A 72089-nucleotide genomic window follows, 5' to 3' on the forward strand; every position below is an offset into this window, starting at 1 on the left:
CCCACTCAACCCCATATACCTGTATTCTCACCATAGCCGCTGATGCCCTGAGAGATCAGGAAACTCTCCACTTCCACTTTAAATGTACCTGCAGATTTGGCCTCCACCATAGTCTGTGGCAGAGCTTTCCACAGATTCACTACCTTCTGGCTAAAAATATTCCTCCTCACTTCTGTCCTAAAAGGTTGCCTGTCAATTTTGAGGCTGTGCCCTATAGTTCTGGATACCCCCCACCACAGGAAACATCCTCTCCACATCCGCCCAATCTAATCCTTTCAACGTTCAGTAGGTTTCAATGAGATCCCCACGCATTCTTCTAAATTCCAGTGGGTAAGGGGTCAAATACTCCTCATATGTTAACCTCCTCATTTCCGGAATCATCCTTGTGAACCTCCTCTGGACTCTCTCCGATGAAATCACATCCTTTCTGAGATATGGGACCCAGAATTGTTGACAATACTCCAAGTGCAGCCTGACAATTGTCTTAGAAAGCCTCAGCATTGGTCTCCTTACTTTTATATTCTATTCCCCTTGAAATAAATGCCAACATTTCATTTGCCTTCTTTACCACAGACTCAACCTGTAAATTAACCTTCTGGGAGTCTTGCATGAGGACTCCCAAGTTCCTCTGCAAATCTGATGTTTGATCCTTCTCGCCATTTTAATAACAGTCTGCACTATTGTTCCTTTTACCAAAATGCATTGTCATAATTTCACAACATCATTAATAACACTTTATATGAGGTGAATTATAGTAAACTATCACCACAAATAGATAGATAGATAGATACTTTATTCATCCCCATGGGGAAATTCAACATTTTTTCCAATGTCCCATACACTTGTTGTAGCAAAAACTCATTACATACAATACTTAACTCAGTAATAATATGATATGCATCTAAATCACTAACTCAAAAAGCATTAATAATAGCTTTAAAAAAGTTCTTAAGTCCTGGCAGTTGAATTGTAAAGCCTAATGACATTGGGGAGTATTGACCTCTTCATCCTGTCTGAGGAGCATTGCATCGACAGTAACCTGTCGCTGAAACTGCTTCTCTGTCTCTGGATGGTGCTATGTAGAGGATGTTCAGGGTTTTCCATAATTGACCGTAGCCTACTCAGCGCCCTTCGCTCAGCTACCGATGTTAAACTCTCCAGTACTTTGCCCACGACAGAGCCCGCCTTCCTTATCAGCTTATTAAGACGTGAGGCGTCCTTCTTCTTAATGCTTCCTCCCCAACACGCCACCACAAAGAAGAGGGCGCTCTCAACAACTGACCTATAGAACATCTTCAGCATCTCACTGCAGACATTGAATGACGCCAACCTTCTAAGGAAGTACAGTCGACTCTGTGCCTTCCTGCACAAGGCATCTGTGTTGGCAGTCCAGTCTAGCTTCTCGTCCAACTGTACTCCCAGATACTTGTAGGTCTTAACCTGCTCCACACATTCTCCATTAATGATCACTGGCTCCATATGAGGCCTAGATCTCCTAAAGTCCACCACCATCTCCTTGGTCTTGGTGACATTGAGACGCAGGTAGTTTGAGTTGCACCATATCACAAAGTCCTGTATCAGTTTCCTATACTCCTCCTCCTGTCCATTCCTGACACAGGTGAAGAGGTGAGCGGAGGCAAAGCTGACTCGAGGGGTGAACCGTGCTGGCGCATTGTAAAGTCGAAGCATAACATTGAGACGGGATCGCAGATGGAGACGGTGTTGCTCTCAGAGATGAAATTGGAATGAGTGATTTGGAGAGTCGAGGGAAGGGGTTTCGATGCCCATCCACCTAAACTGAGAGCTAGGTTGGATTGACATAAGTGCTGAGCTGGTTTCGAACAGTCAAGATCAGCCTCGGCCTTGGTTGCGGGGTACAGGCCCAGAGCATATGGTTGTGCCGGGGCCTGGGGCCTGGGTCTTAGAGCACGGTACCGTTCGGTGTTTAGATGATTTCAAAGCCAGCTCAGATAGAGTGGAAAAGCAGGATGTGGAGACCGGAGGTGATGGTCAGGCCAGTTTCGCACGCTCTCCCGTGATGTTCATTCTTTTCTCCATGGTGCTGAGGCTATGAGACTACCCTGGCTACTACGCTTCATGTCTGCTAGCTCCACGGCGATTTGTCCTGCTATATGATGAACTGAGACCAATGCCTGGGCCTGCTCCGGGGAAACAGATCTACGGACTCAATTTGTTTTGGAATGCAGTTGCTTGTTTCTATTGTATGCATGATTTGTGTTTTTTTTTTCTCTTTCTCTGCGCATTGGGTGTTGATCTTTCTTTTTTTAAATTGGGTTCCTTCAGGTTTCTTGCTTTGTTTAGCAGGCAAATCACAAGGTTGTATAATTTATACATACTTTGATAATAAACATACTTTGAAACCTTTGAGAATGACTGGTTGGTTGATGGTGAGTACAGAATAAATATGATGGGCCAAAGGTGTGCTTCTATTCTCTGTCACTCTGTAATTCAGATACATGCAGACCTGTCCAAGGCACAGTTGGCCATGAAGTCTACACAAAAGCTAGACTAGTACTGCTGTGCCAAAGGACTTGAGCGATACTGCAGATGCTGCAAACCTTGAGCAACATATACAAAATTCTGCAGAGCTCAGCAGGTCAGGGAGCATCTGTGGAAGGAATTGAATTGACTTTATTTCTTACACCCTTCAGATACATGAGGAGTAAAAATCTTTACGTCTCCGTCCAAATGTGCAATGTGTAATTTATAGTAATTTATAATAAATAGTATGTACAACAGGATAGTCAATATAACATAGAAATACAATTGCATCAGCATGAATTAAACAGTCTGATGGCCTGGTGGAAGAAGCTGTCCCGGAGCCTGTTGGTCCTGGCTTTTATGCTGCAGTGCCTTATCACAGATGGTAGCAGCTGGAATGGTTTGTGGTTGGGGTGACTTGGGTCCCTAATCATGCTTCAGGCCCTTTTTACACACCTGTCTTTGTAAATGTCCTGAATAGTGGGAAGTTCACATCTACAGATGTGCTGGGCTGTCCGCACCACTCTCTACCAGGCAGTGATGCAGCCTGTCAGGATGCTCTCAATTGTGGCCCTTTAGAAAGTTCTTAGGATTTGGGGGCCCACACTAAACTTATTCAACCGTCTGAGGTGGAAGAGGCACTGTTGTGCCTTTTTCAACACATAGCCAATATGTACAGACCACGTGAGATCCTCAGTAATGTTTATGCCGAGGAACTTAAAGCTGTTCACCCTATCAACCCCCAGATCCATTGATGTCAATAGGGGCTAGCCTATCTCACATTCCTTCTGTAGTCCACAACCAGCTCCTTTGCTTTTGCGATGTTGTGGAAGAATTTATTTTCTTGACACCACTGTGTAGGGTGGTGACTTCTTCTCTGCAGGCTGCCTCATTACTATTTGAGATTAAGCTAATCAGTGTAGTGTTGTCAGCAAATTTAATTAGCAGATTGGAGCTGTGGATGGTGACACACTCATGGGTATTCAGGGAGTAAAGGAGGGGGCTTAGTACACAGACCAGCGGCTCCCGTGTTGAGGGTCAGAGGAGTGGAGGTGAGGGAGCCCACTCTTACCTCCAGCCGGTGATCTGACAGGAAGCCCAGGATCCAGGTGCATAAGGCATGGTCAAGGCCGAGGTCTCTGAGCTTCTTGTCGAGTCTGGAGGGAATTATGGTGTTGAATGCTGAACTGTAGTCCAAGAGCAGCATTCTCACATAAGCATCCCTCTTCTCCAGATGTGTCAGGGCAGCGTGTAGAGCTGTGGCTATTGCGTATTCTGGCCATTGGTTGTATCAGTAGGTGGATTGTAGGAGGTCTAGTATGGGTGGCAGCATGCTGCAGATGTAGTCCTTGACCAGCCTCTCAAAGCATTTGCTTATTACTGAGGAGAGTGCTGCAGGACGCCAGTCATTCAGACATGTTACCTTGGTCTTTTAAAGTACAGGAACAATGGTGGATGTTTTGAAACAGGAGGGCAGTCTATACTGGGGGAGAGAGAGAGAGATTAAACAATAAATAGAAAAAAATAGTTGACGTTTTGGGCTGAGACCCTTCCTCTGGAAGGCCAAGAGGTATAAAGTACTACATTGAACCACTTGAAGAAAGCAGATAATCCTGCAATACACTGGCAGATATTTTTTGCCAAAGAATATGGCAGCATAGTGGTTCACGCAACTCTTTACACCAGATGTAAGACTGGGGTTTATTCCTGCCAATGCCTGTAAGGAGTTTGTATGTTCTCCCCATGACTGCATGGTTTTCCTATGGTGTTTCAGGATTTCTCCCACATTCCAAAGCTGTACTAGGTAGGGTTAATGAGTTGTGGGCATGCTATTTTGGCACCGGAAGTGTGGCGACACTTGTGGGCTGCCCAGCACAGTCCTCACTGATTTGATTTGATGCAAATGAAGCATTTCACTGTGTATTTCCAAGATTCAAGAATGTTTAATGTCACTTCCAGTACACAAATGTAAAAGAAAACTAAATAATGTTTCTCCAGATCTGATGCAGCACAAAAACACAATAAGATAAAGTACATAATAATAATAATAATAAAACCCACTATGTATAAATGCACAAGAGAGCTAATATACATAGTTTGATTGTATGTACATGAAGTGGTGCTAGGCATAGGCGCGCCTGTGACTGACAGGAAATGATAAATTAGTGGTGGTGGGGTGGATTTGTAGTTGGAGGCATTGATCAGCCTTACTGCTTGGGAGAAGTGGCTGATTTTGAGTCTGGTGGTCCTGATGTTGATGTTTCGGCAATCTGAACATTGCCAAAACAAATATTCTGATGTTTGCTGTTTCTTGCAGTTTGATGTGCTGAAATTGCTATGTTTCTCGTGCTTCCAGTGCCCTGTGCATCTAGCAGATCACCCGACCTGTCACCTTGTCAAGGACTTCCTGCCCCCTCCAAGGGGGAAGTCTGTAGTTGCTGCACTGGCTCCTCCAGCCTCCTCAGGGCTCATGAAGTGCAAGCAAGTTATCTGCGATCTCAAGGGTCTGCCTGAGAAGAAAATAAAGTGATTGGACTTTAAAAGTCCTCCACTGGCAGCAAATCTCTTTTGGATATCTTTCAGTCAGAGAGAGTGCACCATAAATATAGGTTCTATCTTCAGTTCCAACCCAGTGACAGCTCTGGGTGTCAGTGCAGAAAGCACGGCAGAGGCAGGCTTGTGCTGACAGACACCAATTCAGACAGACGCTGTCACAGCCTCAATCAAAAACGGAGCCAGAGGCAGATCAGAACTGGCACATTCAAAACCCCAGACAGTACATAACCCTTGGCTAAGGGGTGAAGTCACAGCCTCAGGCACGTTCAGAGTCCTAACTCGGGCCAGAGGCAGAGCCAGAGAGACATCTGCAAGAACAAGATGTCAGCTTGAGGCAAAGGCAGGAATAATAACCCGACCAACCTTCCTTCAGTCCTGGGTCTGAATACAGATGCACTGACCCAGTCATAACCTCAGCTCTACGTGCAGATATAGTGACATATGTAACACCCAAACCTCTGCTACTTCTGTCAAATCCCTTTCCACTACCCAGTCACCTATCACCTCTGTTCTCAGCGAGCTACAGAGGCTCTTGGTTTAAAGCAGGGTCTTGGTTTTAAAATTTTCATTCTTATTTTCCCATCTTTCAGCTTTTCACCACACTAACCTCCCAACCTCCCCCCACCCCACACACACACACCTCCAATCTCTGTAATTTTCAGCCATTCTGGGATACCTATACTCCTTCACTTTTACACCCATAAGATTCAAGTTTGTTTGAGATTCAAAGTTCAAGATTGTTTCATGTCATTTCCAGTATATAAGTGTAAAGGAAAATGAAATAATTGTTGCTGAAAACTTGACCACTGCACCTGTAGCTGCCAAACCCTAAACTTCGGGACTTTGTCTCAAAACATCTCTTCCTCTCATGCTTTGTTTTTTAATTTTTATGCCATCTTTTTAAACTGATCTCTTTCACGAAGCCTTTGCAGATTTCATCTAATATCACTTTAATTGACAAGTCGTCTTGTTTGCACAGAACATTGTGATGCATTTGCCCCACTGTATGTTGTTGTTATAGACATGTACGCAGCAAAAATCACAGACCTGTCTCTGTCATTATGCCAGAATCAACCCAGTCACACAAACCTTTATCATACCTAACCTCTGACTTCAATGCTACTGAATACTAGCATATCACTTGATTGCAAACCCAACCAGAATCATAATCAGTTTTGGTATCAGTGGTATGTTGTGAAGTGGATTACTTTGTGGCTGCTAAACAGTGTTATACATGATAACAAAAGCTATAAATTACAATAAAACCATTTGTAGATTGTAGAGAAGAATTTTCTGTGCACTGGTCTATTTTAGGACCTTAAGATGGATGTTAACATAAAGCCTGCTTTACTCTACGGCATTAACAATTTTAGCACTTCTTTTGACAGCTCCCCTGATTTTTATCTCAACTGGTTTCAGATCAGTAACACAAATCAAGATATGTTGCCAATTCACCCTCACAATTTCACAATTTCATCTGCAGAGCCAAGGCAACACACACAAAATGCTGGAGGAATTCAGCAGGTCAGGCAGCATCCATGGAAAGGAATAAGCAGTCGGCTTTTCAGGCCGAGTCCCTTCATCAGGACTGGGGAAAAAAAAGAGGTCTGAGTAAGAAGGTTGGGGGAAGGGACGATGGATGCTGCTTTCTTGTGACAGTACTCCTTGTATATCTGCTGAGGGCTTTTCCTGTGATGGAATGGGCTGTATCCACGACTTTCACTTCCAGGCTGTGATGCAACCAGTTAGGATATGCTCCACTGTGTCTCTACAGAAGTTTTGTCAGGATTGTGGTGACATGACAAATCTATGCAACTTCTAAGAAAGTAGAGGTGCTGTTGTGTCTTCCTCATTTTCTTGAATAGTGGCACCAATGATGGAGAATTCCCATCAAATTATTGAAGTTGTTTAATTGAAGGATTTGTTGTGTTTATTCAGTACTGTGCAAAAAAGTCTTAAGCGTATATATTTACCTTAAATATACTTCACAGTATTTCAGTAATTGTATGCATTGCACTGTACTGCTGCCACATAAACACACAAATTGCATGATATATGTGAGTGATGGTAAACCTGATTTTGATATGGGTCTCTATTGTGGACTGAGAGTGGGAAGGGGGCAACGAGAAGGAAATCATGGTTGGGAGAGGGGAGGGTGTGAGAAGCGCCTGAGAGACATTCTGTAATGACCAATAAATCAATTGTTTGGCATCAAATGACCTTGCCTGGTATATCAGGGCTAGGTGTGTCCGCACTTGTGTCACCTCCCACCCCTGGTGCTCCTGTGCTAAGGCTTTTGCACAGCACTGTAGTTTACAGATGTTTTACCATTCTCTTGTGCTCATCTACCTCTGCCCAAAACACTTTTAATACCTTCTCTCTCTTTCCTCTTCATGAGGCCCAGCTTCCATTCCGTCGCTGGTTACAACTGTAGGACATTTAATATTATTGTGTCAGTCAGCTGACCTCTCCTGGGTTTGGTGGGTGAGCAGGATCATGGCCCATCCAGCAATTACCTCTAGCTTTCCCCCTATCCCCCAGCACACCCTCATCCTACCTGCAGCTCCCACCAGATCACCTGACCCTGAACACAGACTACCAAAAGAACGTAATAAGTTGCTGAACGTGCATTTTTTTTGTGTATCTGGAGATTAAATCCTAAAATGATTATTTCTTTTAGATCTATTTTTCTCATAACTGTTACTGTATGTTTCTATTCTGGGTGTTACAAAGCGATTGTGTTATCAATTATTAATCAGCACAACGCCAATGACCTGTGATAATTCTGTATTTCACTATAACCAATTAACACCTGGATGGTTACTCGTCTGCCCCAGTGAACCCTACCACAGCTGCCGTCATTATTATTCCCAGACAGCCAAAGTACATTGAAAGTACATGTTACCTAGGTGCTAATGGGTTAAATAATATACCAACATAAATCCCTACAGTGTTTTTTAATTTACATTGGTGCTGTCAAAACCTCCCTTAACAAGTGCACAGGGATTTCTCTTAGTTGCTTGCTGAAGAAATGCCAACTCAAGGCCAAAAAGCCTTAACATAATAACATGCACGAGTGCTCTCATGGTAATGGGAGTATTTCTGTTGCTGTGTACTTCAAATAGTGCTTTGATAGGCCAATAAAACTGTATCCTTATAAAATTTTATGCTAAAATTACTTCTATGGCCTGTTCACTAACCTGCTTGCCTTAGGTCACCTTGAGAAAGCTGTAGCTTATTGTTCTGTTAATTCTAACCATAAGAGAACGACATGTTTAAGCAGGTGTGCTGCCAATTTTGCTTTACTTTGAGCTGGCTAACGTACTTAATAACATAATAATAAACTTCTAGAGATACTGTAGCGGAGAATGTATTGACCAGCTGCATGATAGCCTGGTATGGAAACACCATTGCCCTTGAATGGAAAATCCTACAAAAGGTAATGGATACCTGAAGCTAAGAGCTGGAAAGGTGATTGGCGAAAGTGATACAGAGCTGGAGAAGGGAAAGGATCATGGGACGGGAGGCCTCGGGAGAAAGAAAGGGGGGGGGGAAGCACCAGAGGGAGATGGAGAACAGGCAAACAACTAAATATGTCAGGGATGGGGTAAGAAGGGGAGGAGGGGCATTAACGGAAGTTAGAGAAGTCAGTGTTCATGCCAGAGAAAGCAGGATCTCCCAGTGGCCACACATTTTAATTCCACGTCCCATTCCCATTCTGATATGTCTATCCATGGCCTACTCTACTGTCAAAATGAATCCAAACTCAGGTTGGAGGAACAACATCTTATAATATCGGCTGCGTAGCCTCCAACCTGATGGCATGAACATTGACTTCTCTAACTTCCATTAATGCCCCTCCTCCACTTCCAGGTCTTAGCTTCATCCCACCCCCTCCGGTCTTCTCCTATCATTTCGCATTTCCCCCTCCCCCCCCACTACTTTCAAATCTCTTACTATCTTTGCTTTTGGTTAGTCCTGACGAAGGGTCTCGGCCCGAAACATCGACAGTGCTTCTCCTTATAGATGCTGCCTGGCCTGCTGTGTTCCACCAGCATTTTGTGTGTGTTGTCGTATAATTTATGCATTCTTTGATAATAAATGTACTTGAATTTGAATAAAGACAGGCAATATGCAAATGAGGACAACTATTCTCTCATAATTTTATAAACCTGCATCAAGCTTATAAGTAATGTCTAACTTCTTCCACTTAGAGGTACTGTCATGTCACCTGTCACTGGAATTATGTACTGAAGGAATCTCAGTGTTTCTGATCTAATGTCAAATTTTGTGCTGGTGAGGTGTCTTGGAGTTATGTAACTCATCAGTGATGTTTAGACTCAATTATTCTCCTTCTGAGGGAGACGATGTGTTAGCTATTCCAAGACATCATGAATCTCTGAGCTGGAGGAGTGATCTGCCACTTTGTGTAGAAAACATTTATAAATGCTGGAGATACTCAGCAGGTCAGCCAACCTCGAAGAAGGGAGAAGCAGATTTAAGCTTTCAGGTTGAAGTTTTAAAACAAAATTGGGTGAGGAAGGAGGGTGGAGCATGAAACCAAATAAGGGAAGACTTGTAGGCAGTTACTAACAGTGGGAATAGGGGCCGAGTATGACAAGCGTGTGGATGAAGTGTGTACAGAGGAGATAGGAAAGGAACAGGATAAAAGGAGGGGGTGTTTGTGTTTATGGACATGTGTGTTCAGGAGGAACTGGGTAGGTCAGAAAGAGAGGAAAAATAAAATTGGGGAGCATGATACTTGAAATTGTAGAAGTTCATTCTATCGGGTTATAAATGTGTCATCATTATGTGCCATGTTGTATGACATAGATGATCATGGTCTCAAGACCATAATTGCTCTTGGCAATTTTTTCTGAAGAAGAGGTTTGCCCTTGCCGCCTTTTGGACAGTGTCTTTACAAGACGGGTGACCCCAGCCATTATCAATATGCTTCAGAGGTTGTCTGTCTTGCATCAGTGGTTGCATAACCAGGATTTGTGATATGCACCAGCAACTCATACGACCATCCACCACCTGCTCCCACGGCTTCATTTAACCCCGACTGGGCAGATGAGCAGGTCAACACCTTACCCAAGGATGTTTGAAATGATCTGTCTGGATAGCATGTAAACAAAACTTTTCATTGTGGCTCAGTACATGTGACAATAAGAAGACAATTACCATTTTATTTGAGTCATGGAGCACTACAGCACAGAAACATCTAATCCATGCCAAGCTATTATTTTGTCTAGTGCCATTGACCCAGATCATAGCCCTTCATACCCCTCCCATCAACGTACTTATCAAAACTTCTCTTAAGTGTTGAAATCGAACCCACATCCATCACATCCACTGGCATCTCGTTCCACACTCCCATCACCCTCTGAGTGAAGAAGTTCCCCCAATGTTCTCCTTAAACATTTCACCTTTCACCCTGAACCCATCATCTCGATTTATAGTTTTACCCAGCCACAGTGAAAAAGCCTGCTTGCACTTACTCTGTCCATTCCTCTCATAATTGTGCTTATCTCCCCTCTATCAAATCTCCCCTCATTCTCTTGTGCTCCAGGAATAAAGTCATAACCTATTTAACCTTTCCCTATAATTCAGGTCCTCAAGTCCCAGCAACATCCTTGTAAATTTTCTCTGCACTCTTTCAAACTTACTGAGACTGTGGGTAGGCGAGCAGAGATGTACACAATACCAAAACAGGCCTCACCACCATTTTATAAGACTTCAACATAACATCCCAACCCCTGTTCTCAATATTTTGATTCATGAAGGCCAATGTGCCAGTAGCTGTCTTTATGTCCCTATCTACCTGTGATTACCATTCTGCAATGCCCTTAGCATTGTCAATGATCCCTCCCATCCATCCAGCAATCTCCTTGACCGTCTACTGCAGGTAGAAGGTATTGTAGTATTAGAACAAGTATTGTTAAGATAGGAAATAGCTTTATCCCCCGAGCCATGCAACTACTAAACTCTCTGCCACCAACCAGGTCTCAGCACTTATGAAGCACTAGTAGCATAATACTGATTACTTTTTAACCAGTGACATAAATGTATCTTATTATTTGTGGTAATTGTTATGTTTTTGTAACTTCAGAACATGAAACTAATGGAAAAGAAAACACAAGAGTCTGAAAAGTGAGTCTAACTTCATGTTTACTTTAAGTGAGGCACACGCATATTACATGGTAGTGTGATGACAAATTCAATTCATGTACTTATACATATAACTATCATGAATTATTTAAATGATCATGAATGCTTAATCCATATACAGTATATATATATATATACATATAGATTAAGATTACTCAAATATTAATTGAATATTAAATACTTAATAGTAATATCACTTGATGTGTTGTGTATGAGTCATACATACCATGCGATGCACCAAAGGACTTCCTTCCATGGACTTTTCATCTCATGTTCTCAATACTTACTTACTTACTTATTTATTATTCTTTCTTCTACTTGCATTCTGGTTGAATGCCCTAGCTGGGCAGTCTTTCATTGATTCTGTTATCATTATAATACCATAGATTTATTCAGTATGCCCACAAGAAAATGAATTTCAGAATTGTACAAGGTTACATATATAATAACAATAAATTTAATGATAATAATTTTGATAATTATTTATTTTTATAATTAACTTTGATAATTCACTTTGAACGTTAAAATTTGAAATTTGGTTATTGGATTTATTGAGTATGCCTGCATAAAATGTATCTCAGGTCTGTATATGGTGAAAGGTAACTTAGATAATAAATTTACTTCGAACTTAATTTTGGACTCACTTTCCCAATGCATCTACCTTGAAATTTGGTCCTGAGAAACATTATTTTGTTTGGCAATATACATGCATACGGTTGAAATGACAATAAACTTGAACTCGAATGTGAACAAAAGTAAGTCTTGAAGTTTTTGAAGAAGTCAAAGTCTTCTAAAGCAACTGAATAATGTACTAAGCAGGTAAAACAGTCCAACCTCTAGAGCAGACAATCTACCTTTGTAGCAATACCCTTGGCATTCCTCCCCCAGCATTGATCTTAATACTACCTTGTCTCATTCCTCCCCAGTTTATTCGCTCCAGCTGGGTTTGGAATGGATTCCCCCGGGGAATGAGGCGGAAGCACTCCACAGCCTCTTTCCTGTGTAAATGGAAAAGTCATATTTGCTCCTAATACTGGAAATAAAGTGGAAACATTTTCTTTCTCAATGCAGCCTGTCATCCATCATTTAGATATACACACATTTTCAAACAAATGAAGCTATGTCATTTTTTTATTATTTTCTTTTATGAGACCAAGCCAAAATAATAATTAAAAAATCATGTTTTGAGTGCACATTATTATTCGGGATAGACCTGACCTCTTCAGAGCAACTTGATTAAGTTCACCAGAGATTGCTGTAGGAAGATGGATTAATACAATAATCGATCACATACTCAGCCACGAATTGAGAGCTGTCCAGGTTTGTTGCTGAATTGAGACATAATACAATATCCCCTTCACTTTCAGCCAAATCCCCAGTGTATTGGGAATTGTGTTGCAGTTATAAATTTTCAGCCAGATTTTTGAGTTCTCTTTTCAACTGCAGAAAGTCACTGATGGGTCCCTTGCTATCGAACCAGGATGAGTGAAATCATTTATCTCAATTGTTCAGTTCAGAATTCTGGTATGAATCGTTATTAACTGAAGAAGATAGTTGAACAGATGGCATTGCATGCTATTTACTGCATTCACTCACCTATGCCTTGATCATGATCCTATAATTGCATGTGTGAAGTCTGAGGGCATGCAGTCATATGCACACTCCATCAAAATGTGCTTGTGCATTCATGCATATATGCACCTGCGTGTTGTGTTCATGTTTGCACATGTGAATGTTCATGTATGTATTTCCATCTGCACGTTTTTTAAGTGGAGAGGATGTTTCCAATGGTGGGAGTGTCTAAGACTAGAGGACACACATCTGAATAGAGGGACATCCTTTTAGAATGGAGATGAGGAATTTCTTTAGCTAGTGAGTGGTTAATCTGTGGAATTTGTTGCCACTGGTGGCTGTGGAGGCCAAGTCATTGGGTATATTTAAGATAGAGGTTGATAGATTATTGATGTCCAGGCATGAAGGGATATGGGGAGAAGAAGATTTGGGCTGAGAGGGAAAATGGATCAACTATGATGAAATTGCAGAGCAGATTCGATGGGTGAAATAGCTTAATTCTGCTCCTAAAGGTCTTATGGTCTTCTAGTTTCAGTTGCGTGTGTGTGCATGCATTTGGTTTGTGTGTATGTGTGCATGCACATACGTGTTTTGCGCATATAGATATCTGTGTATATTTTTGATGGCTTGCTGATCACAGTCACGTGCAGAGTTTAGTAAGACTACTGCCGTTGGGCCATATGTGTGTACAGAACATGAAGAACACACAAAGTGCTGGACTCCTGCTGAGGGGACTCGGCCCAAAATGTCAACTCTACTCTTCTCCCTATAGATGCTGCCTGGCCCGCTGAGCTCCTTCAGCATTTTGTGTGTGTTGCTTGGATTTCCAGCATCTGCAGATTTTCTCTTGCTTGTGATAGGAGAACATGAAGAAGATGTGTTTATATTTTCACTACTGAGAATTTAATCAAGATACTCAAATCCGTAACTGGTGTTTGCTGGAGTGAGCGAAAAGAGTCAGTTTTCATTGGCAGAGTAATGATAATCAAAAAGATAGACATTCTACAAAAATGCCAAAAACGCTTAGGAGATGATGAGCTTTCGCTTTATGCAGTAACTTGATATGATCTGGAACCCATTGACTGAAAGGATAGTGGAAACAGATCTAATAATAACTTTCAAAAAAAAAATTGGACAAGTACATGAACAGGAAATAACTACAGGGGCTACGGGAAAAGAAAAATAGTTTGGAACTAATAATTGGACTTTTCAAAGGGCTGCCACAGACACAGAGGGCTGAATGGTCTTCTGCAGTGTATGTTTCTATGAACTGTGTTAGAATATGGAAATAAAATCAATCATTCTTGTTATGCTTTGCAACTTCAAAACATTAAAGTAATTCAAAAGAAGGCTTGGGTAGTCTGACGTGCGGGTGTGACTTCATCTTTTTAAGCAGGACATGCACACATCATCTGGTAACGTGATGTATGCAATTAACATATTTTTACATATAACCCTAATGAATTATTTAAACAAAAGAGAATGCTTTATCAATCAATATATATGCAAGATTATCGTATTGTTTGCACATTTTTTTCTTTTATTTTTTTTCTCTGCATGTTGGGTGTTTGACTATCTTCTCTTGTTTTAACGGGTTCTATTGGATTTCTTTGTTCTGTGGCTGACTGTAAGAAGGCAAATCTCAAGGTTGTATAAAGTATACATTGATAATAAAGGTATTTTGAGATTACTCAAATGTAACGAAAATATGAAATACACAATAATTCCTTTTCGAGGGACAGGAAATAATTGATTAGGAATTGTTCAGCCCAAGATCTAGCACAGGCTGGTTGGGCTAGTTACAACCGCTTATCTGTTCTATTGATAGATTCTTGAAAAACAAAGCAGATGTGGTGTTAAAGAGATGTACCACATCACTATGCTTTAACAGAGCGAGTATAAATACTGACCAAAGACACTGTTCTCCAACTCTCTGTAAGGATTATCACAGGAGGTTTGTTGGTTTATCATTAATCTTAATAAACATCTGGGAGTTGCAATGTTTTTGGTGATCACAATATATTCTGGGTAAAAAAAGGTGACACTGTCTTATCAATTTTTTTTAGAATAACTTGCTCATTATTCCTTATTAGTTCCCATTATATCCACGGATCAGTCTCACTTCATTAATAGAAGTGAAGCAAATTAAACTCTTCAGTTTATATATGTTGCAGATTACTTTGGGTAAAAGCTACAAAGCCTGATAAATCTGAAAGTTACATTAGGTCACAGCTGTCATCCTTTAGAAAGACTTATACTATAAGCAATATCTATAAGACAAAATGCTTTGAAATCACCTTTTTTTTTAACAAAATCACCCATCAGACCCGTCCTGAAGAAGGGTCGCAGCCCCAAAATGTCGACTGTTTGTTCATTTCCATAGATGCTGCCTGACATGCTGAGTTCCTCCAGCACTTTGTCTTTGTTGCTCAAGATTTTGAGCATCTGCAGATTTTTTCCTGTTTATTATTATTTTTTTTAACAACACTTTGCAGATAGTGGGTCTGCTGTGCCTTAATTCATCGTCCTTCAAGTCAGAAATTTGTAGATTCAATCTCACTTCAGAGACTTGGAGAAACTTAAAGACAAAATGAAGGCTAACATACTAGTATAGTGTTGAGGGATTACAGCACCAGTGAATGTGCTGCTCAGCCAAAACCTTGTTTGTTTCATCAAGTGAATGTAACCAATCCCATGGAGCTCTTTTGAAGAAGAGTACAGATGGTCTAGACAATGGTTAATCCCTCAAGACCATCAGACAATAAGACATAGCAGCAAAAGTAGGTGATTTGGCCCATCGATTCTGCTCTGCCATGCGATCATAGGTGATTTATTTTCCCTCTCAACTTCATTCTCCCTTCTACCCATAACTTTTGATGCCCTGACTGATCAAGAACCTATCAACCTCAGCTTTAAATATACCCAAATGGTTTGGCCTCCCAGCCATCTGCGGAACTGAATTCTGCTGATTCATCACCCTCTGGCTGAAGAAATTCTTCCTCATTTCTGCTCCAAACGGGCGTCCTTCTATTCTGAGGCTGAACCCTCTGGTCCAAGACTCTCCCACATTTGGAACCATTCTCTGCACGTCCACCCTATCTTGGCTGCTCAATATTTGATAGGTTTCAATTAGATTCCTCTTCATTCTTCTAAACTCCAACAAGTATGGGCTCAGAACCATCAAGCGCTCCTCATACGTTAATTCTCTCATTCCATGGATCATTCTCAATGTCCCCCTCTGGACCCTCTCCAATTCCAACACATTGTTTCTTAGATAAGGGAGCAAAACTGCTCACAATACTCCAGGTGCAGTCTGCCCAGTGCCTTATAAAGCTTCAGCATTACAGCCTTGCTTTTATATTCTAGTCTTCTTGAAATGGATGCTAAACTCCCAGCCCATTTGCTCTGTCTGTAGGAATGCAGTCTGTTACCTCAACAGACACTTTTTAGACTAAGAGGACATAGTATCTATGCTTTTCAATATTCAATAGGTTTCAGTGAGATTCCCTCTCACCCAACCAACATCGCTACAACAAATAATATGATCTTTGATGTTTGAGGGAGCTTTCCTTTGGCAACTTAGCCGCTGCTTTTTCCCACATCATAAAGTATTTTATCACCGTGAGACCATTTTAGAATCATTGAAAATTTACGACACAGAAGGGGAACCATCAGGATGTGTTGGGAGGGCTTGACGTTGTTGCACTGAATGAATTCTTGCGCTCCACCGCCGCGGAATAACGGGCAGCCTTTTCACTCCATTGAAATTCTGGGTTTTTTTTTGCGGCATTCACTTTGAACAGCAGCCACCCCGATTTGCGACTAACACCGCCAGTGCGCCGCATGGAACATTCTTGAACTTGATGGACACTTCCGCGGAGTGGCAGCAGCCTTTCTCTGGCAGGCGAGTGTCACTCAAACTGAGGCGGCGGCAGCAGCAGCAGCGGCGTCTGGCATCTAAGCGCGGCACAATTATCTGTCAATTACTGCTGGCTCCGGCCACTCGTAGCGCGGCATCAGTCTTGTGGGTGGGGGGTGGGGGGGGGGGGGTGATTTATCGGCTTGCCGTCAGCAGCCCCGCATTTTGCGGCACGTTGCTCTGCAGAAGGAGATCTTGGGATTTTAACAGTTCAGAAAAGGGAACCTTCTCTCCGCGACTGCAGGGTAGAGCGGGTGTTGGTGGTGGGGGAAGGACGGTTTGCAAATGCTTTCCAGAACTTAATTTTTTTCTCTTCCCCCCCCCCCCCCCACCCCGGATTTGGATGTGAATGTCTGCAAACAGATAGGTGGATTGAATAAGAGAACACTGACATGCCTATTGTGGAACACTAATGTTAACAAACACTAGGTTGTCACGCTCATCAAACCTGAGCAGGCTGAATAGAAGGTGCTATTTAAGGCTACCCCACAGTCAATTAAAAGACAGTAATGATGACATCTGCAGCATACATGGTGATCAAAGCAGAGTTTGCCCACACAGCTTCTGACATGAAAACAGTATGTTGGCGGCAGACTGACACAGAGTAACAGGTCAGGTAATTATGAGAAAATCTATGATGTATCTGTTCGAATTGCTTAGCTTTGCCCATTATCAGAGCCATCAGAGTGAGCCGTGCTTCTCACTGGCAGTGATAGCTCGTAAAGCAGGTGACATGGTGCTCCCTCGCTGCAGATGGTAGTTCAGACAGGGCTGAATTAATTTGACAATAAGTAGGTGGCAGCATCTTCTGGCTCTCACGGTTTTTTTTTTAATTGCGCCAAGACAGCTCTACCGACCCCTCCCCCCTCAACTCAACACCAACACCCCCTCCCCTCTCCGCACCCCCATCCCTCACCAAAACTACCCCGCCCCCAGCCCCCTCAAATCCATCCACATCTGGGAGCCACTCCAAAGCAGAGCCGTGATTAGTAATTCTTCTGTGCCTCACTGTGGCCTGATTTGCATGATAATTAGTTGACACCAACAAATTTTATTTTTTCAAACCAAATTGCATGCATTAATTATGGTGATTAAAGCTTTCACTGAACTTTGTCTTGATGTGTTTATTAAATTAATAAAGAAGTTGACAGCTGCAATCCTCCCTGTGCAACAGACAGCCGAGGACAGGAGTTTGCGTAAATTTCCAGCAAATTATCTGCTTTGCCAATGCTGTAGCCATCTCCATTATCTGCTTCACTCACTTTTCATCTCCAACTAACTGCTCTCACTAATTAACCCTTTGATGATCAGAAGATTCTTTAAATACTGACACTTATATCTTGATAATTGGCTTTAGTTTAATTAAAGAGCAGTACTGAGGGAACCTTAAATGTTTTCAGTTCTTCAACACAAAAGAGCTTTTGCAAGTGCTTCTTCCACCAGGCTATCAGACTGATGAATTCACACTGATATGAGTGTACTCTATATTACATTGACTGTTCTATTTATTATAAATTACTATGATTGCACGTTGCACATTTAGATGGACATGTCCTGTAAAGATTTTTACTCATGTATGTGAAGGATGGAAGAAACAAAGTCACTTCCAACCAATTCAATTCAAATCTAGAGTAACATAAACAAAATGCTGGAAGAACTGAGACAGCAGGGTAGCATAGTGTTTAGAATAATGCTATTATAGTGCCAATGACCAGGGGTTCAATTCCTGCCGCTCACTGTAAGGAGTTTGTACATTTATGGGTTTCCACTGGGTGCTCTGGTTCCCTTCCACATTCCAAAGACATACGGGTTAGTGGCTGTAATTGGCCAACATGAGTTCATTGTGCTGGAAGAGCCTGCTGAATTAATTTAAAAAAATTTAAAAACTCAGCCGGTCGGGCGGCATCTACGGAGAGGAATAAAGAGCCAACGGTTTGGGCCGAGGCCTTTCATGAGGACATGCTTTCATTTCTGACCAGATTGCAGCAACAATTATATGGCACAGTCATACACAGGACTCCAGTATAGACAAGCAATGACATTCAAGATCAGGAACAGAATGTGTCCAACCCAGTGAGTTAAATGTTGCACTGAAATTTCTTAACTCTCTTGCTGCACTGTTTGTTGAAGGAACATTCTTTGCTTCAATGCAGAAGAGACAGGAATCCATAAGACTGTAAGACATAGGAGCAGAATTAGGCCATTCAGCCCATTGAGTTTGCTCTGCTATTTGATCATGGCTGATCCATTCCCCCTCAACCCCATTCTCCTGCATTCTTCCTATAAGTTTTCACACCCTGCCAAATCAAGAATCTATCGACCTCCACTTTAAATACACTCAATGTACAGATTCAGCAGTCTATAGCAAAAGAAATTCCTCCTAATCTCTGTTTTATTCTGAGGTTGTACCCTCTGGTCCTAGATTCCCTCACTATAGGAAGCATCTTCTCCACATCCATTCCTTCTAGACCTTTTAACATTTGATGGGTTTCAATGAAATCTCCCCTCATTCTTCTAAAATTCAGTGGGTACAGACTCAAAGTCATCAAACACTCCTCAATATAATAAGCCTTTCAATCCCAGAATCATTCTCATGAACCTCTTCTGGACCGTCTCCAATGTTAGTACATCATTTCTTTGATTAAGGGCCCAAAACTGCTCACAATACTCCGTGCGGTTTGACCAATGCCTTATAAAGCCTCAGGTTTACATCCTTGTTTTTTTTTTTATTCTAGTCCTCTCAAAATAAATGCTAACATTGCTTTTGCCTTCCTTACTGCCTACTCGACCTGCAAGTTAATCCTTGGGGAATTCTGTATAAAGAATCCTGTGAGTCACTCCGGTGAATATGGAATTGACCTGATGCTCAGCTTCAATGGAATTTATGCCAGGTTATAGCTACGGAGCAAAAACAAGAAAGATATAACCAGTGTCTAAAAGACAAAGACATACAGTACACTTCTGTAGTAGATGTCATGAAAAATATTTCCAGCTCAACTCTTTATGACAGTGATTCTGCAAATTGTACTATTCAGAAGTAAAAAAACAATTAGGATGGTACAGTGGCTCATTCAGCTGCTCCATTGCCTCAGATCACTGAGACTCAGGTGGAACCCTGTGCCGCATTTGGAGGGAAAGTTTAAGGGAGATGTTGAGGGCACGTTTCAACACAGAAAGTGGTAAGTGTTGAAAGCAAGCTGAAAGAGGGGTGATTGTGGATGCAGATGTGATAATAGATGTGATTTAAGACGAAACACCGATGCCCAGGAATGGAAAAGACTACTGGAAATAGGGCATGCAACTTTCCACCACAGGCAAAGCCATCTCCACCATTGCCTACACTTACATCGAGCACGGCTACAAAATGGCAGCATCCATCATCAAGGATCCCTTCTCTCTACTACCATCGATGTGCAGAAGCAGGTACTTAGGTCCCACACCTCCAGATTCAGGAACAGTTATTACTCTACAACCATTAGGCTCCCGATCTGATATGAATAACTTCATTCATCACCATTCTGAACTGATTCTACAGTCCACACACCCACTTTCAAGGACTCTTTACAATTTAAGTCTTCAGTATTACATTTAGCTACAGTTTGTCTTTTGCACATTGGTCTTTATCAGTCTTAGTTTAGGTATAAAATTCCATTGTATTTTTTCCTGTCAATGTCTGCATGAAAATGTATCTCATGGTAGTATATGGAAACATATACATACTTTGATAATAAATTTACTTTGTACTTTGTTTGAAGAGGAAAAGAGGTCTAATTTCTGAATCAGAATCAGAGTTTAATGTCACTGACATATGTTGTTTTGTGCAGCATACAGTGCTTACAAATGATTAAAAATTACACAAATGATAGTGCTCAGAGCATTATAGTGAGTTAGCATCTGTGGATTCATGGACTGTTCAGAAATCTGATGTTGGAGGGGAAGAAGCTGTTGCTAAAACTTTGAGCGTGCTTCCTGTACCTCCTCCCTGATGGTAGTAATGAAAAGAGGGCATGTCCTGGGTGGTGAGGGTCCTTGACGATGGATGGCGCCTTCTTGAGGCATCACCTTTAAATGTTACATGCATTAGACAGAATATTTTCTGCCTTGGTTCTTCATGCTGGCTTGATATGGAATTAGATTGTCAGTGAGTCCAAGACCTTATCAAAGGCTGACGCCTGGGCTAACATTCTAGTTCACTGTTCAGTGACTACAACCATCTAAGCCATGATTTCTCATCAACAATCCGAAACTGCCACGCCCTCACATAGAAGTGACATCGTCTACCATCTACAAAGTGTAGTGCAGTTTCTTGCTTCGCATATTGTGACAGCACTTTTCATCCTTGTGACTTAGCAAGAAGGGAAAGGCTGCAGACACATCAAACCACCACCACTTTCAGGCTCCCTCTAGGTCAGTGTTTACCATCCCTGGCTCCAGAGACCCCTGGGTTAATTGTAAAGGTCCATGGCATAAAATAGGTTGGGAATCACTGGTCTCGTTCACAGACTGTCCTGACTTCGAAAGTATATCATTAATCCTACATTATCGTGTGGAACCAACTTCACCAGTCTGTCTGTAGAGTTTCAAAGAGGCAGCTCAAGTGAATTTATGGATAGGCAAAATAATGACAACCTTGCCAGCAACATCCACATCCTATCAATGGCTAAATCATGGAATTCTGAGCTTAACCACTATGCTGTATTGCCTAATCTTTTTTTTCCATTGTTACTTTAATGGAGTTCACCACCCTTTAACTTTCAATCACTGTAATTTTCCAGGGAGAGTGGAACTTCACTCTAGCACACTGTGCCTTCAATCACCAATCAGCTGTCAGGGCATAGAGTAGAAGAGTTGGAATGATATGTCACAGTTGCACAATTCATTGGTTAGACCCCAGCCGGAGTATTGTATCCAGTTTTGGTTATCCTTTCATAGAAAAGATGTGGTTAAACTGGAAAGAGTGCAGAGAGGGTTTACAAGGATGCTGCCGGGATTTGAGGGCCTGAGTTATAGGGAGAGGTTGGGCAGGCTTGGACTTTATTCCTTGGAGTGTAGAGGAGTGGCCTATGAACTTACAGCGCTGTATAAAGTATGGGTAGGGAGATTGCACTTCATCTTTTTCCCAGGAAGCAGGAACTTAGAACTGGAGTTCATATGTTTAAGGTGAGAGGTGGATGATTTAAAAGGCAATTGGGGCAACTTCCTCATGCAGAGAGTGGCATATATATAGAATAAGCTACCAGAGAAAGTTGTTGAGGCATGTATATCCAAGACACTTTAAAGACATTTGGCTAAGTACGTGATAGAAGGGGTTTAGAGGGATATGGGCCAAACAAGGACAACTGGGACTAGCTTGGTTGGCATGGATGAGATGGGCCAAAGGGCCAGTTTTATTACTGTATTACCTGTCAACACTATGACTGGTGTCAAGACCATAGAATAGATGAATAAACAAAAACTTAACGTAAACTACATACAAATCTGTGCACTTGTATACAGCAGAGTGTAATGTAGTCATTTCTATTTTGTGGTGGTGATTCCAAGTTATCAACTAATTACTTAATTAAGAAAACATTTGTTTTCAGACAGTTATATCAAGTAAACGTTGAGCATGTTTCAGTTTGTTTGTCTTTTGCCTTTATTTACATTTAAATCAGAAATGATCAGTAAATCCCTTGTATGAGGATTGGGTACCTGGTGCCTTGTTAAAAAGAGTAACATCAGGTGCAGGCCTTCCTCCAAGGTATTTCTGAGAAAGTGTGAGGACAACTTATACCTTGATACACTAATAGCCTTGAGGAATTTGACATTTATTTGTAAAAGCACCACTTGCTGATGCCTGTAATTTTATGTCTGCAGTCTGCTTACCTGAAGCATTCAATATGTAAAGATTTAAAATTTAGAATGTACTTTCACTGTTAGCACACGGCTTATGGGAAAATGCTTCAACATTCAAACTCCAGGCTCCCGAACCAATGTGAATAACTTCACTCGACTCAACACTGAACTAATTCCACGACCTATGGACTCACTTTCAAGGAGTCTACAACGCAGGTCTTCAATATTATTTATTTATTTTTGTATTTGCACAGTTTGTCTTCTTTTGCACATTGGCTGCTTGTCATTCTTTGAGTAGAATATTTCACTGATTCTATTGTGTTTCTTTGTTATACTGTGAATGCCCTCAAGAAAATGAATCTCATGGCTGTATATGGTGACATATATGCACTTTGATAATAAATTTACTTTGAACTTTGAAAAAAAGCAAGTATCTATTTTAAACTCAATTAAGTTTTTTTAAGATTGGAGTGGGTGTGTTTTTGGGAACATGGTAGTGCTGTTAGTGGAGCCTCTGACTCAGTGCTGCAATGACGCTGGTTCAGTACTGACTCTGGATGCTGTCCATGTGGTTTACACATTCCACGTGTTTGTGCGAGATTCCTCCAGGGGCTTCAGTTTCTCCCACATCCCAAAGATTTACAGATTGGCAGATTAATTCCACTGGTTATGTAGGTGGATGTTATGAGAGGCCTAATGACTGTGAATCCAGAAGTCCGCTGGAGGCATATTCTGGGGTTGGAGGTCAATGTGTGTGCATGGGAGGGTGGGCGGGCAGAATGGGGCCTGTTTCACTGCTGTGTTTTGTTGCCTGTTGTGTTCAGTGTTATGTGAGTATTGTGGGCATGCTATGTTGGTGGTGGAATGTGTGGCCTTACTTGCTGACTGCTGCCCAGTGTATCCTTAAGGTTGTGTTGGTTGCTAATGCAAATGGGTCATTTCACTGCATGTTTTGATGTACATGTGATATATCAATGAATCCTAATCTGAATCTCAGTCAGGGGACGTAAAGTTCATGAGGGTGCAGGTGGGCAAAGAGGATTATGGTACATGGTGCTTGACATTTGGCATGAGTATGGTAGCTCCTCTTGTAACAATCTCTCCTCAGTCGATGTTATTCCACTGTTGGAAATACCTCAGAATCTACTCTGTCAAACCCTTCTAGGATCTAATATCTTTCATTATGATCATTCCTCATTTTTCTTAACTTCAAAATCTCTAGATCTGAGTTTTCGTAACTGCCTGTGTTACACGATACTTTTATGTTAGGAATATGCATATTAGAATTGAACATCATCACAGTGAGGAGTCCAGAAGAAATGATCAAATTCATCAACACTCAGGAATTCTAATAAACATGCAAAACATTGGAGAAACTCAGCAGGTCAGGCAGCATTGAAAGAGTTGATAGAGTTGGTATTCTGCGTCGAGACCCTTCATCTGGACTCTTATGTATTAAAGGATCTCAAACTGAAAGATTGATGGTCCATTTTCCTTCCGTAGAGGATTCCTGACCCATTGAGTCCCTCCAGTCTTTTGGATGTTGCTCCAGGTTCTAACCTCTGCAGTGTCTTGTGACTCCACTCTAACAAATGTGCCCTTTATGCCAATGGTTGACCCAAACTAACTGAAGAAACTTTCACAAATAAAGGGAAGACCAGGTGGCAGTCAAAGCCTGACGTTGTACTTGAAAAGGCAACAGTTTACCAGCTTTCATCACTTCATGGTCATTGCTGGCAAAACAGACATTTATTGGCCATTGCCAACAGGCCAAAAATCGAAGGCATCCAAGAGTCAATGACATTGCTAGGCCTGGAATCCTATGTAAGGTATAACGATGGTAAACAGACAGACAGACATACTTTATTGATCCCGAGGGAAATTGGGTTTCGTTACAGCCGCACCAACCAAGAATAGTGTAGAAATATAGCAATATAAAACCATAAATAATTAAATAATAATAAGTTAATCATGCCAAGTGGGAATAAGTCCAGTACCAGCCTATTGGCTCAGGGTGTCTGACACTCCGAGGGAGGAGTTGTAAAGTTTGATGGCCACAGGCAGGAATGACTTCCAATGACACCCAGTGTTGCATCTTGGTGGAATGAGTCTCTGGCTGAATGTACTCCTGTGCCTAACCAGTACATTATGGAGTGGATGGGAGACATTGTCCAAGATGGCATGCAACTTGGACAGCATCCTCTTTTCAGACACCACCGTCAGAGAGTCCAGTTCCACCCCCACAACATCACTGACCTTATGAATGAGCTTGTTGATTCTGTTGGTGTCTGCTACCCTCAGCCTTCTGCCCCAGCACACAACAGCAAACATGACAGCACTGGCCACCACAGCGTCGTAGAACATCCTCAGCATCGTCCGGCAGATGTTAAGGGACCTCAGTCTCCTCAGGAAATAGAGACGGCTCTGACCCTTCTTGTAGACAGTGACCCTTCTTGTAGACAGTTACTGAAACTAATTCTTGTTTCACTTAGAGTCATGGAGTCTTAGAAAAGTACAGCTCAGAAACAGGCCCTTTGGCCCATCTAGTCCATGTCAAACCATTTAAGCTACCTAGTCCCAATGACCTGCACTGGGACCATAGCCCTCCTTATCCCTATCATCCTTAAACCTATCCAAACTTCTCTTAAACGTTGAAATTGACTTCACATGCACCACTTGTGCTGGTAGCTCATTCCGCACTCTCACATCACTCTGAGTGAAGAAGTTTCCCGTCAAGTTCCCCTTAAACGTTTCACCTTTCAGCCTTAACCCATGACCTCTAGTTGTAGCCCCACCCAACTTCAGTAGAAAAAGCCTGCCTAATTGTTTGGATCTGTATTTCCCAGTTGCCATGTCGGGATACGAACTCGTGTCTCTAGATCCCAAGTCCAGAAACATTATCAAGGCTATTGTAACCATTCACTATGCCACCAATGTCATGTATAGTACTACATTAATGATATGGAAGAGACCACAATGAAAAAGAGCAGAATGCAGGGAATTTTCCTCATTATATCCTTGCTATTGGGGAACAGAGGCATAAAATTTGATTTACAAGATCCACCATTGTGAGGAGAAGTGCCATGCCTGTGTACATCACTCTGGAGGTGAGCATTGCTTTGTATAATAACACAGTTATCTGCCTCCACCCAACTCACTGAGAACTCAACCATGGAGCCACAGCACCACCAATGGCAGGCTCTTGTAAATATTTCCTCTCACGTACACGTGGCAGGTTAGAACTGGACAGATTCACTTGCTTCAGACAATGAGCAAGGTCAATGCAAGTGGCTTTAACCCTTCGCCAATGAAAAAAGCACTCATCACTTTGCTACAGGTTTTTATAGATTGTGATATCATTGTCAACACCAGATTAGCTAGTCTCAGGTTAGCTTAGGTTATTGTCATATACACTTAGGTACAATGAAATGCCTTGTTCACATGAAGTACACATTCTAAACAGTACACACGGTGATAATGCTTGTAAAAATGTTTATAACGAGTGCAAAACAATGGAATGATGCAATGTTGAGAAAAGTATAGTCATCATCATCATTCTTATGTGCTGTGTTGTATGACATGGGTGATCATGGTCCATGACCATGATTGTTCTTAGAAATTTTTTCTAAGAAGTTGTTTGCCATTGCCTTCTTCTGGGCCATGTCTTTACAAAATGGGTGATCCTATCCATTATCAATACTCTTCAGAGATTGTCTGCCTGGCATCAGTGGTCGCAAAACCAAAACTTGCACCAGCTGCTCGTACGATCATCCACCACCTGCTCCCATGGCTTCGAACTAAGCAGGTGCTACACCTTAGCCAAGGGTAACCCGCAGGCTAGCGGAGTGAGGGAGCACCTTGCACCTCCTTTGGTAGAGACACCCATGAAAAAGTATAGTAGGGGCAGAATTATGGGTTCAAGAGTATGGCAGCAGCACAGAAAAGGAGAGTTTTAGATGTCTGATAGCAGTGGGGAAGAAGCTGTTGTTGAGTCAAGTCATTGTTGGATTTAGCATGTAGAATTTTTATCTTTCTTGTGATTTAATTTTCCTATACTTGCTTGTATCTTTGTATAATCACCTATATCACGTAACTTATCAGTGAATTTTCCAGCTAGTGCAGTACAATCACTTTTGTATTTTTCTAGAACCATCTTAGTTTTCAGTAGCAGTGTCACAAAACTTGAATCTTGTTGCTTTATAAGCTAATTGTTATCAATGAAGTTTTAGTTATGTCTAGTTATAAAACACAGAAAAGATAGAAAACCTACAACACAATACAGGCCCTTCGGCCCACAAAGCCGAGCCGAGCATGTCCTTACCTTAGAACTACCTAGGCTTTACCCATAGCCCTCTATTTTTCTAAGCTCCATGTATCCATCCAGGAGTCTCGTAAAAGACCCTATCATTTCCGACTCCACCACCGCTGCCGGCAGCCCATTCCACGCACTCACCACTCTCTGCGTAAAAAACTTACCCCTGACATCTCCTCTGTACCTAGTTCTGAGTATGAGACGACCATGACCGCTTTCTCCTTTGTTTTTTTCTTTGTTTTCTCAGCTCCTCTTTCTTGATCATTTTCCACTCTTCTAACACGTAAAATTATTGTAAACAGTAAGCTTTATGCCTCATTCTTGACTTCCGAAGAACTTTCGGATCACAGAAGTTTCAGGATCCAACATCGTCCATGCTTCCATGCTCCTGAACCTTCTCCGAGAAGGTAGAAAAGAGAAAATGGAGTGGCCAGCATGGCAGGCACTCTTGACGATACATGACATTACAGGATGGAAGGAATTGAGAAACCTGTGATAAACTAATCAATTTGCCCTGTTCTTGCCTTGGGTCTCACACCACCATGTTTAGGAACAGCTGGTACCCTTCAACCATCAGGCTCCTGAACCAGCATGGATAACTTCACTCACCACATCACTGAACTGATCACTGAACGCAACCTGTATTCAAAGATTCTATAACTGATGTACTTAGTATTATTTGACCTTATTTTTGTTTTTGCAGTTTGTTTTCTTTTGCGCAATGGTTGCTTGTCAGTCTTTGCGTGTAGATTTACATTGATTCTATTGTATTATTTTGTTCTACTGTGAGTGCCTACAAGAAAATTAATCTCAAGGTAGTATATGGTGACATATATGTACTTTGATAATAAATTTACTTTGGACTTTGAACTTCTTGCTCCACAAAGTTACCAGGTAAATCCACACATCTGTGGATTTTGTTGGAGTGACATAGTGTGTGTTTATGGATTTTAATGTGGAATGGGTTTCAGACAAGCTCATCACAGCCAAGATTGACTGGACCACAAGGAGATGAAGAAGCCCAGACCTGGGAAGAATTCTTCCAAAAGAGAGGTGGCACAATGGCACAGTTGATAAAGTCTCTACATCACAGTGCTAAATACCTGGGTTCAATACCTACCTTAGGTGCCCTCTGTGTGGAGCTTGCATGCTCTTGCTGTGACCATGTGGGTTTCACATCACAAAGTCATTTAGATTCATTTAATTTATCACATGTATGTCAAAACAAAATGCAAAATGCATCATTTACATTAAGTTTGCGCTGGGGAGTCCCATAAATGTTGCCACACATTCCTGTGCCAACATGCCATGCCAACAATACTCAGCTAAACTACACAGAACACAACAAGCAACAAAATAACAACTGCAAGATAAGTCCAGTTCCTCACTCCCACCAATGCAGCCGCACACAGGCACAGCCCTCCAGCCTGTCTCCTGCCAAATGGACTAGGTTTGTATTTATAGTAAGGTATGGTGTCTTTTGTGAGTTTGAATATTAAAGCAAGATTTTGGTGAATGATGTTTGCTACTTGATTGTGCCCGTGTAAGTAGTCAGATTGAATTAAAATGCTGCAGGATCCTGTAATGTATTGGATTGTTTCTGGTTTCTCTTGGCATTCTTCTATATTTATCATCTAGAATTTGTTGGTCTTTTATTATGTATTTTTGCTATTTTTTATGTCAACCACCAAGTCTTGTATTGCCAGACAGAATCCCTCTGTTTCTGGGAAGAGGTCATCAACTCTGAGCCGGGCATTTGCTGCTTCTTTGCTGACATCTAGTCTGCTCACATCATAGGGTTGTCTTCCTTGACAAATTACGCTCTTCCATTGTTTAACATTTCCTTCCGTAGTGATAATTTCTTGGCTTTTTTTTCCTGAGTTGTGCTTTCATTTAAATTGAGAGTTGTGTACTTCTTATCAGAATTGCATATGATCACATGGACTGTTGAATCCAGTTTTTGTTCATGAAAATATATCCTTACAAGTTTTATCTGAATGTTGTGTAAAATTTTTATGTTTGTTACTCGTCTTCATTCTTCTGTCCAGGAAGTACTAATCTAAGTGTGTTCGAGTGTACGTAGTGTTCCCTGAAATTTGTCATTTCAGTTCTTATTTTCCTTTATAAATTTTCCAGATCAGTTTCAGACCAAGATATTATGCCAAAAGAATCCATTAATATGAATATCGAGCAAGTGTTTATTGCCTTTATTATATTTTTACTATAGAGTTCTGTTTGGCATATTTTCCTAAGCCCTGGAGTCAATTTTGTTGAAAGTTCTCCCCTTATCACACTATGATCTATTTTCTTTGCTTGTTGATATTCCAGATACTTGTATGTCTCATATTCATCCATTGGTTTTATTGTATCCTGCTGCTCTGTTTTGTATTTTATTGGCTCTATTGCACTTTTCTTAATGTTTAAGGTTCTAAACTTATCTAGTTCAAAGTTCATGTTTATATCTTTCAAAAATAGTTCTACTCTTTGAATTAATTGCTTTAGCTTCAGTGATGAAGGAGCATACAATTTCAAATTGTCCATGTATAGAAGGTGTGTCAAGGTATAACTTGTTTGGTTGTCTCTGATTTAATACTTGATTTTTGTCCAATTCAGTAAATTAGAGAGTGGATTTAAAGCTAGACAGAACCATAGTGGACTTAGAGAGTCATTCTGGAAAATGCCTCAGTCTATTTTGTTCATGGTGGTTGTTCTTTATTTTTGTTAATAGACAGGATGATTATAGTACACCGGTGCTTCATCAGATGTTGTAGCAATTTCACAAGCATTTGGTGTAGTTTATATATATTAAGAGCTTCTATTAACCATGAATGTGGGACTGTATCAAATGCTTTTTGGTAGTCAATATAACAACATGAATGATTTCTGCTTTTCCGCTGGGCTTGATTTAGAATTATGAAATCTATTATCAGTTGTTCTTTACATCCTCTCATACCCTAATGACATCCTTTCTGCTTATTATTATTATTGTTGCATTTTTATTTTTTCTCAGCTCAAGCTGGTAAAATGTGAGTTACGGGCATAGCCAAGCATGCTCATTTCTCAATTGCAAGGACCTCTTAGACTACTCTAGTGTTGTTTAGAATTGTGGCTTTCTGAAGATTTACATAAATATGGTTGTGTAGCCCTAATTGCTTAATATTATTGTGTAGTGTCTTTAGGATGACACTAGTTTTAGATATTCAAGTCAAGTCAACTTTTAGTGTCATTTCGACTATAACTGCTGGCACAGTGCATAGTAAAAGTGAGACAATGTGTTTCAGGACCATGGTGTTACATGACACAGTACAAAAAACTAGATTGAACTATGTAATAAAAAAAACACAGAGAAAGCTACACTAGACTACAGACCTACACTGGACTGCATAAAGTGCACAAAAACAGTGCAGGCATTACAATAAATAATAAACAGGACAGTAGGGCAAGGTGTCAGTCCAGGCTTCGGGTATTGAGGAGTCTGATAGCTTGGGGGAAGAAACTGTTACATAGTCTGGTCGTGAGAGCCCGAATGCTTTGGAGCCTTTTCCCAGACGGCAGGAGGGAGAAGAGATTGTATGAGGGGTGCATGGGGTCCTTCATAATGCTGTTTCCTTTGCGGATGCAGTGTGTAGTGTAAGTGTCTGTGATGGCAGGAAGAGAGACCCCGATGATCTTCTCAGCTGACCTCACTATCCCGCTGCAGGGTCTTGCGATCCGAGATGATACAATTTCTGAACCAGGCAGTGATGCAGTTGCTCAGGATGCTCTCAATACAACCCCTGTAGAATGTGATGAGGATGGGGGGGGTGGGGGGGGTGGGAGATGGACTTTCCTCAACCTTCACAAAAAGTAGAGACGCTGCTGGGCTTTCTTTTTCTACGGAGCTGGTGTTGAGGGACCAGGTGAGATTCTCCGTCAGGTGAACACCAAGAAATTTGGTGCTCTTTATGATCTCTACCAAGGAGCCGTCGATGTTCAGCGGGGCGTGGTCGCTCTGTGCCCTCCTGAAGTCAACAACCATCTCTTTTGTTTTGTTCACATTAAGAGACTGGTTGTTGGCTCTGCACCAGTCCGTTAGCCGCTGCACCTCCTCTCTGTAAGCTGACTCATCGTTCTTGCTGAAGAGACCCACCACGGTTGTGTCATCTGTGAACTTGATGATATGGTTCGAGCTGTGTGTTGCAGCACAGATATTACTGTTGGAACAATGTATATCCTATTTATGTTCCATAATCCTTCAAATTCCTCTTTTAATTCAGCATATTTCTACCAATCTGTCTAAATCCTTCTGCAGACTCCCTGCTTCCTCAATACTACCTTCCTCTCCACCTATTTTCATAATGTCCTCAAACTTGGCCAAATCACTGGCATATAACATGAAAGGGATCAGTCCCAATACCAGTCCTCATGGAACACTACTAGTCACCAGCAGCCAACCAGAAAAGGCTCAAATCTTTATTCCTACACTTTGCCTCCTGCTTGTCAGCAAATCACCTATCCATGCTAGTATCATTACTATATTACCATGGGGTCTTATCTTGTTAAGCAGCTTCATGTGCTTAACAAAGGCCTTGTCAAAGGCCTTGTCAAAGGCCTTCTGAAAATCCAAGTAAACAACATCCACTGACTCTCTCCTTTGTCTATGCTACCTGTTATTTCCTCAGAGAATTTCAACAGATCAGTCAGGCAAGTTTTCCCCTTAAGGAAACCATGCTGACTTGGGCCTTTTATCGTGCTCCTCTAAGCACCTCGAAACCCCATCCTTAGTAATGGCCTACAACAACTTCCCAACCACTGAGGTCATGTGAATCAGCTTATAACTTCTTCCTCCCTCCCTTCTTAAAGAGTGGAATAACATCTGCAGTTTTCAAGTCTTCCAGAACCATTCCAGAATCCAGTGATTCTTGAAAGATCATTATTGATGCCTCTACATATAGAACCCTGTGGTGTAGTCCATCTGCTCTAGGTGACTTATCTATCTTCAGCTTCCCAAGCACCTTCTCCTTAAAGACAGTAACTACCCTCATTTTTGCCCTGACACTCTTGAATATCTTGCATACTGCTTGTATCTTCCACAGTGAAGATTAATGCAAACTACTTATTAGTTTTGTCCTCTATTTCTTTGTCCCCATTACTACCTCTCCACCATAATTTCCAGTGGACCAACAGCCACTCTCACCTCTCTTTTAACCTTTTTATATCTTTAAATACTTTAAGTATCTTTGTTATATTATTAACTAGCTTACCTTCTTATTTCATCTTTTCTCACCTTATGTTTGTTTTAGTTGTCTTCTGTTGGTTTTTAAAAGCTTCCAAATCCACTAACTTCTATATATTATATGCCTTCTCTTTTGCTTTTATGCTGTCTTTGCCTTTTCTCGTGAGCCATGGGGTTGCCTCATCCTCCCTTCAGAATACTTATTCATCTTTGAGATGTATCTAACCAGTGCCTTCCTTATTGCCCGAGAAACGCTTGTCATTGTTGGTCTATCATCATATCGGACAGTATCCCCTTCCAACCCACTTTGGCCAGTTGCTCCCTCAGGCTTCTGTAATTCCCTTCACTCTACTGTGATACTGATACATCTATCTTCTCCCTTTCAAACTACAGGGTGAAATCTATCATATTATGATTACTGCTTCCTAAGGGTTCATTTACCTTAAGCTCCCTAATCAAATGTAGTGTATTACACAACACCGTATCTAGAATTGCCTTTTCCCTCGTGGGCACAACCACAAGCTAATCTAAAAAGCCATCTCATAGGCATTCTACAAATTCCCTCTCTTGTGGTCTAGCACTAACCGAAGTTTTCCAATCTGACTGTGTATTGAAATCCCCCACGACTCAGTGATGCCCACAACATCATACCTGCCAATCTCTAACTGTGTTACCAGATCATCTCCCTTATTCTGTATACTGTGTGCATTCAAATATAACACCTTCAATCCTGTATTCATCACCCTTTTTAATTTTGCCCCCATGTTGTACTTCTGTTAACCTGCTCAGTTGAGGAAAAAAACACCAGAGACACGAATTAACCTCTGAAATAGTTTTTATTCAGTGGAGAGTTCGCAGCCACACACACCTTGGCGTACGGTAGCCAACTCCGAATCTGTCGGTTTACAGAGGTCATACTTATACCCAAAAGCGGGGCACTATATTCGCAAATATGGTTACCGATTCAAATTCATTGATTGGTTGGCTATTGCATAGCTAAGCACGTGAAATTATCGGAATAAGTATAGACACAAGCGAGATACTTGGAATAGGTACAGACGCAAGCAAAACACTTGAAATAGGTATACAGCTCAGATACTTCGCCGGACACATTGTCTTGTGGTAAGCAAGGTTCCCTTTCTTTGTGGTTGCCATATCCGCCTGTTACTCTATTTTAGTTACCTGTTCCCTGTCCTCCTACACTTCCCCAATCACATACTCTGTCCCCAGTCCTGTACACATACTTTACTACACTTACCCCTTCCCCCCTTCTACACGTACCCCTCATCCTCTCCACATTCTCACTTGAACTCATCCTGCTGACTGCAATTTTGTCCTATCATCTGCCTCTCCATCCTCACAGTCTCACTACACACTACATCTTCTTGTATACTAACTAAACCATCCTCAACCCTATTACTCCTGTTCCCATCCCCCTATCAAATTAATTTAAACTTTCCCCAACAGCTCTAGCAAACCTGCCTACAAGAATATGGATCTCCCTCAGAGTCACTTGTAACTCATCCTTTTTGTACAGGTCATACCTTCTCCAGAAGAGATTCCAAAGATCCAGAATTCCAAAATCCTCCCCCCCCCCCTTGCCAATTCCTCAGCCACATACTCGTCTACAAAATCATCCTATTCTTACCCTCTCTGATGTATAGTACAGGCAGCGATTCAGGGACTGCTACCCTGGAGGTTGTACATTATTAGTTTTTTATCAATCTCACTATAGTATCTCTTCAGCACCTTCTCCCTTTTCCTACCTATGTTGTTGATACCAATATGTCCCATGACTTCCAACTGTTCACTCTCCCCCTTTAGAATGCTGTGAACCCAATCCAAGACATCCTTGACCCTGGCATCTGGGATGCAACATACCACATGGGTGTCACTTTCACTACAACAGAATCTGTTCCTGTAACTATGGAATCCCCTATTTCTACTGCACTCCTCTTCTCCCCCTTCCCTCCTGAGCCACAGAGCCAGACTCAGTGCCAAAGACCCAGTTGCTGTGGCTTCTCCTGGTAGGTCATCCCTTCTGATAGTATCCAAAGTGATATACTGTACTTATTACTGAGGCGAATGGCCACACTGGTGCTCTGCACAGGGTGCCTATTCCCTTTCCCTCTCCTGACAGTCACCCAGGTGCATGTCTGCTGCAACTACCTCCCTGCAGCTCTTCTCTATCACTTCCTCATTCTCCCGCATGAGCCGAAAGTCATCCAGCTGCAGCTCCAGTTCCTTATTCCGGATTTTAAGGTGCTGCAGCTTAGTGTCTCCCAGAGTTTCCAAATCTCACACATAGAACATGCCACTACCCCTGGACCCATTCTCAATACACTATCTGTATACTAATAGACAATGAAAGTGAAAAACAAACCTTAACTAAAAACTTACATACAACCTCCACCTATGGCTGCCTAAGCCTAGTCTTGCTGAAGCCTGTTGAGCCAAAGCCTCCCTCTTCAACACTGGTCTGCATACATAGACATATAAGTACTTTGATAATAAATTTATTTCTGGAATTTTGAACTTTTTGAGGTAGAGTTAAAGGTTTTGAGAATGTTGTTGTTCCACCGTGATGGGGCATTTGTTTCTGAAGTCTGAAAGCAGTGGGAAACAAGTTGTCCTTTTGTCCTGTCATCTGGACTTACAAGCTCCTATATTTTCTCCTAGAAGGTGGAAGAGAGAAAGGAATGGCCAGTGTGTTAGATTGTATGCACATTTCTCTATGACTTTATGACTTAAGACAGTGGGTTCAAATTGTTCAAACTGAGTCAGAATCAGGTTTATTATCAACAGCATGTGATGTGAAATTTGTTAACTTAGCAGCAGCAGTTCAATGCAATGCATAATCTTGCAGAGAGAAAAAAATAATAAATAAACAAGTAAATCTATTACATATATTGAATGCATTAAAAAATGTGAAAAGAACAGAAATACTGCATATTAAAAAAAGTGAGGAATCAGATGGCGGAGGGAAAGAAGCTGTTCCTGAATCACTGAGTGTGTGCCTTCAGGCTTCTGTATCTCCTACCTGACCCTTCTTTAGAAGTTCAAACAAAGAGTTTTTGAACTGAGATATTGACTGCTTCTCTTTGCAGGATCTATGGAAAATGGAAGACAGTTAATGTGTTAGGTTGAAGACCTCATCAGAACTGATGAAGGGACTTTGCACTGAAACATTAACCTAGTTTCACTTTCCACAGATGCTGCCTGACCCACTGAGTGTTTCTGACATTTTCTGTTTGGTACAAGTTTAGATCATCTGGATCTGTTTTGAATTTTGCATCTCTGTGTGTGCTGCCATGGAGTTTGTAAAAGGTTAAAAACTCAATAACTACATGGAATATGTAGTATCTGTGGAGGGAGAAATGGAATGATTATTTCAATTCCATCAAATTCTTCAGAATGCAGATTAACATTTTTTTTAATTCAGCAAAACAGCACAAGTACAGCTCCTTCTGGCCCAATGATCCTGCACATCCCAATTGCACAAATTAACCTACTAATCCATACTTCTTTGGAATGCGGGAGAAACGGGAGCACCCGGAGGAACTGTTTCTTCAAATGTGCATGGGTGCACGGCCGTACAGTAACTGAAATGCTCCCCCATACATAGCAATTGTAGCCACGCAGCTGGAAATATTCTTTTATATAATATTAATATTAAATGTTGTGCAGGTTTCAGACCATGCAAGAATTTCCTGCTCAGATCAATGGTTGGTCTTCACAGCTGTATAAAAAATTAGCGGAAACTTGTCCGGAAGAAACTTATGTAGCCATGGGGTGATCATACAAGCATCTTAAAGATGGCAGTGAGAATTGAACCAGGGTCACTGCTGCTGTAATAGCCTCATGTTAACCACTACACTACCATGCCATCCCAAAAGTTTATCGACCCGAATCATCAATTTTTCTCATCTATCTCCACAGAGACCGCTTGACCTTCTGAATGTTTCCAGCATTTTCTGTTTTATTTCATTCTTCCAGCAACTTCAATGTTTTTGGGATGGTGTTTGCATCTGGCTAATAGTCCGATGTGATACCTCACATGGAAAACAAGACGAGAGATTTGGAAAGAGAGTTCGAAATATTGGGAGCCAAAAATTTCTAACTCCTGGAACCAAATGAACTGTGCAAGTGGAAAAGAAAACAAAGATGCCAGAAAGAGTTGATTGAAATGTAAACCTCCAGTCTGTAAATGAGGAGGCTACGTTTGCTTTCAATTGTTTGGGATTGATATTGTATACTTGAAAATATCCAGTAAAAACCTAATACATATCCAGAAATAAGTGCAAACGTTGTTATGAGTCCTGATCAGTACCAGTCATCAGCTGTAAATCATTATTCCTGACTTATCCCAACATTCTAACTACACAGAGTATGTGGATGGCCCTTGTGGTAGAATTAAGAACGTAGAACATAAAATAATACAGGCCCTTCAGCCCACAATGTTGTGCCGACCCTTAAACCCAGCCTCCCATATAACCCCCACCCCCCCACTTTAAATTTCTCCATATACCTGTCTGGTAGTCTCTTAAATTTCACTAGTGTAGCTGCCTCCACCACTGACTCAGACAGTGCATTCCACGCACCAACCACATTCTGAGTAAAAAACCTTCCTCTAATATCCCCCTTGAACTTCCCACCCCCTACCTTGTATTAAGTAGTGGTGCCCTGGGAAAGAGGCGCTGGCTGTTCACTCTATCTATTCCTCCTAATATCTTGTATACCTCTATTATGTCTCCTCTCATCCTCCTTCTCACCAAAGAGTAAAGCCCTAGTTCCCTTAATAGATAATAGACAGTAGGTGCAGGAGTAGGCCATTCAGCCCTTCTAGCCAGCACCGCCATTCACTGTGATCATGGCTGATCATACACAATCAGTACCCCGTTCCTGCCCTCTCCCCATATCCCTTGACCCCGCTATCTATAAGAGCTCTATCTAACTCTCTTCTGGGGCAGAGCATTCCACATATCCACCACTCTCTGGGTGAAAAAGTTTTTCTGCATCTCTGTTCTAAATGGCCTACCCCTTATTCTTAAACTGTGGCCTCTAGATCTGGACTCACCCATCAGCGGGAACATGCTTCCTGCCTCCAGCGTGTCCAATCCCTTAATAATCTTATATGTTTCAATCAGATCCCCTCTCATTCTTCTAAATTCCAGTGTATACAAGCCCAGTCGCTCCAATCTTTCAACATATGACAGTCCTGCCATTCCGGAAATTAACCTTGTGAACCTACGTTGCACTCCCTCAATAGCAAGAATGTCCTTCCTCAAATTCCTCAAATCTCTGATCATAATGCATACTCTCTAAACCAGGCAGTATCCTGGTATATCTTCTCTGTACCCTTTCCAAAGCTTTCACATCCTTTCTATAGTGAGGCAACCAGAACTGGACACAGTACTCCTAGTATGGCCTAACCAGAGTTTTATAGAGCTGCATCATTACCTCGTGGCTCTTAAACTCTATCCCTCGATTTTTGAAAGCTAACACTCCATAAGCTTTCTTAACTACCCTACCTACCTGTGAGCCAACTTTCAGGGATCTGTGGACATGTACCCCCGGATCTCTCTGCTCCTCCACACTACCAAGTATCCTGCCATTTACTTTGTACTCTGCCTTGGAGTTTGTCCTTCCAAAGTGTACCACCTCACACTTCTCTGGGTTGAACTCCATCTGCCACTTCTCAGCCCACTTTTGCATCCTATTAATGTCTCTCTGCAATCTTCAGCAATCCTCTACACTATCCACAACACCAACAAACTTTGTGTCGTCTGCAAATTTGCCAACCCACCCTACTACCCCCACATCCAGGTCGTTAATAAAAATCACAAAATGTAGAGGTCCCAGAACTGATCCTTCTGGGTCACCACTAGTCACAACCCTCCATTGCGAATGTACTCCCTCCACCATGACCCTCTGCTTTCTGCAGGCAAGCCAATTCTGAATCCACCTGGCCAAACTTCCCTGGATCCCATGCCTTCTGACTTTCTGTATAAACCTACTGTGGGGAACCTTGTCAAATGCCTTACTAAAATCCATGTAGATCACATCCACTGCACTACCCTCATCTATATGCCTGGTCACCTCCTCAAAGAACTCTATCAGGCTTGTTAGACATGATCTGCCCTTCACAAAGCCATGCTGATTGTCCCATATCAGACCATGATTCTCTAAATGCCCATAGATCCTATCTCTAAGAATCTATTTCACCAGCTTTCCTACCACAGACATAAGGCTCACTGGTCTATAATTACCCGGACTATCCCTACTACCTTTTTTGAACAAGAAGACAACATTCGCCTCCCTCCAATACTCCGGTACCATTCCCGTGGACAATGAGAACATAAAGATCCTAGCCCAGAGGCTCAGCAATCTCTTCCCTCACCTTGTGAAGCAGCCTAGGGAATATTCTTTCAGGCCCCGGGAACTTATCCATCCTAATGTATTTTAACAACTCCAACACCTCCTCTCCCTCAATATCAACATGCTCCAGAACATGAACCTCACTCAAGTTCCCTCTCATTGGTGAATACCGAAGAGAAGTATTCATTGAGGACCTCGCTCACTTCCACAGCCTCCAGGCACATCTTTCCACCTCTATCTTTAATCAGTCCTACCTTCACTCCTGTCATCCTTTTGTTCTTCACATAATTGAAGAATCCCTTGGGGTTTTTCTTTACCCTACTCACCAAGGCCTTCTCATGCCCCCTTCTTAAGCTCTTTACTTGCTACCCTATATTCCTCAATAGACCCATCTGATCCTTGCTTCCTAAACCTCATGTACGCTGCCTTCTTCCACCTGACTAGATTTTCCACTTCACTTGTCACCCATGGTTCCTTCACCCTACCATTCTTTATCTTCCTCACTGGGATAAATTTATCCCTAACATCCTGCACGAGATCCCTAAACATTGACCACATGTCCATAGTACATTTCCCTGCAAAAACATCATCCCAATTCACACCCGCAAGTTCTAGCCTGAGAGCCTCATAATTTGCCCTTCCCCAATTAAAACTTTTCCTGTCCTCTCTGATTCTATCCTTTTCCATGATAATGCTAAAGGCCAGGGAGTGGTGATCACTGTCCCCCAGATGCTCACCCACTGAGAGATCTGTGACCTGACCCGATTTGTTACCTAATACTAGATCTAGTATGGCATTCCCCCTATTTGGTCTGTCAACATACTGTGACAGGAACCCAGCCTGGACACAGTTAACAAACTCTGCCCCATCTAAACCATTGGAACTAATCAGGTGCCAAACAATATTAGGGAAGTTAAAGTCACCCATGATAACAACCCTGTTAGTTTTGCACCTTTCCAAAATCTGCCTCCCAATCTGCTCCTCGGTATCTCTGCTTCTGCCAGGGGGCCTATAGAATACCCCCAGTAGAGTAACTGCTCCCTTCCTGTTCCTGACTTCCACCCATACTGACTCAAAAGAGGATCCTGCTACATTACCCACCCTTTCTGCAGCTGTAATAGTATCCCTGACCAGTAATGCCACCCGACCTCCCCTTTTCTCCCCTCTCTATCCCTTTTAAAGCACTGAAATTCAGGAATATTGAGAATCCATTCCTGCCCTTGTGCCAGCCTTGTCTCTGTAATGGCTACTACGTCATAATTTCAAGTATGTATCCAAGCTCTCAGTTCATCACCTTTGTTCCTGATGCTTCTTGCATTGAAGTACACACACTTTAGCCCTTCTACCTTACTACCTTTACACCCTTTATTCTGCTGCTCTTTCCTCAAAGCCTCTCTGTATGTTAGATCTGGCTTTACTCCATGCACTTCTTCCAGTGCTCTATCGTGCCGGGTCCCATTCCCCTTGCAAATTAGTTTAAACCCTCCCGAACCATGCTAGCAAACCTACCTGCGAGGATATTGCTCCCCCTCGAGTTCAGGTGCAACCCACCCACTGGGTTTATATTAGTTAATATAATTAAGTGAGTTTGCAGAAGGGTTTCACTTATCAGGACAAAATAATCCTGCAGAGTGTAGATTAGCTTAAGCACTTTCATCCCCATGTGCAAATATTTAATGGGTACACTCTATCCTATATTCAGGAAATCCTGTCTCATGGATACTTCATGGCCCGGAAGGCTTTGCTAGTCTGAGTGTCTCCAATTGTCATTATCATATGATGTGAGCAATCATGGTTAATAATTAGGCCTGGGTGTAATAGTTATGTAGATTGCTAGGCCATGCGGCTCATTGAGCCGGGAGCAGCTGTTCTGCACTGTCATCACCATTATGTGTCACGTCATATGAGGAGAGTGATCATGGTCTTCTATCTGTCTTGACCATGATTGTTCTTGGGAATTTTTTTTCTACCGAAGTGGTTTGCCATTGCCGTCTTCTGGGCAGTGTCTTTACAAGATGGGTGACCTCAGCTATTATCAATACTCCTCAGAGACTGTCTGCCTGGCATCAGTAATCATATAACCAGGACTAGTGATATGAACCAGCTGCTCATATGACCATCCACCACCTGCTGCCATGGCTTCACATCACTCTGATCGGGTGCTAAACAGGTGCTACACCTTGCCCAAGGGTGACCTGCAGGCTAGCAGAGGGAAGGAGCACCTTACACCTCCTTTGGTGGAGATGTATCCTTACTCTGCCTCCCATGCCTATCCAAAGAGGAGACATAAGGTCCCAACCTTTTGCAATGGCAATACCAGAGATTTGCCACTTTACACCAAAAGTGGTGAATCTCTGCCACAATCTACCTCAAAGAGTTGTGGAGACTGGATCGTTAGAAGTACTTAGGATGGAGATAGATAATTAGCAAGGTAGATTGAGCTGCAGGGAACCGCACAGATAACCAATGTGAACATATTAAAAGGTGACTCAGGCTTAATGGGCCCAGAAGTCTACTTCTGCTCCCATTTTCTTATGCTTGTGTTTTCTCACTCCTCCTTGTTCCTATAATTTGCATCTCTCTGAAGAGTAATGGCCTTGAATCTTGTATAATTAAGGACACAATTACACTGGAGAGGCTGAAGAGAAGATTTACCAGGCTGTGGCCAGGGATGGAATATTTCAGTTTAAGAGGAGAGACTGGCTAGGATGAATTTACTGCTTGCAACATTTAGGGAAAACAATGTCATTGATCAGGCCCTATATTACAGCCTCTATCCAGGAGAATCCATCCCATCCTGATACTGATTCTGCAAGATCTATAAGTAAGGAAATCCTCTCAGGCCAATCATGAGCAGCATTAATTCCATTACAACATTGCCAAATACTTTACCACCGTTCTCATCCCATCCAAAATTCCAAGGACTTTGTCGAGAAGGTTTGACATCTGAAGCTGAATACCAACGAGACTATGGTGTCATATGATGTTACGCCTTTATGCACATCTGCACCCACTTCAGAAGAAAATGGCTATGTCAGGATAGTATCCTGGACATTAGAACCACATTCAATTCGGATCAGGTGTGTACTCTACTCGACCTTTGTCTCAACGTGGCCTATTTCAAATACAAAGTTGTCTTCTACTTTGGACACATGGTTGCGCCATGGGTTCACTTATGTCTCCTATTGTAGCCAACTTATACATGGAAGAAGTAGAAACAACAGCCTTGAATACCTTCCATGGAACATAACTCAGTCATTGGTACAGGTATGTGGATGACAACTGGGTTAAGATGAAAATCTATGAGGTGCAAACTTTCACAGAACACATCAACTCGGTGATAATAACATCAAATTTATGTGGAAAGATGTCAAGAACAATAGACTGACCTTTTTAGACTGTGCAGTACTTATCAAAGAAAATGGATATCCAGATACTGAAGTTTACAAGATTAGTATCTATGGTTTGACTCTCATCACCCATTAGAACACAAGTTGGGCGCTATCAGAACACTACATCACCGCACCGAGAATGTTCCCACAAACATTACAGCTAATGATTAGGAGTGCAAGTATTTGAGAGAATCTTTGAAAGTTTGCAGCTACCCTGACCGAGCCTTCATCAAGACAGCAACAAAATCCAGCAGGGACATCAGCCCAAAGGACAGAAGTAAGGAGCGAAGGGGGCGGAAAAACATCGTCATCCCATATGTAGCTGGAGTTTCAGAGAAACTCGAGAAAGATTTTCAACAAACATCAAATTGCTATGTTTTTCAAACCTACAAACACACTCAGACAGAAACTCGTCCACCCCCAGGATCCTATACCCAAGCATAAACGGAGCAGTATCGTATGTGCAATCCAGTGCAATGAGAACTGCACAGATCTGCTTATCGGAGAGACAAAACAACCACTTCACAAATGAATGCGGCAACATAGGAAGGCTAGCACCTCAGGTCAAGACATCTACACCTAAAGGATAAGGGACACTCCTTTGATGATAACAATGTGCACATTTTGGACAGGAAGGACAGGTGGTTTGAAACAGAGGTTAAAGAAGTCATCTTTGTCAAAGTGGAAAACATATGACCTTCTCATTAACTCTATGACTTAACAACCCTCACTGATTGCTACACCTTTAAACAACTCACAGAGTTTATAAGCTGGAAAACTGCCCACAATGGATCAGAAATGAAGAAACCTCTTGGATGAGTGGAGAAACGTCTTCTAGGCAACGCAGCAACTCATCACCACTATTAAGTTTTGCACAAGAACTAAAAATTTTCTACAGATGTACCATGGGGAGTATTCTAGCTGGCTGCATCACCATCTGGTATGGGGTGGGGGTGCTATTGCAGAGCGTTGAAATAAGCTGCAGAAAATTGTAAATGAGGTCAGCTCCATCATGGAACAATAGCTCAAAAAGGCGCTGTCCATCATTAAGGACCCTTCCATCAACCAGGACACATCTTGTTCTCATTGCTACCATCCTGAAGGAGGTATAGAAGCTTCAATAGGTCAGGAATAGTTTCTTCCCCTCTGACATCCAATTTCTGAATGAACGTTGAACCCATGAATACTACCACATTCCATTTTTTACTTCCTATTTTTGCACAACTTGTTCATTTTAATTACTATAATTCATGATTTTTTCTCTACTATTATGTATTGCAATGACTTCTGCCATTTAACAACAAATTTCACAAAATATACCAGTGATATTGAACCAGATTCTGGTCATCAATTAACCTGGGGGCTTCAGAATTTTGGGCTTGTCTGTGGAAGCTGGAGCACCAAGAGGTCACATGAAAAGCACCCACTTGCAGTAATCTTATATTAATTCCTATGCATCATTGTCTAGTTCCCTGTGAGTGTCCATAGATTTGGTTAGAACTTGCTTGACAGACCTCCTGGGGACAAGATATGCTGTAGGCACACTTCTCTGACCTCTGAGGTCTCTCAAGGAAGTTCTAACCAGATCTATGGACACTCACAGGGAACTTGACAATGATGCATAGGGATTAATATAAGATTACTGCAAGTGGGTGCTTTCCATGTGACCACTTGGTGCTCCAGCTGACCTTTCCATGTGACCTTCTGGGGACAAGATATGCTGTAGGCACACTTCTGCTGAAAGTGAGGGCCCATCTACAAGAACGATTTCATGTCCCTACATTAATCTGCACTAACGTTACTGTAAGAACTTATAAGTAACAGAATATATCGGAACTGTTGTTGCTATGTAGTTTGGTTGTGTTTTGTGTTGTTCTACCAAGCATTGTGTGCATGCTACGTTGGGGCTAGAATTTCTGCTGATACTTGCAGGCTTCTCCCAGCACATCCTTGGGTGTATTGGTTGTCGACAGAAATAATGCTTTTCCTTGTACATTTCAATCTCCCTGTGATAACTAAATCTGGCTCTGAATGTAACCATCAGACTTGACATACAATACAATTTTCACTGAAATAAAATTGATAATGATGCAGTTAAATACTGCTGCACAAAATAGATTGAGAAAAACACGCTCAGCGGCCTCTTCATTAGGTACAACTGTACACCAGCTCGTTAATGCAATATCTAATCAGCCAATCAAGTCAATGCATAAAAGCATGCAGACATGATCAAGAGGTTCAGCTGTTACTCAGACCAAACATCAGAATGGGGAAGATCTAAGTGACTTTGACCATGGAAAGATCGTTGGTGCCAGATGGGGTGGTTTGAGTATCTCAGAAACTGCTGAACTCAAGGAGTTTTTACGTACAAGTCACAGAGAATCATGCAAATAGCTAAAAAAAAAAATTGCAATGAGTGTCAGATCTGTGGTAAAAAAAAAAAGCCTTGTTAATGAGGGAGGTCAGAGGCGAACGACCAGACTGTTTCAAGCTAACATGAATGTGACTGTAACTCAACTAACCACACATACAACACTGGTACACAGAAGAGCACCTTGAAGTGGATAGGGTACAGCAGCAGACGACTACGGGCATACTCTCAACAGCCACTTTGTTTGGTACAGGAGGTACTGTACCTAAATTGGCCACCATGTATAATTTCTTGGGTTGTTTTCTCTGGAGTGGCACATTAGTGATTTTTAAGAGACATTTAGATAGGTACACAAATGTGAGGGAGGTGAAAGGATATGGACATTGTGTAGGCATAAGGGATTAGTTTAGTCGGCTATTTGATCACTGATTTAATTGTTTTGGCACAAAATTCTGGGCTGAAGAGCCCGCTCATGTGCTGTACTGTTCTGCATTCAATGTTCTAAATCCAATACCACTTAATATGAGGCAGTAACACATTTAGTATCCTGAACAGATCACTTCATTGCTAATTTTTTTTCCTGCCAAAACATGCACAATTAATGTAGGCTGTTTAAACTGGCCTAGTCAATTCTGGTATGTTACGTGAGCAGAGATCCCATTATGCAAACACTACCTCCCCCCCCCCCCACCCCCCCCCCCCGCCCGCTACACAGCTCTTGATGCAACCCAGTGAAAATAACCCCATCTCAGAGAACGGCAACTAAAAACTCATTATCGTTGAAACAGGCCGCTCTTCCTATCCTGTCACTCGCCAGCTCGAAACAAAGAGAGCATGGCTTTGCTTCCTGATAGAAGCCAACAGTTGGTGAGAGACTTGAAATGAGTGCGGGGATACTGTTTGCCTAGAGTGTGCCTGAGGATCAAGGCTGTCTAACTTTCTGCAGAGTGAGTCTGTCAGCTGGCATCTTGCAGTAATTGCTTCCCATGGTAGGACCCAAAGAGCCTGGGAAAAGAATGCTCTCGTCAACACCAGAATCAATTTCGCAGTGACTGAATTGTAATTGTTTTATAAGGATCGCCTACTTGTTGCTAGACCTGAAAACGATCCAGAGTGTGATTGGCACTCATTGACCTGGGATTTACAAGGAAGGGTTTCCTTATTCATGGTTGTAAAGTAGGCTAATTCTCTCCAGGGCTATGAAACCCATCTGTTCAGGACCAAGCTGAGTTATTTTATTTTTGCTCTCTCTCATTTCTTATTTTGTTGTAATAGAATACAATACCCAGTATGTCATGATTTTAGGACTGACTGTACCACAGCAAAAAAAAATAATTTGAGAAATTTGGTTTTGTACCCTGGCTGAATCTTAATTCTGTTATGCAAACCACATTTTTTTTTGCTGGAAGTATTTTTATTCTGCCTGATGGATGCTCATTATCTTCAGTCCCACTGTACACACTGGGACAGGCATAATCAAAGCCTGGGGGTACGTATTAATTATCCTTTTGAATAGCGATGAAATATTAAAAAGATCTCCTTTATGCTCACATCATCAGCAGATGAAACAAAGCCCAGCACAGCTTGTGAAGAGCAACGCACATGTGTTCTTACATCTGTTCCGGATATTTCAGTCTGATGCTCGCTAAGGCGTGTCCGTGCCTTAAATGTCAGTATTCACTATAGCCAGGTACAAGCATTTCAGTGAAAGCTCTTTAACCTATGGTCCTTGGCCAGTTGAGATGTGCCTTGTGTTTCAGAGGTTGCCTGCAGTGCTGCTGTGTGGACTGATATGGGGTCAACCTCTGACACTGTGTGAATGTGGAGGGGGGGTCAAGACCAGTGTCCGCATCCCACACCTTGCCCCTTTTGATTCTCGCTCCTGTAACAGCTGTCATTTTCCTCTCCGCCACCCTTCAGCTCCACAGCATGGATTCCCGGCAGACTCTCATCCGCAGCGGTTAGCACAACCGCTGCTGGCGACCTGTGTTCAATTCCCGCTGCTGTCTGTAAGGAGTTTGTACGTTCTGTCCATGGATTTCCTCTGGGTGCTCTGGCTTCCTCCCACGGTCTAATGATGTAGGTTAATTAGTCATTGTAAATTGTCCTGTGATTAGGCTTGGGTCAAGTCGGGGGATTGACGAGTGGAGTGGCTCGAAGGGCAGGAAGAACAGTGTATCTCAATAAATTTCTCTTTTTGTGCTTGCTCTGTTCATGACAACCTCGTTAGGTATTTGTTTCATCCATGATATTCTTTGCATCCTCCTCAAAAACAACATCTCTGTCGAATACCATGGATGAAACGAATACCTAACGAGGATATCATGAATAGAGCAAGCACAAAAAGAGAAATAATGTATAAGATCGTGAAAAGGCAAAGTAACTTCATTGGACATGTGATTAGGAAAGAGGAGTTAGAATGTACAGTAATTATGGGAAAGATTGAAGGGAAGAAAGCAAGAGGAAGGCAAAGACAAATGATGATGGAGACAGCAGCCAGAGAAATGGAAATGAATACCAATGAATTGATCCACTTGACCCGAAACAGGAGTGTGTGGGCCATGGCAGTCAAAGCTCAAACTGGGCATGCACCTGATGATGATGATGATCCCAAAAAATAAATAAAATTGATATAGAAACTCTTAACATGGGGAAACATCCCAAGGTGGTTTAAAAGGGAGTAATCAGACAGCAAGGCACACTGGGACCTTTAAAAGCAGGGGTTCGCAATCTTTTTTATTTCATGGATGGATATCATTAAAGAAGGGGTCCGTGGACCCCAGGTTGGGAATCCCTGTTTTAAAGGAAAGGGTCGCAACTCGAAATGTCCACCTTCCATTTCCATCTACAGAAGTTACCTGACCCATTGAGTTCCTCCAAAAGATTGTTTTTTCGCTTTAGGTTCCAGAATTTGCAGGCCGCCAAAGTGCTATACCTGCCCATTCACCTCCTTTTAGCGCCCCAAGCAGTCCTTCCAGGTGAGGCAACACTTCACCTGTGAATCTGCTGGGATTATCTATCATACCGATGTGGCCTCCTCTACATTTGTGAGACCAGTCATAAACTGGGAGAATCACCTCATTGAACACCTCTACTCCATCCACCAAAAGCAGGACTTCCCAGTAGTTAAACATTTTAACTCCAATTCCCATTTCCTTCCAATATGTTGGCCCATGGCTGCCCCTCGTGCCACGATGATGCCACCTTCAGGGTGGAGGAGCGACACCCTTCAGCCCACATTATTGTGCCAAACCAATTAAGTCAGTGATCAAATGGCCAACTAAATTAAGCCCTTCTGCCTGCACAATGTCCTTACCCTTCTATTACCCCACATTCATATGTCTACCTAAATGTCTCTTAGAATTCCCTAATGCATCTGCCTCTACCAGCACCCCAGGTAGCGCATTTCAAGCATCCACCAATTTTTGTGCAAAAAACCTGCTCCTGACTTCTCCTTTAAACTTACCCCCCCCCCCCCCCCTAAATGCAAGCTCTCTGGTATTAGATGTTTCAAGCCAGGGAAAAAGATACTGTCTGTCTACTTTAGCCATGCTTCTTATAATCTTTATAAAGCTCTATCAGATCTCCCCTCAGCATGATTCTCTGAGACTGTTGTGCATTAAAACCCCATGAGTTCAACAGTTTCTGAGATACTCAAACCACCCCATCTGGCACCAACCGTCATTCCATGGTCAAAGTCACTTAGGTCTTCCCCATTCTGATGTTTGGTCTGAGCAACAGCTGAACCTCTTGATCATGTCTGCATGCTTTAATGCATTGACTTGCTGCCACATGATTGGCCAATTAGATATTGCTTTAACGAGCTGGTGTACAGTTGTATCGAACGAAGAGGCCACTGAGCGTGTTTTTCTCATGCTAGTTTGTGCAGCAGTAATTAACTGCATCATTGTCAATTTTGCTTCAGTGAAAATTGTATTGTATGTCAATTCTGATGGTTACGTTCAGAGTCAGATTTAGTTATCAGAGGGACATTGAAACATACAAGGAAAAGCGTTATTTTTGTCGACAACCAATGCACCCAAGGATGTGCTGGGGGAAGGCTGCGAATATCATCAGAATTCCAGCCCAAACATAGCACACCCACAATGCTTGGCGGAACAACACAAAACACAACTAAACAGAACATATCTAACTACAAAGCAACAACAGTTCTGATATATTCTGTTACTTGTAAGTTCTTACAGTAATGTTAGTGCAGATTAATGTAGGGACATGAAATCGTTCTTATGGATGGGCCTCACTTTCAGCAGAAGTGTGCCTACAGCGTATCTTGTCCCCACGAGGTCTCTCAAGGAAGTTCTAACCAAATCTGTGGACACTCACAGGGAACTTGACAATGATGCATAGGAATTAATATAAGATTACTGCAAGTGGGTGCTTTCCATGTGACCTCTTGGTGCTCCAGCTGACCTTTCCATGTGACCTTCTGGGGACAAGATACGCTGTAGGCACACTTCTGCTGAAAGTGAGGCCCATCCACAAGAACGATTTCATGTCCCTACATTAATCTGCACTAACATTACTGTAAGAACTTATAAGTAACAGAATGTATCGGAACTGTTGTTGCTATGTAGTTTGGTTGTGTTTTGTGTTGTTCTACCAAGCATTGTGTGCATGCTACGTTGGGGCTAGAATTTCTGCTGATACTTGCAGGCTTCTCCCAGCACATCCTTGGGTGCATTGGTTGTCGACAGAAATAACGCTTTTCCTTGTACATTTCAATCTCCCTGTGATAACTAAATCTGACTCTGAACGTAACCATCAGAATTGGCATACAATACAATTTTAACTAAATCTGGCTCTAAATCTGTCTGTGCTCCAGCTTCCACAGACAAGCCCAAAATTCTGAAGTCACCGTGTTAATTGATGACCAGAATCTAGTTTAATATCACCGGTATATGTCCTGAAATTTGTTGTTAGGTGGCAGCAGTACAATGCAAAACATAGTAGTAGAGAAAAAAACATGAATTACAGTAAATATAAAATAGTTAAACTTAATAGGTAGTGCAAAATAGAAATTAAAAAAATGAGGTAGTGTTCATGGGTTCAATGTCCATTCTGAAATTTGATGTCAGAGGGGAATCTATGGAACCTATGGAAATGAATAAATAGTCGATGTTTCAGGCCAAGACTCTTCTTCAGGACTAAAATGGCAGGCGTAAGAAACCAGATTAAAAATGGTGGGGGAGTGGCAGGAATCTCGCTGGAAGGTGATAGGTGAAGCCAGGTGAGAGGGAAAGGTAAATGGCTGGAGAAGAAGGAAACCGATAGGAGAGGAGAGTGGACCATAGGAGAAAAGGACTAAGTAGGGGACCCAGTGAGAAGCGGTAGGCAGGTGAAAAGAGGTAAGGAGCCAGAGTGAGGAATAGAAAAAGAGATGGGGAGGAGGGTATTTTTTTTACTGGAGGTAGAAATTGATATTTATGCTCTCAGGTTGGAGGCTACCCAGACAGGCCTTTGGATGATGGAGACAAGAGGTCGTCAATGGCCTATGCTCACTAGGAGCTAAGGGCCCAAGAAGGCTATTTCAGAGGACAATAAGCATCAACTGTTGATTGAGCCAGGAGTGACACAAAGACTAGACCTGGTGAGAAGGGTCCAGTTTCTTCCTTTTTGTATGCTTAATCTTGGAGATGTGAGGCAGAATATTACTGCTTAAAACTAAGCCTTGTTTTCAAAATTTGGGCTCTAGGCATGTGGGGTAACCTTGATTAAAGCAAATAGTTTCAGATATCAATAAGATTGAAAGAATACAGAGGATGTTGCCAAGACTTGAAGACCTGAATTATAGGGAAGGGTTGAATAGATTAGCCACACACACAAAACACAGGAGGAACTCAGCAGAACAGGCAGCATCTGTGGAAAAGAGTAAACAGTTGATGTTTCGAGCTGAGACCCTTCAGCAGGACTGGCTGAATATTTGAATAGATTAGGACTTTATTAAGTAGATCACAGGTGAATGAAAGGATATTTGATAGAATTATATAAAATTATGAGAGGTTTAGATCGGGTACACGAAAGTAGGCTTTTTCCATTGAGACTGGGTGAAACTGGAACAGAGGTCATAGGTTAAGGGTGAAAGGTGAAATGCTTCAGAAGAATATGAAGGAGAACTTTGCTCAGTGGATTGTGAGAGTGTGGAACAAGCTGCCAGCCGAAGCGGTGGCTGTAGATTTGTCTTCAACATTTAAGAGAAATTTGGATAGGTACATGAATGGGAGGGGTGTGGAAAACTGTGGTTCAGATGCAGGTCGATGAGAGTAGGCAGAATAGTATTTTGGCCTGGACTAGATGGGCTGAAGGGCTTGTTTCTGCATTGAAGTGTTCTATGACTTTAGTACAAAAGTGAGGGGAAAGAACTTCCATTTGTACATGAAAGGAGGGGAAAGAAAGAGGAGATGGATGAATGCAGATACAAGGAGAGAGCGTTCCTGTTCGATGAGGACTGCTGAGGAAACAGTGAGTGTGCTCGGAATAAGAACAAGAAGTAGTGGAATGAGAGCTTGTGATTAATGGTGAAGTAGGTGAAGGAAGGCTGGACGCTCCTCGGAGTGCAGCGGAGGGCGTGAAATGATTGTTGCCAGCTCTAATTGAGAGCGATGGAAAGATGAAGAGCTGAGCTCAGCCCTGCTGCTCCTTGAGGTCATCGAAACTCTTCCTGCATTGTGCTCAGGGCCTGGGATTGATGCTCCTGTTACAGAGCATACTTCCAGAAAATTATAACAAACAGAACTTTTATCAGCTCCCTTGATGTGGTGCTTTCCCGGTTTGATAGGGCTGAATAGGTCTCCCCATTTACAACCCACCCTCCAAGACTCTTTCTTAAAACTTCCCCGCTGTGATTTCTGCTGCTCTCCAACTCTTTCAACTCTCCCAGTAAGACTTGCCATCAATCAGTAACATGTCTCTGCTGCATCCCTCGGCTTCCAGTCTTATTTTCATACCCCCTCCCCCATCTACCTATCATCCCTCCTCACCTGGATCCACCTATCACCTGCCAGATCTTGCTCTAGTCCTTACGTACTGACTCACCTCACTGCCTTGCAATCCAGATGAATGTGGACAACTTGAAATATCCATACACTCCACACAACTGTCAGGAACTGTGTGGCATAGTAACATAATGGTTAGCTCTATTGCTTTAGAGCGGGCAGCAGTCACTGCTCAGGGTTCAATTCCCACTGCTGTCTGAAAGGAGTTTGTATGTTCTCTCTGTGACTGTGTGTATTTCCTCCAAGTGATCTGGGTTCCTGCCATTTTTCAAAGACATACGGGTTCAGGTTAGAGATGCCAGAAGCATGGCTACACTTGCAGGATTCCTCGCTGATTCGATTTAAGACCATAAGACCATAAGTCATAGGAGCAGAATTAGGCCATTCAGTCCATCGAGTCTGCTTCGCCATTCCATCATGGCTGATCCTGGATCCCACTCAACCCCATACATCTGTCTTCTCGCCATATCCTTTGATGCCCTGACCAATCAGGGAACTATTACCTTCTGCCTTAACTATACCCACGGCAGTGTTCTCTACCGCAGTCTGTGGCAGAGCAGTACACAGATTTACTATTCTCTGGCTAAAAAAATTCCTCCTTCCTTCTGTTCTAAAAGGTCACCCCACAATTTTAAGGATGTTCCCTTCAGTTCTGAATACTCCCACCACAGGAAATATCCTCTCCACATCCACCCTATCTAGTCTTTTCAACATTTGGTAGGTTTCGATGAGATTCCCCCTGCATTCTTCTAAATTCCAGTGAGTACAGGCCCAAAGCTGCCAAACACTCCTCATATATTGTCTTTTAAAGTAAAATTGGATAGGTATATGGACAGGAAAGGAATGGAGGGTTATGGACTGAGTGCAGGTCAGTGGGACTAGTTGAGAGTAAGCGTTCGGCATGGACTAGAAGGGTCGAGATGGCCTGTTTCCATGCTGAAATTGTTATATGGTTATATGTCAACCTCTTCATTCCCAGAATCATCCTTGTGAACTTCCTCCAGACAACACATCCTTTCTGAGATATGGGGCCCAAAACTGTTGACAATACTCCAAAATGACGCAGAATGACACATTTCACTGTATGTTTTGATGTTTCGATGCACATGTGACAAATCAAGTTGATCTTTATCTTTATACCATTCGGCTGTTTTTCATTTGTTGCTTTATTTATCTTTGTATTTACAGTAGTCTGGAAAAGTCTTTTATATTTATCATTGTATCTACAGTACTGTGCAAAAGTTTTAGGCACATATATATAGCAAGGGTGGCTAAGACTTTTGCACCGTACTGTGTTTGACGATATGGTGCGGAGAGTGAGTTTGCAAATCTGGAGGGAGCAAAGGATTTTGGGAATAGCGAGAGTGGAGCACCATGGAAGGAGTATGGGACAGGTGGCAGAGAAGGAGTGTCGGGGTGGGGGATGGTATGGATATAGAGACAACCACCCATAAGACACCAGGCAAGGTCGTTTGATTCCAAACAATTGGTTTATTGATCATCACAGAATGTCTCTCTGGTGCTTCCCACTCTCTCCCCTCTTCCTTCCCCTTTTCCCAGATGTGATTCCCCTCTCCCTGTCCCCTTCCCACTCTCAGTCCACAATAGAGACCCATATCAGAATCAGGTTTATCATCACTCACATATATTGTGGATTTTTTTTATGGCAGCTGCAGTACAGTGTAATACATAAAATGACTACAGTACTATGCAAAAGTGTTAGGCACCCCAGCTATATAATGTGCTTAAGGCTTTTTGCACAGTACTGTAGTAGTAAAAGAATCCTTGAAAGTGAGTCTGTAGGTCGTAGAACCAGTTAAGTGTTATGGTGAGTGAAATTATCCTCACTGGTCTAAGAGGCTTGATAGTTGTAGGGTAATAACTGTTCCTGAACCTGATGGTGCGGGATCTAAGACCTTCGTTCCTCCTGCACAAGAGTGATGGTGAGAAGAGAATATGCCCTGTGGTGATGGGCTGTATCAATGAATTTCCATAGTCCTTCCCATACCTGGCAACTGGAGATCCCTCTTAAATGCCTAAATGCTATTATCACGTCTCCTACCATGAACATCCATTGGTTAGCTTGCTCTGGGCACATTACCCCTCACTGTGTAAAAACTTGCCCTGCACATCTCCCTCAAACTCGGCACAGACAGCACTGAAGGCGTGAATTGCACCTGGGTCTCTGTGCTTTGATGAAACAACACGGTTTGCGCTACCGTCCCACCTTAGTTGTTCTTTTTTTCTGGCTACTAGTACTTGTAGACTCACAATCACTAAGGGTCAAGCTGGAAATATTTTCCATGGCATTTGCTGTGAATGCACCAGCATTACCCTGTAAAGGGTAAATGAAATTTAGCATTCATTTCCAGAGGTCTAGAGTATAAAAGCGAGGATGTAATGTTGAGGGTTATAAGGCATTGGTTAGACCGCACTTGGAGTATTATAAGCAATATCAGTCCCCTTAGTTAAGAAAGGATATACAGGCATTGGAGAGGGTCCAAACAAAGTTCATAAGATTGAGGAGTTGAAAGGCTGAAGGGATTAATGTATGAGGAGCATTTGATGGCTTGGGGCCTGTATACACTGGAGTTTAAAAGAATGAAAGGGGATCTCAATAAATCCTATTGAATATTGCAAGGTCTAGATAAGAGTGGATGTAAAGAGAATATTTCCTACAGTGAATGAGTCTAGGACCAGAGCGCACAGCTTCAGAATGCAAGGACCACCCTTCAGAACAGAGATGAGGAGGAATTTCTTTAGCCAATAGGTAGTGACTCTGTGGAATTCATTGCCACAGATAGATATGAATCCCATGTTATGGTTATATATAAAGCAGAGGTTGATGAGGCCCTTTGTTAGTTGCGGTCGACCATGGACACCATATCCTAGCTGCCCACATGATATGCAAGTGAGTACATGGAGAGCAAGCTGTTGTCCATGTATTAATCTCACCCTCTCCATAATGAATGCAAAGGAAGGGCTGAGACCAATACAATTTGGCACCAGTGACATCGTGAGCATTGCCAGCCAGTGATGAACTCAATGTAGGACTACCTTCAGGACTCCAGCTTTGGATGTTTCCACTGGATTACTCCTGCAGCTTCCCCCATGAGTGGATATAGATGTAAGGCAGTGGAGGTTTGAGATCAGAGTTTTCTTTCTCCTAGCTGAGCTGCCCACCATGGCTGATGAGCCCCATCTGCCCAAAGCAACAGGTTTTAAGGTGTTAGCATCCTGCCTTTGCCCTTTCTGTCAGTAGAAACGGTTCCACCAGGTTTAGTTGCTAAGCCACACATGAAGGCCAGGAGCTGCACTTGGTTGTCAGTGGCTATTTGAGATAATGCCATTAGGAGCATTTAATGGATAGTGGGATCTTATCCCCACCAGCTCCCCTGGCTGACAATCTAAAGGAACTGGAAGTTGATAGATTCTTCATTAGTAAGGATGTCAAAGATATGGGGACAAGGCAGGAGAATGGGGCTGAAAAGGATAATACATCAGCCGTGATGGAATGTTGGAGTAGATTTGATGGGCTGAATGGCCTAATTCTGCTCTTACATCTTATGGTTTTATTATCTTATGAAATTTCTCTGTTTTGCTGTATTTGTTAGCCTGCTAGGGAAAGCTCTTCCTGCAAGGGTCTATGCTGCAGGTTTGAGGACTGGATGATTTCACACCATTGCCAATATTGATGGGCTTCTTGTGGTGTTTCTGGCTGCTGAAAAACACCATCTTGCACTTCGATGTGTTACCGGTGCACTTACTAGCATTTGTTCAGAGGATGACAAATCTTGAATGGAATGAAGACATTTCGCTAAGAGGCAAAAGATCGAAATGGTGAATGAAAAAGGCGATGCAATCACAGAATCATACCATTACAGATGGAGGCTGTTCAGCCCATCGAGAGTGCATTGGCTTTGCAGTGAAACCCATTAGTCCCTTTCCCCCGCACATCCCCAACACTTACATTCACTCAGGATTTTATCCAGAATCAAGTTTTTATTCTGTGAGAAGGCATCAATACTCTTCATTTTCAACACCTCGACAGGCAGTGAGTTCCAAATCATCACCACTCTCTGCATGAAATAGAAATTTCACCACATTTCAGTTGTACATTCTTCCCAAATATTTAACCTGAGTCCCTTGGTCTGTGAACCATCTAACCTCAAGAACAGCTTCCCTCTATCTAGACTATCAAAACCAGTTGCTATCTTGATGTCCCATAGCATCACATAGGTGATTATTGCAAACAGGAACATTTCCTTTCTTGTTCTGGGATTTAGGAACTTCCAATTTTGCAGTAACTCTGACCATCCAAAAGAGGCTGCGGAACAGAATGCAGATAGGAGCGGAATAGAACTTCAGTGACGAAGCTTCAGGAATGCAGTGTTTCTCGAGAGCTCAGAAACAATAACTGTGGATGAAAGCTTTGTGTATTCCCTATTTGACCAGAGCCAGGAGTTCAATAACACACAGCTTAACCCCTATGTTAGAATAACCAACAAAGTGTGATAGCCATTCATACATCATTATATTCTCATTGAATGGTTTTAAATCTGTTTTTCTTGACGCATGTACATACACAGAGAATAAATGCCAAGAGCAATTCCAGGCCCTACACTGAGTGGACACTTTATTAGGCACCTCCTGAACCTAATAAAGTTGCCACAGAGTGTATGTCCATGATCAGCTGCTCCTGCAGCCCATCCACTTAAAAGGCCACTAAGAGTAACTTGGCCGAGAAATTCATTCCTGATCAGTAACATGAAAGGAGGTGTTTTTTTTTGATAAACAAGAGAAAATCTGCAAATGTTGGAACTCCAAGCAGCACACACAAAATGCCGGAGGAACTCAGCGGGACAATACACAATACTCAATAGACAATAAACAATAGGTGCAGAAGTAGACCATTCGGCCCTTCGAGCCTGCACCGCCATTCTGAGATCATGGCTGATCATCTACTATCAATACCCGGTTCCTGCCTTGTCCCCATATCCCTTGATTCCCCTATCCATAAGATACCTATCTAGCTCCTTCTTGAAAGTATCCAGAGAACTGGCCTCCACTGCCTTCCGAGGCAGTTCATTCCAGACCCCCACAACTCTCTGGGAGAAGAAGTTTTTCCTTAACTCTGTCCTAAATGACCTACCCCTTATTCTCAAACCATGCCCTCTGGTATTTGACTCTCCCAGCATCTGGAACATATTTCCTGCCTCTGTCTTGTCCAATCCCTTAATAATCTTATATGTTGCAATCAGATCCCCTCTCAATCTCCTTAATTCCAGCGTGTACAAGCCCAGTCTCTCTAACCTCTCTGCATAAGACAGTCCGGGCATCCCAGGAATTATCCTCGTGAATCTACGCTGCACTTCCTCTACAGCCAAGATGTCCTTCCTTAACCCTGGAGACCAAAACTGTACACAATACTCCAGGTGTGGTCTCACCAGGGCCCTGTACAAATGCAAAAGGATTTCCTTGCTCTTGTACTCAATTCCCTTTGTAATAAAGGCCAACATTCCATTAGCCTTCTTCACTGCCTGCTGCACTTGCTCTTTCACCTTCAGTGACTGAAGAACAAGGACTCCTAGATCTCTTTGTATTTCTCCCTTACCCAACTCTACACCGTTCAGATAACAATCTGCCTTCCTGTTCTTACTCCCAAAGTGAGTACCTCACTTCTTACCTCACACTTATTCACATTAAACGTCATCTGCCAACACCCGTGAGAAAAAGGCACAGTCGACACTTTGGGTCAAAACCCTTCAGTGGGACTCTTTGGTTGACTGTGCTTTTTTCCATAGATGCTGCCTGGCCAGCTGAGTTTTTTGATAAGGCAACCAACACAATAGATGAGGGTGTACTTGGTAATGTAGTGATTTGTGAAGAGGATAGTGATAGATTACAGAATATAAACATGCTGGAATGGATGACATATAAGAAAAAGAGGTTTACTGTGGAAATGGGATGCGATGCACAATGATTGGAGAAAAACAGAAAGGCAATACGGCATTCTGAAAGATTACAGGAGAACAGAAGCCAAATAGCAAAGTTCAAAGTAAATTTATTATCAAGGTACATATACGTCACCATATACTACCCGAGCATTCACAGTAAGCACAGAGGAACACAATAGAATCAGTGAAGAACTGCACACAAAGGTGGACAAACAACCAACGTGCAAAGGAAAACAGATTATGCAAATACAAAAAGAAAAAAAATGAAATAATAACAATAACTTAGTAAGTAATAAACATTGACAACTTGAGTTATAGGATCCTTCAAAGTAAGTCCCGAGGTTGTGGAATTCATGTGAATCATCACCATCACCATCATCATTATCATTGCGTACCATGTCGTTTGAGACGGGCGATCACGGTCTTTCCCATAAACATGATTGTTCTTGGCAAATTTTTCCACAGAAGTGATTTGCCATTGCCTTCTTTGGGGCAGGGTCTTCACAAGATGGATGACCCCAGCTATTATCAATACTCTTCAGAGATTGTCTGCCTGGTGACAGTGGTCACATAAACAGGACTTGTGACATGTAGCAGCTGCTCCCGTGGCTTCATGTGACCCTGATCGGGGTGCTAAGCAATTACTACACCTGGTCCAAGGATGTCCTGCAGGCTAGCGGAGTGAAGGAGTGCCTTACACCTCCTTTGGTAGAGATATATCGCCACCCTGCCACCTCCCCCCAGGGTAATGAGTGTGCAGGTAAAAAGGAAGGAATGTTTAAGAAAGCAGTTAATAAGGCAAGCACAATTCAGAGCAGTCTGATGGTCTGAGATACTGTGGTGAGGTTAGCTTCAGGATGTATAAGATCACTGCATTAATCCCTGAATCTCTTTAATCTCATCACCCTTTTTACGTACCGCACAATAGCTCGCCACGGTGGTGTCACAGTTAGCGCGATGCCATTACACCCATCAGCATCAGAGTTCAATTCTGGTGTAGTTTCTATGTCTCCCCATGAATGTGTCAGTTTCTTTCAGGTGCTCCAGTTTCCTCCCACAGTCCAAGGACATACTAGTTAGCAGGTTCACCCTGATGAAGGGTATCGGCCCGAAACAGTGACTGTTTATTCCCATCCATAGATTCTGCCTGACCTGCTGAGCTCCTCCAGCACATTGCATGTATTGCTCCAGATTTTTAGCATCTGCAGTACGTCTTGTGTCTATGGTTAGTAGGATGATTGGTCATTGTAAATTGAATTGTGATTAGACTAGAGCTGAATAGCTCGTAGATTGCTGCTTGATGCAGCTCGTTGGGCTGGAAATGCCTGCTCTGCGCTGTATTGCTAACTAAAATATAAAATTAATAACAGAATGGATTGAAAATGAGAACAGTGATTTCTGTTGAAACGTACATGTTGAGTATGCTGTTAAATGTGTCAATATTAACATACTCCAGTGTCCAAACATATGGAAATAATGGGGAGGAAGAAGTTGGCTGGTCCATCATGTTTGCCCCACACTCATGTTGCCTTGCACCACAACCCTGGGACAAGCAGAACAAAATCAGCTCCAACAAGTGGAAAATCAAACCTGAAAACTGTTTCTCTGGTCCCTTCAGGCAGTTCCAGGAGAGCACATCTGCCATGTGTTAGCTGTTAGTTCACTTACATTTTAAATGATGCGATCGCTTCTTCAGCCAAGAAACAATCCATCTTTTTACTTAGGGTGGACGGTCAATGGTCACCTCAAAAACTGACAATATATTTTTCAGGTACACTGCTCGATGCTTTTGATTGTTGTATGCAGAGTAATGCATAAGATTACAGCTCGGGTGTGGCTGCTGTTGATTTGATCAAATCGTACTGAAGGAACTGACCATGGAATGATTGTTGGTACCAGATGGGATGGTTTGAATATCTCAGGATCTCCTGGGATTATCATGCACAGCAGTTTCTAGAGTTTACAGAGTATGGTGTGAAGAACTAAAAAGCATCCAGTGAGCAGCAGTTCTGTGGGTGAGAACACCTTGTTAATGGGAGTGGTCAGAGGAGAATGGCCAGGCTGGTTCAAACTGACAGTATCTCAAATAACCATTTGAGCGGTGTGCAGAAGAGCATCTCTGAATGCGCAACATGTCAAACCTTAAAGTCGATGGGCCTGAGCAGCAGAAAACATATACTAAGTGGCCATTTTATTAGGTACTTAATAAAGTAGCCACCGAGTGCAGTTGGATTCCACTCTCCAGCAGCGGCCTGGTTGAATGAAGTGACCTAGAGCACAGTTTAAGAATTCATTCCCATCTAGCCTCCACCATAGTAACTCATAACTGCTCACTTTAATCTTTGCTGTGATGATTCTTTCACATTTTCCAATTCACTACATTTTCTGAAACCAAATCTCGGAATAAAACCTAAACATTTCCACTTCACTATCAATCAGGAAAGTTGTCATTTTCCAGCTACAGCTTCTCTATTTTTTTTGTTTCCAAATCATATTAACACAGAAAAATCAATGTGATTGCAAATACTCGATCTGATATTAATGGCATTGATGAAGGGAAAGCTATTGGCCGAGATGTTTTGCATTATTTATTTTTTCTTTCAAGGAATTGGAACAGTGGTGATGAACCAAATGAGTTTCAAGAGTGCTACATTAAACATGGCTGGTAACATCTAAATCTATGTAGCTATCTCTCACCTCCTCTCTCTGTAATTTCCTTTGGGATCGATAAGTATCTGTCTAGCTTTCTCTAAAGTCAAGTCAGGTCAAGTTAAGTTTATTGTCATTTAACTATATCCATGTATACTGTCAAACGAGACAACGTATCTGCAAACCAGGGTGGAAAACACAGTAATATACCTAACATACATATAACATGCAATAATTTAGGAAAGTAAGGATTAAATCTACAGATAAATTATGCATAAATTAACAAAGTGAAGTGCATAAATTAAATATTCTAAGGTGCAAAACAGATTAACTGGTGACACTTTGAATATGATGTGGCCGGGAGTTCAGAACCCCAATGGCCTGAGGGAAGAAACTGCTTTCCATCCAAACCATTCTTGTTTTTATTCATTGCAATCTCCTGCCAGATGTTAGAAAGTCTATCTAAAGGTAGATAAGCATAGTGCTCTCAAGGTTAACTTTCATTCATTTAAAAATATCTCCTTAGTACTTTGATTTATTGGCTGATGACACAAAGAAAATTCACCCTTTCCTTTCTTTGTTTGTTGTACATCAGCTCACTTTTGTGACCTTTAGTGTTTTTAGTCCTTCAGTGTAATTTGAAGGGGGGGGGGTCAGGATGGAGATACATCTCTACTGAAGGAGCTGTAAGGTGCTCCTTCCCTCCACTAGACTGCAGGACATCCTTGGGCACGGTGCAGAATCTGCTTAGCCTCCCTGATCCAGGTCACATGAAACCATGAGAGCAGTTGGTGGTTGGTCGCATGAGCAGCTGGTGCATATCACTGGCCCTGGTTATGCGAGCACTGACACCAGGCTGACAATCTCTGAAGAGTATAGTAACGGCTGGGGTCACCCATCTTGTAAAGACACTGCCCAGCAGAAGGCAATGGTAAGCCACTTCTGTAGAATAATCTGCCAAGACCAATCACGGGCATCGACCTTGATTGCCCACTTCATATGATGTGGCACAAAATAATGATGGTTACATCTAAACCTATGTGGCTTATCTCTCAGCTCTTCTCTCTGTTTCTAAAGCTAGGCACTGTGCTCTTGAGATTAACGTTGATTGATGTCCCTTAGAACAAACTTCATATCACTTTGATTTATTGGCAGACATTACAAACAAAATTCAATCTCTCCCCTCTTTGTTTATTGAACATCAGCTCACTTCTGCAACCTTTGATATTGGAATAAACATTTCATCTTCTCCCATGTTCAATGTTCTTTACACTAATTCTATTTACTTTGTATGTATATGGTGAAAAAAATAGGGCTAAGAACTGGCAGATGTACTAAATAAGTTGTTTTTTTTCACATCAGTCTTCGCAAAGTATGAGTGTGAATATTCTCTGGTTCTATTTCCTTCAATGGAAGAATCTATACCATATGTGAAGGTCAGTTAAGCATGTGCTATGAAGGAACATGTAGAGTAAAGTGTTTAAATGGCATCTGGACCATATGGGATATACTCTAAAAGTTCCTTAAGGAAATGAGGGAGGAAATAGGTAAACCTTTGGTTAATAGCTTTAGAAATTTCATAAACAAAGCAACTATACCCAAGGGGTGGAAGGTAAAAAATGCTAAACTGAGATTCAAGGAAGGGACAAGATGAGATTGCTGGATTTAACAACCCTCTGGCCTAAATCTGAAGTGGAAAAAGTGATCAAAATTTTCAGAGAATGTGAATCAAAATCAGGTTTATTATCAGTGACATATGTAGTGAAATTTTTGTTTCGCAGCGGCAGTACAGTGTAATACATAAAATGATTATAAGTTACAGTGTGCTGGCCAGTGGTGTAGTGGCATCTGTACTGGACTTCGAGGCGAGTGGTCCAGGGTTCATATCCACCCGGCTCCTTGCACGCTTTTCATCTGTGCTGGGTTGAGGGTTGAGCTAGCAACTAGGCCTTGTAAAAAACAGAAAACTGCTTAAAACAAAGGGCAAGGTTGCCACCCAATGTGCCACAAGGCGTGGAAAGGAATAGCAACAACTTAAGTTACAAAAAGAAATATTTAAAATGTAAATAGTGCAAAAAATTTCACAGTAATTTATTAGGAAGGTACATATCATGCTGTGATACTCAATAAATCTATGGAATAATGACCATAACTGAATCAATAAATGACTGCCCATTTAGCGCGTTCAACCAGATTGCAGAGGACATCAAACTGCAAACACAAAAATAATAATAATGATAATAATTATAGATAATTAGAGCAAAATAGTAGTGTTCATCTACTGTTCTGAAGTCTGATAGCGGAGGGGAAGAAGTTCTTTCCTAAATGTTGAGTGTGATCGAGCTCAACATGTCCATGACATCTAGGATGTTCATCTAAGCTAGTCCCATTTGCCAGCAGTTGTCCCATATCTCTCTAAACCTTTCCTGTCCATGTTTCTCTCCCAATGTCTTTGAAGTGTTTCATTGTGTCTGTTTCAACCACTTTCTCTGGCAGCTCGTTCCATATATGCACTAACCTACCCAGTACTGGGCAAACATCTTGGGAAAATATATACAGCTAGACTGCCTAAGATTTTTGCACAGTATGGTAGTAATTTTATGTATTGCACTGTACTGCTGAGGCAAAAAATAAATTTCATGACATATGTGAGTGATGATAAACCTGATTCTGATATGGGTCTCTATTGTGGACTGAGAGTGGGAAAGGCCAGGGAGAAGAGAATCATGGGTGGGAAAATGGAAAAGTAGAGGGGAGGGAGCAGGAAGCACCAGAGAGACATTCTGTAATGATCAAGAAACCAATTATTTGGATTCAAATGACATTGCCTGGTGTCTCAGGGCTGGGTGTATCTGCACCCACAGTAACCCACCTGCCCTGATACTCCTTCTCTGCCACCAGTTCCACACCCCTCCTGTGGTGCTCCATCCTCGCTATTTCCAACATCCTTTGCTCCCACCAGATCTACAAACTCGCTCTCCACTCTACACTGATAAATACAGTACTGTGCAAAAGTCTTAGGCATCCTACCTATATGTATGGGCCTAAGACTTTTGCACAGTACTGTATGTAAAGAAATTGCCTCTCAGGTCCCTTTCAAATTACTGTGTCACCACGTAGACGAGAGAGTGGAGAATTAATATTCTCACGTTATATATTGAAAAAAAACTTCAAATGGATAATGCTCATTGTAAATCGACCTAATGGATCATGAACTCATGATGGGTGTTATACGAGGGGTAATTGATAAGTTTGTAGCCTGGGGTAGAAGGAGTCAATTTTAGAAAACTTAGCACATTTATTTTTCAACATAGTCCCCTCCTACATTTACACACTCAGTCCAGCGGTCGTGGAGCATACGGATCTTGGACCTCCAGAAAGTGTCCACAGCAGGGGTGATTGATATGTTTGTGGCCTAGGGTAGAAGGAGATGAGTTATTATCTTCAAACTTTTTGCCTAATCACTCAAAGAGTTGACCTGCTTATGCAAGTAACGCGAGCTGTATAACTCATCTCCTTCTACCTTAGGCCACAAACTTATCAATCACCCCTGCTGTGGACACTTTCTGGAGATCCCAGATCCGTATGCTCCACAACCGCTGGACTGAGTGTGTAAATGTAGGAGGGGACTATGTTGAAAAATAAATGTGCTAAGTTTTCTAAAATTGACTCCTTCTACCTTAGGCCACAGACATATCAATCACCCCTCATATAAGTGAATGTACTTTTTAAATCATTAAGCAAACATCTCAAGAACCCAAACACTTGTAAGTGTATTCATTAAAATTTTATATCAAAAACCTTTAAAGGGGGTCTATTTTTTAAGAGAGTGTGCTACAACGGGCAGAAAGCGGGCCAAATGTTTATTTATTTATTGAGATACAGCAAAGAACAGGCCCTTGCAGCCCATCAAGCCGTGCTGACCAGCAACTTCCGATTCAATCCTAACCTAATCACCGGACAACTTATGATGAGAAATTAACCTACCAACTGCTACGTATTTGGAGTGTGTGAGGAAGCCAGAGCGCACGAAGGAAACCTCCGTGGTCACAGGGAGAACGTACAAGCTTCTTAGAGACAGACGAGGGGACTGGACCTGGGTGGCAGGTGCTAACCACTACACTACCCTGCCGACCGTTGTAAGGATTAACTGCCTACAGATGGGGGTAAAAGCTTTGCCTATTTGGAGGTGGGTATTCCCGGAAATAACCTGAACCTCACTGGCATTCATAGAAAACATTTGGAGGACAGTCAATTGGTATACCACTCACTGAAATTGAAGTGATGTCACCTTCCATCCTCTGGGCTGCTCAAGGAACGGAACATTTGCTGATGCTTCCTTCATGTGCTTTCGTAGATCAGTGTAAGTTATCTTTAATAGATTGAAAAATTATACCAGATCAAAATAGCTGTAAGGTATCTGGATTGAGGCACTTGACCTAGGAAAGCTACAACGCGATGCCATCGGCCATTGTGGCAGGATCCCAAAAGTGTCCAGGGACTCCAATTTCCATATTTTATTGATGCCTGCTTGGGTTGGAAGCATTGCACACCTAAGCAACACAAAATGCTGGAGCAGTTCAGCAGGTCAGGACACTGATGAAAGGTCTGACCTGAAACGTCAACTGTTTACTGTTTTCCATAGGTGCTGCCTGCTCTGCTGAGTCCCTCCAGCATCTTGTGGGTGTTGCCTTGGTGTATCTTATTCTCTTGTACTTGGGTTGTATGTCAAACCCATAATGAGAATGGCTCCCTAAATAACTAGTTAATGTGCCCACATTACATTGAAATGTAGAGTCTTGGTCAAGAGCATGAGGAGACATGATACATTGTGTAGATGATAAAAGAACTGAGAATGGAAGAAAGATGATTGGTCATAGGAAAGAAAATATACTGTACATATGGAAAGGTACAATATAGTAAATCAATATACAATAAATATGAGGGCATTGAGCAATAAAGAGACCTTAGAGTTTATGCTCATAGATCTGTTAAGTGTGGCCAGTCGATAATCTGATTAATAAGGCCATGTTAAGAATGCACCTTTCAAACAAAGGGTTCAAAAAATAAGATGATAACTGTTTCTCTTTCCACAGATGCTGCCTGATTTGCTGAGTGTTTCTAGCATTTTCTGCTTTTGTTGCAGAATTCTAGCATCTGCAGTTTTGTTTTCACTTTCACGCCATACGCTTTCCTTCATTAGCAGAGGGTAGTGAATCAGTGGAATTCATTGCCATGGATGGCTGTGGAGGTCAAGTCATTGGGGATATTTAAGGCAGAGGTTGGTAGGTTATTGATTAGTCAGGTGGTCAAAGGGTGTAGGGAGAATGCAGGAAAATGGAGTTGAGAGGGGAAGTGGATCAGCCATGATGAAATGGCAGAGCAAATCAAAGGGTTGAATGACCTAAATCTGCTCCTATCTCTTAAAGTCTTTTGGCCTAAATCAGTCATTATGGAATGATGGAATAGATTAGATGGGCTGAATGGCTTAAATTTGCTCTTATGTGTTTTGGTTTTATGGAAGCATTGCCTATAACAGCAGGAAAGTTATGCTGGAATTGCAAGCATCACAAGTCCATCTTGATTACTTGTACAGTTACAGTCACTATGTCATTAAGATGATGTGCATTAAGTATGGAGATTGACTACGAAGTGTGGCTCTGAATTATGACATCATTTAATTTGGAGTACAGGTGGATAAGATCATTAATGGCTGAGGAAGAATCAATAGAAAAATTTAATGCCTATCGCAGAAGAGTTAATAACTGTGGACCATTCATTTGAAGTAACTGCTAGAGAGAACTTGATGGTAGATGAGGAAATGTCCTTTTTATTCAGAGAGTGATAGTGATCTGGAGCTTAGTGCCTGAAATAGTAGTGGAGGCAGAATCGAAGTGCAAAGTTCAAAGTAAATTTATTATCAAAGTATATATAGTATCTTCTTCTTCTTCGGTTGTCCGTCGGAATCCGATGACGACGTCCACTCCTTTAACGGTGAGATCTTTGATGACTATACAGTCCTATCCTGGACCCACAACTTCTATTGCATTATATATCACCATATACTAACCTGAGATTTATTTTCTTACAAGCATTCACAATAGATACAAAGAAATTCAATAGAATCAATGAAAAAAAAACTAAACACAAAGACTGACAAGCAACCACTAGTCACCGGCAGCCAATCAGAAATAGATCCCTTTATTCCCACTCTTTGCCTCTTGTCAATCAATCAATGCACTATCCATGCTAGGGTCTTTCCTGTAGTACCATCAGCTGTGCAATACAATATGAGACAAATAATCATAATAATAAACAATAAATAATATTGAAAACTTGAGTTGTAGAGCCTTTGAAAGTGTGTCCATAGGTTATGGACCCAGTTCAGTGTTGAGGTGAGTGAAATTCTCCACACAGGTTCAAGACCTTTATGGTTGAAGGGTAATAACTGTTCCTGAACCTGTTAGTGTGGGACCTAAGGCTCCTGTACCTCTGTCCTGATGACAGAAGTGAGGAGAAAGATGGTTTTAGACCACCAGGGTTCTTGATGATGAAATTACTCATCATATTTAAAATGTGTTGGAGTTGTCATTTTCCTGGGGTTCAGATTTTATGATGGAAGATGGAATTAGATTGGATAGCTGCTTCTTAGACAGCATAACTCTGATGGGGTGAAGAGCTCTTTTTCTGTGTTGTAAATCCTCCTTGATTCTAAATAGACCTGACAGCTTGACTCAATGAGATGGCATTATAATCACATTCATGAATATCCCTTCTGATTTGGTACTTCTACTGAAATTGTAAACACATTAAAAAAAACATACATCTCTTTATTATTGTTCTCCAATAGAGATATCAGATTAAGACGAGTATTGGCAGAGAAATGTGTCGAACTAACTACCAAATCCAATAAAATATTTAATGTTAGGAAGGGCCCAACAGACTAGTAAACACCTTGGTAACAGGAAAAGTTCAAATCTGCTAATAAACTTTTTGGATATACTTAAAGATTAAAGATTAGCTTTATTTGTCTTCCATATGTCGAAACATGGAAACATAGAGTGAAATGCATCATTTGCATCAAATCAAATCACTGCTTCCAGCGCTAACACAGCATACCCACAACTTACAAACTTGCTAATAAGTTTTAATGTGGGAGGAAACTGAAACTTAGTTGGTCAAGCAACATCATTGGGGGAAAAGGAATTGATGCTTTGGATCAAAATTCATTGTGCATGATATCGATCCAAAACATTGACAATTCCTATTCTTCCGACAGAAGCTGCTCAGCCTGCTGTGTTTCTCCAGCAGATTATTTGTTGCTCCACATTCCAGTATCTGCAGTCTCTCAGACATATTAACCTTTTATTTAGCATTAATAATGAGCTGGCATGTAACTAAATTGGAGTAGAAGACAATAAGAATAGAAGTGGGAGCAATCAATGATAAAAGTATTATCTATCATTCGAGTTGAATTGAATTGAATGATCTTTATTGTCATTATACACAGGTATAAGGATACTCTCTTTGGCTTCCTTTCAGGCAATCAAACAAAGCGGTAGATAAAAACAAGACAGTAATAGAATAACAGTATTAAATAGATAAGTAACAGAAAATAAGTTACAGCAGCACCAGAATATCACAGTAATGCACAAAGTGCCGTTAGTGCAAGTATTTGTGTCCTTGTGTGTGCTCACAGTTTCAGTCATTGTTCTGTGGGAGTGGTGTGATGGAGGCCACAGCTCTGGGGTATTCATTATCAATGCTAATCTTTTACCTTATTTGACTTAGTGTAAAGTAGATATACTTTTTTTAATTGTAAACACGAGGGAATCTGTCGAAGCTGGAAATTCAAGCAACACACACACAAAATGCTGGTGGAACGCAGCAGGCCGGGCAGCATCTATAATAATAAGTACAGTCAATGTTTCATTGAATGTACTTCTTTCTATAGATGCTGCCTGGCTTGCTACATTTTTTTAATTGCTGTTTCTGTAACAATTTTTTTTTTGACCAGTCAAGTTGTTAGCCCTGAGCTATACCCCCGAATATGGAGGACCATCACGCCAAGGTGAAGCTGTACCAGAACTGTGATCTGTCCACGCTCTTCAATGAGTAGAAATGCTGGTGTATGATGGAGAACAACCTTCACAAGCTGTCATAATTCCACACCACGAGCCTCTGGACGATCCTCCATATCTTCTGGCCAATAAACATCTCCAACCATGGCCTACTTCAGTGTCAATAAGAGGATATGGCCACAACCATCATGAGGAAACGTTGGAGATGGATTGGGCATGGGATGAAAACTGAGACCAACTCCATCATTAGGACAGCATTTTATCGGACCCCTGAAGGGAGAAGGAAACCCTGGAGATCAAAGTCAACATGGCACCATACCATAGAGGCAGAAATGAGGCATTTGGGCACAATAAAGAAGATGGTCAAAGACAGACAGAGAAGTAGGGCCTTCATTGCTGCCCTAAATGCCAGCAGTGTTACAGGCAGGATATAAGTAAAGTACATTTTTGCAAGGATATAATGCTCCACACATGGCATTGATGAGGGCTCACTTGGAGTGTTGTGAGCAACTCTGGGCCTCTTGTCTAAGAAAGGATGTATTGGCTTTGGAGAGAGTTCTTAGGAGATTTATGAGAATAATCCAGGGACCAAAAGGCTTAAAGTATGAAGAGGGATTTTTGGCTCTGGGCCTGTATTCGTTGAAGATTAGATGAATAAAGGGGATCACATTGAAATCTATCAAATATTGAAAGACCTAGATAGAATTGTTTTGGAGAGAAAGAAGCCCAAGTTTGTGCAGCCACTCATGATAGCACATGCCCTCTAAGCCAAGTAGCATTCTGGCAAACCTCATCAGCACCCTCTCCAAAGCCACAACATCCTTCTTACGGTGAGTGACCAGAACTGTATGCAATATTCCCGATGTGGCCTAACCAGAGTTCTATGACTTTTGAAGTTCTCTTGACCTTTGAACTCAATGCCTTGACTAATAAAAACAAGCATTCCATAAGCCTTCTTAACTACCCTATTGATCTGAGTAGCCACTTTCAAGGAGCTATGAACTTGGACCCCAAGATCTCTGCTTGGGGCCATGCAGCCTGCATTTGGCCTCTTCATGCAGTGGCATCTGAAACTCAGCATCCACTTCAGAACCTTACATGTTCCAATTATATCAGCTCTCATTCAAAATCTTTGAGCCACATTCCACTGTAGGATCATTCTGTATTTGTAACACTTGTCTGTTGGTGCAGCTATAGCTCTGTAGAATGTAATGAAGTGAGGATATATTACAAAGGTTAGAGTTTGAGACCATTCAAGCACTCTTCATGATACGTTGGATGGCTATTCTTGACATGGAAACAGTTCTGTAATCTCTCAATTAATCTTGGGTTGTGTCTTCTTTACTACCTTTCAATTTTAAGGGTTGGTAGAAGAACATAGAACATGCAACAGTACAGTACATGCCCTTCAGCCCAAAGTGTTGTGCTGACCTTTCAGCCTACTCTAAGAACAATCTAACCTTTCCCTCCTATATGGCCCTCCATTTTTCTATCTTTCATGTGCCTATCTAAAAGTTTCTTAAGTTTAAGTGCCCCTATCTACCTAACTCTACCATGCAAACCTGGCAGCGCATTCCACACACCCTCCAGTTTCTGTGTAAAAAGACTTATTTCTGACATCCCTTCTATACTCTATTCCAATCACACCTTAAAATTAAGTCCCCTGGTATGAGCTACTTCTGCCATGGGAAAAAGCCTTTGGCTATCCACTCAGTCTATACCTCTTATTATCTTGTACACCTCTACCGCCACCTTTCATCGTCCTTCACTAAAAAAGAAAAAATCTATAATGCATTGGGTTCCTCCAGTACTTTAACTGTATTATGCAGCTTATTTTATTAATTCTTCACTATCTGGGAGCATTGCTGGCAGAGGTGTTATTTTATTGTCCATCACTAGTTATCTATGAACTGCAGAGATTGGTCAGAGATGACCACATTAGATATCTAGAGTCATTTCTAGTCTAAGGTTAAGGTGAGCTATTTCCTTCACTGGAGGGAATTCATGAACTAGGTGTTTCTTTTCTGATGTTCAATCAACTTAATGATGTATGCTTTCAGAATACCCAGCCTAGTTCAGTGATGGGCTAGTCCATCATGGGTAAAGCCCTCCCCATTACTGAGCATATCCACATGAACATTGTCACAGGAAAGCAGCATCCATCATCAGGGACCCCCACAACCCAGGTCATTTTCTCTCCTCACAAGTCATGTAGTTTAGAAGTATGTGCTTAAGGCTAGTAATGTTTTACAGTATGTCCAACAAACCAACAGTTGCACTTTGCATACATCTACCACCATTTTTTAAAATTCTTTTAGAATTATTTATGTATTGCCCTGGTTCATATTTTTACTGTTATGCTGTATGTTTTTCATTTTGGCAGTTTTGTGAGAACAGTCTGTTCTGTTTTCATGCTTGTTTGGGTTATTGTTGAAGATGAGAGATGAGGGGAAATGTGTGTCACCCAATTAAGGTCGGATTAAGGGACGGGGCGGTTTTCTCTGGTGAGAGACACCAAGATGGGCTTGGGACTTTTGTTCGAGAGGAGACGAAGAGAGAAGTCATTGGGGAGAACCGGTTGTAGTGTACGACCCGGTGGGAGACCTGTTTGTTCGAGATGGATTGCGAGTGACGTTCAGAAGGTGATGTGTGCTTTCACACTGACCGAGGGCCCTGCGCATGAGTGACAGAGAAGTTCAAGATGAGCTCCAACTTGTGCATGTTTGACTGTTTAACTAGAATGGGCCCTTTTCTTTTTGTAGTTCTTTACTAATCCTTTAGTTAAGATTCATAAGTATAATTCCTTTGATCATATGCAGCATATTATCTGTCATTTCGTTGCACTAATTTGTAACAGGATAGCAAATTACACTGCATCCACACAGCCAGGTGTTTGGGGTGGGAGAGTGCCTCAATCTCACGAGTTTGGCGAGGCTGGAGGTTGTCTTCCATAGACTTACTCAGCCGAAGAAACCAGCGTATTCCATATAGAATCCAGCTGCAATGTTATGGGTAGGCAAGAAAGTCTCAGCTGCTAACAACCAGGCTCAAAAGTGCCAGTGATTAATGGATTCACTAGGTTTGGTCAGAACACCGGTTGTTATAACCCACTGAATTTCTGGTGAGCAGTTTGTTTCATCGTGTCAGCACTGGGTATCAGAATGGATCCATCTCTTTGTTGCTGATGTTAAATCTCAAAATGTGACCATACCAACACATGAATATCTCCCTGTCATGGTGTGGCATGCCACCTCACCTGTCAGTAGGCAAGGCCGTGTCAACAGGTAATCAGATGCAAATCCTCGATCAACCATTCCTGGGGGTTGCAGCCTGGGAACGTAATCCAATCTTTTATAAAGAGGTGTAAAGTAAATAGGAGAAAAGACTGCAGCTTATTTTTTCTGACTGAAACTAGTAAAAAACTCTCCCCCAAGGCCTTGAAAGTGTACATATGTTTCTTGTTATTCCTCAATAATCTGCTTCAAAGGTATCATGCGGCATTTAAGTGAGGTGGCAATGCTGAGTTCCATCTTGCATCAGGTTATTGCGAGTGTGGAGTAACGCTTTTATTAAAGACTTGAAGTAGGAGGATATTTGAGGAAAATAATTTGAGACAGCAGGAAACACCTTTTTGAAGGTGTGCAAGTGATGCATTTTCCCTTAGATCTGACACTATGGCTTTCAGACACATTGGCCACTAAGAGTAACCATTTATATATGCCTGGGATGAAAGGAGAAGATTGGTCTGCTGCGTGCTATGAATGAGCCTAAGGATGAAGCATTTGGCAAGGACACACTAATGCAAAATTATTTTCCTTTATAGTTAAATAGGGTGGGATTTTAGCTCTAATCAACACAGACAATCAACACTGGTGCGTCTCAGGGCTGTGTGATTAGTCCATGGCTCTGTTTTCTCTACATCCATGACTGTGTGGCTAGGCACAGCTCAAATGGCAATTAAAAAATTGGTTGCAGTACAATCATTGTTAGTAGAATCTCAGGTGATGACGAGAGGGCATACAGAAGCGAGATATACCAACTAGTTGAGTGGTGTCGCATCAACAACCTTGCACTCAATGTCAGCAAGACCAAATAGCTTGCTGTTTGTAGACTTCAGAATGGGTAAGATGAAAGAACACACACCAGTCCTCATAGAGGGATCAGAA

This window comes from Hemitrygon akajei, chromosome 4 (genome assembly GCF_048418815.1).
Source record: "Hemitrygon akajei chromosome 4, sHemAka1.3, whole genome shotgun sequence".
Classification (NCBI taxonomy): domain Eukaryota; kingdom Metazoa; phylum Chordata; class Chondrichthyes; order Myliobatiformes; family Dasyatidae; genus Hemitrygon; species Hemitrygon akajei.